We start from the raw sequence: 72,089 nt of genomic DNA, 5'->3' as shown, positions 1-72,089 counted from the left end.
TATCAAGTGAAAATGTACTTTCTTATGGAAGGTTTGGCAGTATACACAACAGTAACTGGCACTGAGGTAATTAACTGGCTCATTTTAACTACAGGATGCAATGATTTATTTGTTTTAGTGTGAAATGTTGCTCTGCTGCTTCGCATTGCCTCTGGTACAATGAGGTATTAATTTTCATAATTTTTAAACAGAGTGTACTCATTTTTTATAAAGTTCTATGAAGTTGTTACCTTTTGAAGGGCCACATAGCTGCACATAGAGAAAAAAAGATAGACCAGACACCTAAAAAGAACGATAAGCAGCATGGTTTCCGTGGTCAGTGTAGCAACTTCAGTTGAGTATAACGAATGCGCTCTGCTGTGGGTGTACTGCGGCTGATGTGTTGCGTCGTGACTGTGTCCCATGTATTTTGGCCATTATATTACGTCCCTGGTCCTAATCCAGCTGTGTAGTGTTTGTTGAATGTTGTTTCCTGTCTGTATCTCAACTGTCTTTATCCAAAAGAAGAAAAATGCCACAAAAAATGCAGATTCATCTCAGGTTGGAATGTTTTCCTTAGAAGCACCATTATCTACATGCATGACACATGGCAGGTGAAAATCTTGGTGTCATAAGTAATGCAGTTAAAATAAATGAGACACACACGACACAGGGAAGGAACCATGCTTTCCTTAAAGGGAAATTTCGGTTTATTTCAACCTGTCTCCTATCGTCCTAAATTTGTTTCAAGTGACTAGTGACATAAAAATAATAGTTAGCATGTTAGCCGTTAGCCTAGATACAGCCGGGGCGCATTAGTAGCATCAGACCTGTTAAAACGTAAGTGAACGGGCAACCTTCAAGTGCAAAGTTAGTCCACTAAACAAGCTTTTTTCCACAAAGACCGCCTCATATCGTTAGGATAAATGTCAGAGAACATATAGAAAACGACATGTAAACGTGTTGTCTTACCTTACCGGTGTGCTGCCATGTTTGTTTACCATCTAGCTCTGCTTTCCAAAGCGCAGCCGAAATATCGCGAGAACAAGCAGTGATCTCATAGCGTGCCTGAACAAGCAACAGCAACAGCTAGAAGGATACACTGACGAAGAGCTTCGTGAAATTGAAGAACGGAAGAGGAGAGACAGAGAGGCGCAACAGATAGAGGACGAAAGAGGAGGAATGGCTGCTGCAAGGCTGCGTAGCTCTGGAGATTGGTGGTGTACCTGTGAATGCTGTGCCCCAGTGCCCACAGAAGAGGAATGCCTCTGTTGCAAGGAATGGGACCGGTTGCAGCCTTATTTTCAAGGTCTGGATGTGACCGAGGACGAGACACCTCCACCTGGAGTAGTATCCAGCTGGGCTTTATCTAGAGCTGGCGAGATATATTTCGGCTGCGCTTTGGAAAGCAGAGCTAAATGGTAAACAAACACGGCAGCACACCAGTAAGGTAAGACAACACGTTTACATGTCGTTTTCTATATGTTCTGTGACATTTATCCTAACGATATGAGGTGGTCTTTGTGGGAAAAAAAGCTTGTTTACTGGACTAACTTTGCACTTGAAGGTTGCCCGTTCACTTACGTTTTAACAGGTCTGACACTACTATGCGCCCCGGCTGTATCTAGGCTAACGGCTAACATGCTAACTATTATTTTTATGTCACTAGTCACTTGAAACAAATTTAGGACGATAGGAGACAGGTTGAAATAAACCGAAATTTCCCTTTAATATAAGTGTGTCCTTGGTGGAGAGGGTGGATAGCTTCAAGCACCTTGGTGTCCACATCACAAAGGATCTGACCTCGGCACTGCACCCCGAATCATTTTTGAGAAAAGCAAAGCAGAGCCTGTTTTACCTGGACGCTGGAGGAAATTCCAAGTAACCCCTCAAATACTGAGGAATTTCTATTCCTGCACCATCGAGAGCTCCCTGATGGTAACATCACCACCTGGTAAAGAAACAGCACCAAACAGGACTACAAGGTCCTGCAAAGAGTGGTTCATTGGGCTGAACATACAATCAGCGCTTCTCTACCTTGCCTAAAGGATGGTTACACCAGGCGTTGCAAGAATAAGGCCAGGAAAGTCATTCCAGATTCCAACCACCCCCAGATAACGACCTTTTCTCCCTGTTGAGGTCAGGAAGAAGGTGCCAGTTACACTAAGTCAGTACTGAGAGGCGCTGGAAGAGTTTCTACCTTCAGGCCACAAGGATCCTAAATGAAGACACTACCTAAGACTGCACGGTTTAATATTCATTATTACAGTCTTTTCTTAATGCACACGTTGAAAGAACTGGCAGCATTACATCTCACTGAAATTGTATTTTATATAATTTTATTGATTTAAGTGAAAAGAAAAGAAAAAATCTTTTGTGAAAGATATAGTCAGTATATAGTCCTGTGAAAATATATTAGATAGTCCTCTGAAGAGGGATTTGCAGCTATGAAGGTGAGGTCTCATTAGCGAGGGAGAAAACCAGGTATTAATAGCACCTGGTTTCTGGGGTTGATTCACAATCACAAGGTCAGTGGAGCAGGAGTGCTGCTGGGGGGGAAGGTTTCTAGGACATTGTTCGAACCTAAAGATGAAATGAGAAAATACACTCCATCACACATAGATAGAGTGAGATGGCACATGGGAGAGACAGAAAGAGGGATCATTTTGGGCAGAAATGATCTTTCACTTGTGCAGATGCTGGTCCACATTGGATGTTTTAGTTTTAACACAGAAATTGAAGCAGTTTTCTTTATAGCTTCTCATTTGGTTGTTAAAGGTGATTGGTTTACTGAATGCTAAGGATTCCTTCGCCCCTCACATCATCACACTGCTGCACAAATGTTTATATTCACACTGTTTCAACATCTTCCTTAAGCAGAACGTGACAGGAAATATTAAGTTATTCTGATCACTGTTCGCTATCTGAAATGAAATCCTCATGCCAGCCTGAGCCACAAAGGAGAAGAAACCAGTGACTTCTCATCATCGTTATCTCCCTGTCCTGCAGGCTCCTAGACTTTATACCACTCACTTATTACATGCTGGAGCGGCTACAGCTGCAGCAACCGTCACCCCTGTATCTAAGCTTAAAGCTATGGGTCATTTGACATCAGCTGATTCTGAACGTTTGCTTCGCCCTAAGGCTCAAGATATGCGTACTGATGAAAATGCCATGAGCCATTTGCAGGATTTACATCTTGCAAAGACAATATATAGGTGCATCTGCAATTGCTGCTAGTAATCCTCTAGCTACAGTATGTCATGTTTAATCACTCGCCTAATATTGTAATAAATAAATATGCCTCTAACAGTTTATTTACTGAGGTGTTTGCTCAAGAACACTGCATGTATATAGCCTTTAGTTTGTGTTGGGAACTTCACTCTCTGTGTCATACTGCCAAATGTAACTGCCACCTGTATAAAATTAACACAAGAAGCCCTACTAGCAGCTGTGTTGCACAGTAAATAGAGTTGCATTCATGAAGTATTAATGTAGCAAACTCTGTTGGTAAAATATTAACAAAGTGTAGTCCCATTAGGTACGGCGATCGATTGTATTGCTGTAGTCATAAAAATGCCACTTGATCCTTATCACGTTGCATTATATAACATGACTAATAGACTGTGTACTTACTGAATTATGTCTCTGTAGATGACATCACCCTCGACAGGATCAGCTGGTAACTGCTCCGTTGGACTGGACTCCGCTGCTCTCAATAGAGAGCTCATGTTTGAGGCTGCTGACAGTTAACTGAAACTTAGATGCAGTATAACAACACCTCAGCCATGACTCCATATCACAAGTTCAGAGTTGATACTCAGCTGTCATACAACAAAAAGCAAACGTGTGAACCTTACCCTAGATACTGAATGTCTAATATTCACTATGTTAATCACCTGAGACAAAGCAGACTGGATGACATACAGGTATCAGACAGTTGGCAGTAAGATAAAGGAAACCTGAATCTAATTTTAAAGAGACAGTTCACGCCAAAAACAAACATATTTTTCTTCTTACCTGTAGTGCTCAATCTATGAATCTAGACTCTTTCTGTGTGAGTTACAGATTGTTGGAGATATTGGCCATAGAGATGTCTACCTTCTCATAGGGCTGGCGACATGGACAAATATTCATATCTCCTTATTTTAAGGCTGAACAGCAATACACGCTATATATCTCTGTATTTTCTACAAAATGGGCTACATGTTCCATTGCAAGTCAAAGCCACATTTGTCTATATTTTTAATTGTTTTTATGGCTTTCCTTGCCTTTAATGATAAGAGAGAGAGAGAGAGAGAGAGAGAGAGAGAGAGAGATGTAGTAGAGGGCTGCAGGCTCGAATCAAACCTGCAGCCACTGCAGCAAGGACTGAGCCTTTGTACATGGGGCCATGCTCTATCCACTAAGCCACTGGTACTCCAAGTCAAAGCCACATTTGAGATGTCACAAGCACGTTTATAAAAACAGACTATGATCAAAATAAATTGCATAGACACCTACCGACCTTTGATCGGCGTGCTCAACCAAAGTTACTTTATTTCCATCCCATATCAAGAATGCAAAAAGAGGAGGTGCTCTAGGAACTACACGGTGCCAGACCCTCTTTGACGGCCACGTCTGGCCCATGTATTTTAAATACAGGAAGATGAAGAAGAAAATGCAAAACATGTTTTGTTTTCCAGCTGCACATAATGTAAATGAAAAATGACATAAAATATATAGCAGGGCTGTACGTTAACATTTGCACACAGCACAGATACAAAACTACAACATGAATATAAAAGTATAATGTAGGTCTAAATCCATTGTAGTTTGGAGCATTTAAAAATCCTTGTGGGGGGAGTTAAAAAGTCGTTATTCATGGCCTTTCAAATGAATCTAGTACTGGAAGATTATTTCAATATTCTTCATTTATATAGGCTAATAATCTTATTTCTGTACACAGCATCAACAGAGAGGCCGAGGGAGGGAAGGAGCGAGAGACACTTTGTCCGCGTTATATACTCAACTCAACTCAGCCCAGCTCAACTCAACATTATTTATACAGCACCTTTCATGCAAACATGCAGCCCAAAGTGCTTCACATGGCAAAATTGGAATGACACAGGCACAGACAATAAAATATTAAAGATGAAATGTCTGTGTCTGTGATCTACCTCACACACATACTAGCAGCGCAGTGCTGGATCGCACGTGTGTTATTGCCATAATTTCAGTTATCTCACAGATTGATTTAGCGTAGCATGTGCAACATATCGACCGATGTCTCACTGTAGACTAATTAACAGACAGATTACCATATATCAATATAAACAGTGTTGTCTAAATCTATATCTTGATCGAAACTATATCGATACATAGTCATTATAGCCATTACCTCTCGTAAATATAATGGAACTAGATGGTGTTGTGGTGCTAAAAAAAAAATACATTTGAAAAACTCATCAGCAATGTCTCTGACCTGGTTACTCAAGATAATGCGCAGATGAATTGAACACAGAAACACAGAAATGAGTTTGATATTGTAGCTAACTGTGTAGGGATTTACTTCTGCAGCAACTTTGAAACCACTAGATTTTTCCTTTAATCATCACCACTAGAGTTTGATCAGCCAAATCACTCAAGAGAAACTGAGAGAACTTTGTGTCCTGAAAATACTAGAGTTTGAAAATGAGTTTAAACGAGAGCTTGTTGTTGTTACGCTTCACTTAAAATCAATCAAAGCTGACAGATGTTTCATAAAGCTTCTGCTGCTTTATGGATGACTTTAGATCTGTAAACTCGGTAAATAGTTATTGTTCAAGTTTGACGACAGGAAGAACAACATAAAGGTGTGTTTCATGTGAAGACATTAAAACCAACTCCTCAGGCACCTGTCTGTTTCTGACAACAAGCATGTATATATGAACTTCTAATCAGCTTCTAGTGTGACGGCAAGATTTTTGTTTTGTTCCTCATTGTGAGAAGTAAGTTTTGATTTAATCCATCAAAACTCAATTTCCTGTCTTTTCACTGCAGTCGATTTAACAGTGGAAAAACTTTATTGTGCAAATGTCAAAGACTTCAACTATAGAGGCAAAATGCTGCATGTAGCCAACAGAGAGAGGAAGGAATTGCTGATGGTATGCGCTTATAATGAATAGAAACACTTTTTACACCTTGTGTATGATAAAGTGAAAGTCTTTCATGTAATTCCAGTGGAAGCATCAGTCACTTCTACGCACAGTAGGCTGCTATTTTTGGCAGTGAAATTCCTCACACCATGCTCGCAGACACACACACTCGCTGATTAGATCAAATTCACGTTACTGTTAGTGTGACAGGCCACTAATGACTAATGTAAATTTAATGAATCAAACCTAGTGAAATCATCCATCTCCCCATCTGCAGGGACCGTGAGTCCACAGTGTCAAACAAATCAAATAATGCCAGAAGAATGCATGAGATGGTCGGTTTCCATAGATACACTAATACGCATGAAAAGATCCAATATGACCAGATTTGTTTTTTATTCCCACAGAAATATGTTCAGTGCATGCACCAGTGGATGCAAGCAGCAGTGTGTGAACCAATCATGAAAATGTGGATGATTTTTATCAATAACCTCATAGTGTGAAATTGATTTCTGTAGCTGTCCTGACATAAACAAAGAAAACAATAATACCTTCTTTGCCCTCTACAGTGTGGTGAAGTAAGATAATTTGATTGCCTATATATCTGACACTGCCTTCATGTTATGCCAACCATACACTAAAAGACTTTTAGGTTGAGTATTAGATTTTGCAAAGACTAGAGATCTTGCAGGACCACTAATTGCAAGATTACAAGTAGATTCCTTTAGAGATTATTTCCCATTCTGCTCCTGGTGAAAAAAATTACACCAAACTCCCTTTAAGAGCTTTGACATATGAACACTGCCTTAAGTGTCAGCAAAAACACATAGCTCTAGACACACAAGACAAAAGATGTCACCTGTCAGTATAGAAGGGTTGGGTATCTTTTGGATTTGTTTTCAATACCAGCACTACAGCGATAAAACGGTGGTTCCCAACTGGTGGGTCGTGATCCAAAAGTGGGTTGCGGGTCCGTTTTGAATTGACCCCAAGTGACTCAAAAATGTGTGATGTTTGTAAAAAACACATTTCATTTTTAAGGACAGTGAATTTCTGGCACAGAACCTTTATTCAATAGTGCCATTTCCTGTTGTAGATTGAGTGACTAATGGACAGTTACTTGACAGAGACAGCAAACTAGTTCGACGATATCACCAAACGCAAGTATAATGCCTGATGTATTAAAGTGTTTGGAACGTGAACTAATGACTAAGGAGAAATCTGGACTCTGGGGCTGGACCAGTTGGGAACCACTGCTCTGGAAAGTTGAACAAAGAACAGTTTAAAGTACTCAAATATATTATATTTAAATCTAACCCAACTACAATAACATGTAATTACACTGACAGTACTAATTACAATATCTGTTAAGGTGGAGCTAAGATTAAGGAGAACAAATGGTCCACCTTAACAGTCCACCTTAAGGCAGCCTTGTTAGGCTAATTTCACTTGCTAATTTCTGAACTAACCCACTTCACTTTAATGAGCAGATAGCAAGCAAGACACGATAAATTATCTCAGGTCTTGAGGAGTTGTAGAATTTAAACTGTTCCAATGCTGCATAGAAAATAATTGGTGTCAAAGAACACATTTCCATGCAGACTATTTTTGAGTAGACGACTCTATGTCAAGACAATAAGATGATCAATGACTCCTCTCATGGTCTGCATACAGAGTACGAGCTGCTGCCCTCTGGTAGAGATTTAAAGTGACTCGTTGCAGACTGAACAGATTAAAAAATTCATTCATACCTGTGTCTATAAATCTGTTAAATAATGGCAGATAAAGCCAGAACTCGCATTGGGTTATCATGATTTGCTCATTTGTATTTTTGTAGAGGTATTTATTCATCTTTTCTTGTTTTTCTGTTATTGCTACGTGTATAATGTTTATATTTGTTTTATTTGTTTATGTCATGTGTTGTATGATGTATTTTTATGGCTCCAGCATGGATGTAGAGCTCAAGACAAATTTCCCACTTTGTTGGACAATTGAGTTCATCTTGATCTTGATATTCACTGACAAATAGCCTAAACTGTACACACATATCACTGCTACGTTTAACTTCATACTCTGCTCCAATCACCTCAGCCACACTGTCATACATCACCATCACACACAACCCCCCCCACCCCCCCCCCCCCCCCCCCCATTTCCCTGCTTTCCTGTTAGCGTTAGCACTACTCGGCTGCCACGCTAACGCTCCAACTCCAACTGAGCCGGGCTCATGGTCTCACGGAGAAGCGTTGGAACGTCAGCATGACAGCCGATTAGTGCTAACGTCCCCATGCTCAGTGAGTCGGAGCCGAGAAGCGTGGGGACGTTGGCGTTAGCACTAGTTGGCTGCCATGCTAACGTTCCAGGAGCCTGCTTCTCGGCTCCGGCGAGCTCTAGCGTGCGGACGTTAGCGTTAGCACTAGTCGGCTGCCATACTAACGTTTCAGCTCTTCTCCGTGAGAGGCTCACGGGCTCACAGCTCACGGAGAAGAGAGGAATGTTAGCGTTAGCTCTTAGAGTCAGGGATTTCACATGAACGTACATGAACGCGCAGCCGGACCAGCTTGTAAACAATGGGCTGGAGATCAACACAGAGAGAGGGTGTGTGAGGTCATGCTATACTCCCGATGAAATTACACCTCTTATTCTTCACATAGCAATTTTTTAATTCCTTCTATCTAGAAATGATCAATTTCGTTTATTGCTCCTTTAAACTGTATTTGCTTACAAACTTATCATTTTGGGTTTTCTACCTCAACTGGCAACCAGCTTTCATTGGTTAGCTGCAATGATTTAGTGGGAGAAGACTGAGGGAATGAGAGGTGAACTGTTTCAAAAATGAAGATGACTCACTAAAATAGGGCCATTTTGTGGATCAGATACAGGCTGAATTTAAAACCAACTTGTTTACTCCACAACTCCACCAGTTTCTCCTCCCTTTCCAAAGTGCAAGAACACCAAGACTTGTTCATATCCTTGTGTCTCCCCACTGTCCCCTGCACATTAAGTGTCTACCCAGTGTGCTGCTTCCTGTTTGGTGCTTCATTGCATCATTGAACTTCATTATTTGCATGAACCAAGACTAAAAACACAATAGTATCATATGTGTTAGATTTTATTGCAACGTCAAGACAAGAAAAAGACCGAAGACTCAAAAGACAGCTTGTGCTACTACTATACACCAGACGATTAAGATCACGGGAGTGTGCTTCAACTCCAGAGAGACTCTCATTATTTTATTCCGAGATCAGAAATTTGTCTGCAACAGTGAAACTGCTTGAGAAGTCGATAAGTGTAAGGCTGGCCTTATATGTTGCTTTTACTGGCTCTCAGGGGAAAATGCCCACCACCGGATGTTAAAGATTTATTCTGCCGTCTGCAGGACTGATATTCTTCTACAGGCAGAACAGATGGCATGTGATGAATTTTACAATCTCATTCTCAGTGTATGTGAAAATTTTCACCATAGTTCAGTTTCAGTGCATTTATCAGCATATCATTATCCCCAGAATGATTGATTGATCTCGGTCCCAAACATGGTCTAGACTCAGACTGTAGAGTGCTGGGCTTTTTTTGTGTAAAGCACATGGTAAGGTGCCTCTGTTGACTTTAACACTCTACTCCAAGCAATAACTTCAAAATAGTGCACCTCTGCCTGGAGACTGTGGTGCTGTAATCTATCTCCAATTTCGAGGTGAGGCAAGTACACCTTCCAGTCACACTCCAGGGACGAAGTGAGCACCCAGAGGTGATGACACAGTTCACTGTCAGCCTCCCAGTCTGGCTCTCTTCATCAGCTGGGAGCAGCGCAGAGGAGGGGAGAGGAGAGAGGCTTGTTGTTATGCAAGATCAGAAGAAAATCTCCATATGTTAATATTATGATTTAAATTCTATTACCACACACTCTCACAAACACAAGAAAGAGACTAGCAGAGCCTCGGGAGGACGGTTATTCTCTGTGGGCCTTTGGTTGACTTGGCAGGATCCTTTTTAGTAGTCATCTGGGTGGAAATAAAAAAGGCAAACAAACAAACAAACAACAGCAGTGAGTCTTTTATTTCCATGAGACAATGACCTTCACTGGAAACATAAAGGTCATTGTGCTGCAACCTTTTATGGAAGAAGACTGTGACACCAAACCTGCCTATAATGATTTCTTCGCAGGAAAATCAGACATGAGACATTTGGCATTTTTTCAACTATATAAAAATCTAATGGACACATTTTATTTGGCTGTTTTGCACTATAAACCATCTGGCTGTGGATATCAAGGAATCGGGGGAGCTTGTCATGATAGTTTAATCCTCTCAGGCTTACACAGCTGATCTGCTGTGAGGATCAATTCCCTGGGGTGCAAAGGTCATCACTGACCTTGATATCATACAGTTCAGCAACCCACCCTTGTGTAGTGTCCTGATCCTGACTGTAAAAGAATCTTAACCTTTGACAGTATAAATTCCTGTCTTGTAAAGTGTAAAACCACTTCTTATAGATAAAGATTATAGTCACGTATTTATTGTTTAACTGCTGGTTCGGAGATTTATTCGGAGCAGAATTCTTATTAAGACTGATCCTGTATACAGACCTTAAATGACTCTTGGTTATTAGAAATGTCCCACCACATTTAAACTTGTAATGTAAAGTGGAGCCCCTTATTATTCAAGTGCTCTTTAAGATAATGCATTGGGGCATTAAAAACCCTGATATCTATTACAAAATCAAACCCACAGTTATGACTAAGATTTTAAGGTGTTGCATCCATCCTGCTAATGTAGAAACAAGACAAACGTCTGCAGCCATGCTAGCAGCTCTGTAAAGCCCCGTTTCCACCAGGCAGTTCAGTTCAGTTTGGTGCACATTTTTTTGGTTCCACTGTGAAAAGTTTTGGATGGTACCAATGGAACCATTCTGTACCGTCCCCATTTTTGGGTACATAGCAACCAGATCTGGTACTAAAAGGTGGAGCTGTGAACACTGCAGTCTGTTGATTGGTCAATAGCGGACGGTCACTCTGCTCAGGGCTGAGTTGTGGCTGGTTTTGAGGCTCATGTAACCATAGTTCATACTGTGGAGAGTTTTACATAGAAAAGTAAAATATTACTATAAAATGAAAGGATGTTTTGCTGCCTCTCGCAGCAGCTGGAGTTAAAAAAAAAAATTTCACTGGACAGACTGCTGGCGACTTTTAAGGTGGAACGTTAACTTGTAGTGTTACTCAGTGCATGAGGTGACAACGTGAATGCCCCATCACAATTTAAATTTCAAATTTTTTTTATTTTCTCTCTTGGATGACATACACTTTTAGTAATGAGTGGATCTTTAAGTGTTTACATATATTAATTTCGCCCAGGTGATGTGAACTGTGTATATTCTAATCCTCACTTGGAGAGAAAAAAAAATTAAAAGCGTTGTGGAGTGTTGTTCCTGTGGGCTCTGACAACACTAAACCCCTGAGCTTGCCTGAGAAGGACTAAATGCGCAAACCCACTGTTTTTAAACAACCTATTGAGAGAGACTCTCACTGCAGCATGTTTTATTTTGTTCTGAAAATGTTAGCATGCAACCCTGTTCTGTGGACGATAAACAAGGTGCATACTTCCCTCTGTGTCACCAGTGAAAAGGAAATACAACAGGTGCTGGACGGAGCAGTGAGTGACAACAACCCCGCCCACATTTAAGGGTACCATTTGTGGTGGAAACACTAAGTGGACTTAGGTTCTTGGTACCATGCCTGAAGGGTTACTTTTAGTTTGAAAAGCACCATACTGAAAGTGTTTGGTAGAAACAGGGCTTAGCCTGCTTTGCTAATGTGCAACATCCACATACTAACCTACTCATAGTGGCAATGCATGCTAACATCCTGATGTTTGGTGGGTGCAATGATTACGATGTTCACTGTCTTGGTTCAGCATATTAGCATGCCAACTTTTTCCAATTAGCCTTTAACACAAAGTGCAGCAGAAGATGATGGTACAGTCTTTAGTTTTGCAGGTAATTGTATTGTTTTCTCTAGGATGGAGTTGTAGCAGTGCAAATTTTTTTGTGTCCTTGCCCCTCCTTTCGCCACCAGAAGGTCTGGGGCCCATACAATATATAACATTAATATCTCTGTGAGGAAATCTGTCAGTTCACTTTGAGATTGACAGCTTTTGTACGTCACAGTGGTCCTTGCACATAGTAAGGCCCACCTCCAGGAAGAATACAATCGGTGCATGTGAAATACCTACTTTTTTGTGTCTAGATGGAGTTTTCAAATTTTTATTTCACAGTTATGTGTTTCTGTGGTTATTCCTGTTGCAGTGCAATATTCACTTGAAGCTGCAGGGCTGATCAGTTTTGCTTGCTTCATTGTTGACATTACCCGTTACTTGTTGTTATAATTGTTGTGCTGACATCATCAAGTAAGCACAAAGTTTCTTGTTTATATGCTTTACTCACAGGTGTGTGAATTTCCCTGGATATGAAGCATCTACCACACAAATAACCTTAGTTTCTAAAGAGATAAGACAGAGCCCTCTCCTCTCCTCTCCTCTTTGACCTGACGATGGATCTAAGATGAAAAGTTAAGGGATGACACAAGTTATTTCATTTCACCCTGTGGGGAAAATAAATGTCTGAACTAAATTTCATGGCAATCCATCCCATAACTGCCAAGACATTTCACTCAAAACCACAAATGTCAACCTCATGGAGGCGCAAGAGGAAAGGTCAGACATCACCGTTGTCATTAAGAGTCATCGTCTGGGATTCATGAATGTCTGTACAATATTTTCTGCCAAGTCATCCGGTAAATGTTGAGAACTTTGACCTGCTGGTAATGCTACAGCAGAGGAAAAGCTAGGGGATCAATTTGGGCGATCAATATCGGTGTTATATCGATACGGTGATATGCGACTGGGTATCGTCTTAGGTTCATGATATCGTCAGTGTTTTGTTTTGTTTTTTTTTTTCTCTCCATAATGCCTCGCCATAGGATCACCAGAGGCAGAGAGATTCATCCTCTGGGCACCATGACTCTCTGCACATAATTTCATTGAATCCATTGAACTGTTTCTGAGACATTTCAACTGGGACCAAAGTGGTGGACCAACAGACAAACACTGCCGTCCATAAAGCCACACCGCCAGAAATGAACCCTGCTGTTCAAAATAGTCCATAAAATAAAGATCGATTTTATGCCAGAAAACTGTAAAATTATGTCTTTCTATGTGACATATGATATGTTATGATACGCTATTCCTTTGAAATATAGGACTTTATCTTCTGGCTGTATCACATGAAGTATTTTTTGCCAGTGTTTGTGTGCTTTCCCATTTTTCCTCATGCAGCTAATGAGGGAGACCACATAATGTGCCTGAGCAGTATACTGTATAATGATGGAAACTGTCTGTGGCTCTGTGATAAACTTTGAAAGGAGGAAGGCTTGTTTGTGACAGCTGCCTCACAGCCAAAGTCTTGGCCGTCCAGTTATTTATAGAGAGCAGAAGGAAAGTCAAACAAAGTATGGAGCAGAAGCTGGGCAACTGAGACAAGAATCAAATGCCAGTGCTTTCTCAAATTAGTTTTTTAAACTCAAACTTCTATCAAGAACTAAAGAAAGACAGAAATAGCCTTGTCAAATTATTCTGTACTCCACCATGTAATATCAACCTATTATTCTGAACTAAAATATACAGTGTTTATGGAGGTGTATGCTGTTTTGGGTGGTTTTAAAGTGCCCACAGCTGAGAACAGCTCAGTGGGAATCAGTCAATCAGTTAGCCTGGCTCTACATGGGGAAGGTCATCAAGCTGAGAAGGGAATAGATTCAGCCGAGCTCATTCTGAAGAGGTTTCTATTTATAGCTTGTCATCAAAATATAAGTCCCACTGCTATCCCTGCAGAGTGTATAATAATGCAATGTATTAGACATTCTGCAGCAGCCACTTTTGATATGTAGATTGAGGTGTTTGTCTTGCTGTTGTATTTACATAGACGTACACAAGTTCCACACAGACTCTTTATTTATTCAATGTACATTGATACACACCTTGATAGTACCATGCGGGTAAGAAAACTGCCTCTGGGTGAAATATTCTGTTCAAGATTGAAAGCTCAAGGCTAAGTTTCCTAAAAACAACCATCACTCCAACATCAGCTTTTGCTCCATCTACTCACACATACTCAGGTGTTTTTTGGGAAACATAGTCCGAAGCTGTACAGAAAGGGATGTTGCAGGTTTAACTACTGAGGCTGGGATAAGTACAAAAACATATTCTAACACAAACACCAGCTAGACTTCATGATACATGGAACAGGACAGAAACCAGATTTTCTTTCTAACTCCTCCTGTTGCTTAATTCTTGATACAGCAGTCAAATAATAAATTATAGTAATTATAATAATAGGATAATGAAAATTCACAGACATGTCATATGATAAACAGGCTATTGCATTCGCTCCCCCCCAACCCCATCATAACCCCTGGAGTTCCAACAGGTATGAATTTGTTTACATGCAAATATCACACCATCGTCACTGTGCCGTCGCTTCCACCTGCCGTCTCTACACACAGTGGCAGAGCAGCGTGGCGCTCACTAGGACTTCTCATCGCGCTTCTTCTTCTGGAACTTCCTGAACTGGGACTGGATGGCGACAGCCGCCTTCTCAGTCTCCGGGTTTTCCATGTCGATGTCAAAGTCCTCTGGGAGGTCCGTCTTGGATGCATCTGGAAGAGAAAGGAAATTACTGGTTTTATTAACAGCAGAGAACAAAGAGCAGTCTGAATCACATGGCCATGTCCCTGCCCTTGGACAGCACTTTGCATCATAGCTTAGCAACTGTAACAAGGCAGGTCTCTCAATCTTTGGATTTCTCTAAATGCTACAGTCGTGTAGATTTTGGGTTCTAATAAGAGTCATAATAAATAAATAGTCAATAAAAACTTTGGAGGGTGTCATCTGTCAAAAACAGAACAGCAAAAGTGAAGGGAATGGATTAAACTGTGTGTTTGTGTTCTCTAATGTATGCTGCACTTGTTAGCATGTCCAGCTAACTGGCTTTCTACCATTACTCGTAAGGCTAAGGAGCACGTCATTTCTAATTACATTTGTTTTTGTGGTTTCCGGTAATGTTATAAAAAGCTGTCGATCTTAACTGACACATCCACTGTGTAATATTCCTCCAATGCATGGTAGCAAGTCCTGGATGGTAGTATATCAGGTTTATGTTTGCAAAAAAACCCTTGTCACGTTTAAAAATATAACCAAGTATGTAACCAAACAGGGTTATTTTGGAACCAAATCGCAGTCTGAACCCAAATTTTTGTGATCACATGTAAAGGGCTAACTAGCTCTACACTGCAATAAAAAATATACATATTTATTTTCATGTCTTCCACATGGATCATCAACTGGTGAGAAGGGTGACTTTTTGCCTGAAACATGCAGCTTTAGCCTCTGTCTTTTAGCACGACATCATGTATGTAGTCATCAATTGCATATTCAAGGCCCCTCTTACAGGGTTTTTGTTTTAAAATGGGTCAGCTGAGAACATTGAGTCCACCAAAAATGGCGTTTTCAACTAATTTGTGGAGCTAAGGTTAACTCAATTAGCTACCCAGCTAATACAATCTGCCAGTTACAGCTGTCATTTCAAGAGACAAAAGGGATAATTGCTGGTTGGAAATGAAAAGCTTTTTGGTTACCTCTCTCTGAAATCAATTGAAAGTAACCATGAATTTCAAGAATTTCATCATCTCTGTGAACTATACACACTGTGCAAGAACAGTGAGCTTGGAAAACAGGGATATGATTTCAACTACTACAATGTTCTTCTATATAAGATTTGTACCATTTCTACCAGTTTGAAATGACACTGATTAAAAAACTTACAAGGACTCATTAGCTGATACTCTCAGAAAGTCTATCTCGACATTAATACTGACACAGTAAAACGCCAGCTCTTCATTTGTGAGTGTAATATAATGTAGTGTTGCACAGTGAATTTCCACTGGTGTTCTTAAACCCCATCCCTCATTATAATAGTGGAGCAGAGTTCCTATGAGGGAGCCCGAGCAGTTGTTTCAGTGGTCAAAGGCCAAAGCATGAATTGATCTCCAGTTCTTAATCCCCTCTGGAGCTCAGCCAACACTGACCAAGAGGGCACAACTGTAATCCCAGTAAAAACTGGTTTCAGCAGGCATTAGGAGAGACAAGAGTATTTTATCTCCTGGTGAATGAAGACCTAAAGAAAGTAGACGTAAAGAAGACTATTGAACGGATTAGAAAGAGAATTTATTCCTGAATTAATCCACGGAAATGTATGTTTGACTCAACCTGGACACGCTGTGATTATGTTTTGACTGGACCTGGTTTTAAATAGGAAATGTACAATGTACGGCAAGTATTTTAAAATGCACAGCACCATGTAATCATTTACACATACGATAAAAACAGCAGTTGTCGGAGAAAAGGATCCGCTGAAGAGCAGATGTGGTGCACATGATATTTGTCTTCTATTGACTAAAATGTGTGATGTGCATGTGCATGAACGTGCTGCTGAAGGGAGACCAGCTGAGCTGGAGGCTATAATGAAGCGGGGATATTCAGGACCTGGAAAGGCCACGACAGGCTAACATTTACTGAAGCAGGTTTCACTGTGACTCCGACGCTTGTCTGCGACAGCTTATTTTGCCAAGAATAACAATCAGGAAATATGTCTTTCTCAGGCTCTGTGAAATCATGATCCTTGTTCTGCACTCAGAATATACAGGATGATTATGACTGACTTACTTTGTTTATATAAAGTGTCGCTAATGTAAGCTTCTTTTTATCAGTCCTTGTTTAGCCATTTACCAGTCGGCACTGACTGACATTAATGATTCTCACGCTGAGATGAAACGTAATCATCAGTTAGCTGTTTTAACCTTTTAATATTTCAGAGGAACTAATTGTTTCTTTCCAAAGCTCAGCATGGGGGCTGTTCCTCTTCTCTGCCTTACAACATTCCTGCAAGGCACTGACCTGCTTGAGTTTGATCAGCAGAGCCTATAGTGTAGATAACCACACGTCAGACAGTGAGGAAGAAGAGGAGAGATGGGTGATAGAGGAGAACTGAAGGCAGAAAAGCAGAGAGGCGACTCGTGTATTGACTGTGCAGCTAATCCTCGGGTTCCCTCGGGGCTGAGCTTGAGTACCTCTCTCTTGCTGCTCAAGGAGGAAACACTAACTGCTGTGTCAAGCTGAGCTTTGAATCCTGCATTAATTGATATTGAATTTTCCAACGCTCTAATGCCTGCTGCTTTCGCCCCGGCAGCATTAGCTATCGAGCTGTGCCCTCCTCCGTGTCAACACCAGACATGTTCATAATCTTTGTAAGACAAGCCGGTGACATTTTTTTTAAAGATGTCTGGATCATCGGAGTCGAGGCGCACGCAGGATGTGATCCAGTGCTACCTTTAAGTGTTGGAAGGAATATTAGAATTGTGACAACAGAGAATGTGTGTGGCTCAAAAAAGTAATTGAAGAAGTCAAGTGTTTTTCTGTTCTAGTCAGAGACACTTGTGACTTATGGCAAATGGTTATACATATATGCTTCAGTGAAAGTGCCTATTAGATCATCAAAGCATCTGTAGTCCTGATTGGTTACACATCATGAGTAATAGCCTATCGGCATAACTGATGGCTACTGTAGCTCTGACAGGCAAAGACAAACACAGACTGGAGCTGCTCCCATGAGCGAGCCAAGCTGAGTGTCAAACATCAGGCAGCAGATATTACTGAAGTTGTAATAAACATCACAATCCTCTATGCTAAAGTTGCTTGAACACCCAGTGCTTCTGCTGGTAACCATCTGCCACAGGAGCAAAAGAGAATCACAAGAGAGAAATGGTATTTACTGGATGTACGTTAACTCCTTGATTACTAATAATGGCCGACTCCTAAAAACTCGTTTGGTTTGAGAATAAAAAAAAAGGTTCAGCTCTTTTAGGGAAGTCAGAATCCAAGTAGCAACAAGGATACTGCTGGGAGCAGGAATTTCCCTGTAATAAAGGTTTTATACCAGAAATACAGAATATAAGTGGAGTTTGGGGTGGTGGAGGGAGCTGTGTCACCATTGGCATTAGCAGTTGATATGATCACTCTGTGCACTTGCATTACTAGTCAGCTGATAACCACACAGCTATGAAGGAGCCAGTAATTGTGAAACATGAACGGCAATCAGCTTATGCAAGCGCGATTTCAGTGCTCTGCCTGAACGTTCACCTCTGTGTGCTTTGTATTTTCGTCTAGAGGGGAAAATTAGGTTTCATCAGCACTAATGAAAAATGCTTTTTTTTTTTTTTTTTTTTTTAAAGAAAAATAACTTTACATGGCTTATTTTCAAAATATCTTTTAGTTTGGTGATGTAATTTTCTTTGTTCAGTCCGACAATACAGCACATAGTAATGTTTTTTTAATATGCAATCATGAGTCAGTGAAAATATGCATTATATTGGTATGAGGGATAGGAAATGTCTACCAGAATGGCATATGATGCTGTGAAACAAACATCCCAAACGACGATGACATCATGTTTATGGGGGGATAGTTATATGTTACAACTTTTTACTCTTTAACTCTTTATGCATTACAGTGGCACAGTTGTCAGGGCTGTCTGGACAAAAATGGTCAGAACAAAGGAAAAAGTTGAACATCTGTTTCCAAACAGTTGCGTAGGAGAGGGAGGAGCAGAACAAAACTTGTAGAAAAAACTCCCGCACACTGTCTAAATTGCAAAAATAATGACTTTAATGCTGCAGCGTTTCGTGATTAGACTTTCATCAGGCAAAACCAGATGACCAAAATGGTACCGGGATTGTGGACATGGGCTTTTAAATCACAATTGACCTATGGTCGCGTTTGAGTCCCGCCCTCAAATGCGATGAGCCAATCACAGTGCGTATAGCCATTCTCATCCACTCAGACATTCTCTGCCTGGATGTTCATTGAAATGCATTACAGAAAGTCAGTTTTGTTCGGTTTTATGAGCTTTTTCGGAGATTTGAAGTTTAAAAATGGTCAAATGGTGTGCATGGGGTACATGCAACTCTGACACAAGGTATCCTGAGAGGCTGGGCGACGGGGTGTATTTTTTACACTTTAAACCACATCTCAACTGAGAAAAGTGTCTCCTTTGGATAAAGTTGTGTGGTAACGTTAGACCACAACATCAACTCAACGTGAATAAGATTAACAATGATGTCTACATCTGTTCTAAGGTAAGTCAACATTGTGTTTGAGACAACATATTGTCACTTTGCTGGAAAGAAATATAAAGTTATCTTTAACATCTCTAGCTAACGTTAGCTAAAGTTAGCCTAACGTTAGCTCCTAGCTGCGTTGTTCATCATGTCACCTTGTTTGCTGGGAGATCATTAGCCTATTTTGTTTTAGTTTTGTACTTTGGTGATCGTACATCATTGTTAGCTGTTGTCCAAAGGGCTCTAGTTAAACTTATGTTAACTTCTTGAGCTTAGCTTCAGTAATTTATCTGTAATGGCAGAGATAACAAAGGTTGGCAAACGTTATGCTGAATGATTCAGTGTAAATACTGTAGCACCAAACTAACGGAGAGACACTCTTGGTAAAGATGGTAAAAAGGCTGTTATCCTTTTCTCATATTCTGAGCCATAAACCTTAACTTCGTGGCACTTTAACTTGTTGTCTTTGATGGCGACGGCAACGAGATGCGGTTCACAAGCGTACACTGTGACCTGTAAATTTTGGCTTGTAATTTAAGCTTTTCATCGACCTTCTCAACAATAAAATGATTAATATATCCCTCCAATGCGTAGTTTAGGCCCTTTTGGTTACTTCTCAATGACATCTGATCGTTATTTCCCCAAAAATCATCAATTGCTTCCTGCGAAATGCCGTGTACTGTGACACCTGCCACAGCGCTGGTCACTGAATGTTGATAGTTTGTCCGAGTGAGTGGAGGGGGGCGTGGCTTAGCCATAGGTCAATTCCAGTCTTAGTAGTCGATGACTGACAACCGTTGACGATGGACAACCCTAGTTGTCATCCATCTAGTTTTTGATACTCATATAAACAGCCTTTGAGAGCGATCACTTCAGAGCAACATTTTCTCTATGTTGTGTATCAATATGAGTGTCAGCCAATTCAATTAAGCTCTCAGTCATGCATGTGCTATACACGTTTTTGTAACAACGCAAACTAATCAAGTCCAGTTTAATATTTAAGAGGAATCATTTATCTAAAGAGAACCATCATCATCTTGATGAAGGCTTCGAGTCCTGAGGGCAGATTTTCATCAATTTTTATAAGACAGGAGGCAGTGGCTGAATGTGACAATGACGGATCATTCGTCTCCGTTTGAGGATTCATCTCCTCCTCAACACACATACACACACAACGGATTATCAAACCTATTACCTCTGGCAGCACTTTCAGTGTCTCTGTCTTCACCTAATGGGAGTGTTATATCTGCTGTCAGAGTGCCAGTTTGGATCATCTTGACTGCGCTTTCAGCAAGGGGGAGAAAAATGTTTTTATTTATGGTGTTGGTGTGTGGCAACGACTGGAATAGAGGCTTACATGCTTCTAGGTTTGAGGCTCAATGGATTTACTTTCTCCAGACATGACTTTCCTGCATGTTGCCAACTTTATCTATAGTTTAGATGGAATGGGATCATGAGTGACATGATAAGACCTCCTGGTTGGCTGTCTTTCAAAATGTCTTTTAAAAGCTGCACGGAAGCCCAGTGAAGGCTGGGACGTCTTATTGATTTCACTGCTTAAAACCAGTTGAGCCATGAGAGGGATTTGTGGAAGCGGAGGACGGGAGGCATTAAAGACGGACTTTTAGACCTTGAGACAAGAGGGACAGATTGTAGAAAGTAAAGTTAGACTTGGTATTAGAGTGTATGTATGCAGTGTGTGGACATCTGTTCGGGCTTAAGATGCTGCACTTGTCACTTAAATGTTCCTGGCTGCATATTTGAACTTTGCACTTTTTCCTAAGCTGCTAGTCAGAAAAAAGTGAATAAAGGTAATACGTATTATCCATTCTATGCACTGGATTTTCAGAAAGCTACTATTTTAGCAGTATGAAATCTAATTATAGGTGGAAAAAATATTTAGTTTAAGCTTAAAAATTGTAGATGACTATCTTAATTATCGAGGAATCACATCAGTTATTTATCAACTAAAAAGTAAAACATTTACTGTTGTCAGTTTGTCAGTTACAAAGCTAAAAGGGCTGCAATAATTAATCGATAAAGTAACTAGTTGGCATCTATTAAAGCGACACTTACCTTTCTGGAAATTTTACGCTTTTCTTTGTTTAGATAAAAACTCATAATTATACCATTCTCATATGGTTCTAAAAAAAACTCTGACCAAACATTGCATTCAGACCGAGTGCAATGATTGGCCGAGCATCCTGTCTGTCTTCCCCACGTGGAGGCCTCCGACTGACGTAACCGCTCGCATGACATCTCTCTCCCACCTAGTTTGCTTCTAATATAACATATAACGTTATATGACAACACAGTATCCAGTTGTTAATGGCTGACATGAGCCTACTGTAACGTAGCCTCTGAAACATTAACGTAATCTTCCTTGTGCGTTTCCACTTACTAGTTACGTTAACGCTACTATCTAACGTTAGCACTGTAACCTTATTCTAAAACTCATCAGTCATCACTGACTGCGGTTGAGTTTTCAAACTCAAAATTTTGATAATCGATTAAACAATTTGGGTAGTTTTGTAAGAAAAATAAGTCAGAATTTTCTGTTTCCAGTTTCTTGAATGTGAATGTTTTCCTCTTCTTTTTTAACTCATTGACAGTACATTGACTATCTTTGGGCTGTCGACAAAACCAGACATTTGAGGACGTCATCTTTTCACCATTTTTCTTCACATTTTATAGAGCTAAACTGAATCGACCAAATAATCAACAGACTAATCAACAATGAAGTGATAAAAAGTGTTAGTTGCAGCTCTACAGGTAAATTTAGAGTTAAATTAAGTTCTCTTTTTAGTTTTGCTTGTGTGTTTTTACTGTTTATCCTACAAGCACTTTCGAACCATCACTTTGGTTTCTTGTGGCAGGTATCTGTCATTGTTGACATTTTATTAACTAAACTATTTATACTGTACATAGTTACGATAATTTAAATAGTTGTAGCCTAAACTGCTTTCCATACAACATTTACATATGTACTGGAGATGCACGACAATATCGGGACATCATTGGTATCGACCGATATTGGCTTTAAAATTAATTGGACCATATGTTTTTTTTTATTTTGCACAATAAATGAATACTGCATACATTGAAAAACAATGTATTTCATGTCTCCATCTGCTGGTGGGCCATCACAATACGAGCATGCATGCATAATATTATAATTCCACTACAGAAGGGACTTCATGATCACTAAAAGTGGTGGGGGAGGGGGAGGGAAGTGGATATATCAATGGTGGTATCGGTAATCGGCTATGTATATATATATATATATATATATAGACACAGACACACGCACTGCATTTGCATTTTAAATTACTCTATCCCAGGGAGGTTTTGAGAAAGTTCTGATTGCCTGATTTTTTGGGGGGAACTGGTGGATATTGTAATCTGTTGTTTGGACTCACAGGTTTCCAAACTAATTATGTTTCTCATCACTGTTTTAAATTTTATTATAATTGCCTTCCATCTTGTCATTCATGTAACTTCTAAAAAAAGCTACTGAAGCCATATTGATCAGGAGTGAGGCACTGCTGTAACTGGAGTGGTCCAAACATGTAAGAAGAAAACATCCATCATTCAAAGCTGAAAGTCCGGTCTCAGAGGCATCCTACATATTTTCAAAAGACATTGAGAGGGAGGGAGGGAGGGAGGGAGAGAGAGAGAGAGAGAGAGAGAGAGAGAGGTGTAAAAGTGTGTGTATTTATGTGCCTAGGAATGTGTGTGTATGTGCACAATGTGTTCGTCTGTGGCTGAAAGTCAGTGTGTGAAAGTTGAAAGGAAAGTATCAGCGACCCCTCAGGCCTTCACACACCAGAGGGGCAGCAAAGCGTGAGAGGGACCACGGTGATCAATACACAAATGCTCATGAAGGACTGGTTCTCTATTGATTGCTACTGTGTGCTCGGTTTTTCCATTGTGTGTGTCGACTTTTATTTTGCTCTGCCGAGGGAGCGTCTGTGTAACCTACTTGGATGTGGTCGTGCATTCTAAAAAAAAACAAAAAACGTGGGTTGTTCAAAGACCTACAGAGGAAATGTGTGGTTTCAGCTCTTTCTAGCACTGAATGCTTCTGAAACAGCAATATGGTGTGATTTACTAACAATATCTGACAGAATAAGACAAATTCATTATGGCTATAATTGAGTACAGTAAAGCTAATTAAAAAAGTGTGTTGAAAATGGGTCATCTTCACTTTTGAGAGCTTGTCGCCAGCTAATTATAAAAGGATGACTTTGATCTCTAAGGTGAGCCAATTTGAAATTATGCCTGTGCCCGTTTGAAAGGAGGGGGGAGGTGCTGTTGGCGTAGCAGTTTCCACATTGTTCTTTGACAATACTGTTCAGGCTTAACATTAACATAAGGAAATGGAGCATTTTTAATCTATGAGCAAGCAGATGGTTATTTCACATATGATAACATCATACCAAAGGATTACTGAGTGCTATGCCTTAACGTTCCTGTCAGTGTGGTTTGTTTATACAGTCTGATGTAAAGCTGTAGTAAGCTGATGCTGCCCTGGCTGTTGACATGACCGGGACAGTCTGTGTTGTGCTCGGATTCAAAAGGTCAGTTAACATATGGAGTGTATGGCCCAAATACACAACATCTCAACATCTCAACATCTCAACGACTCCAACCATGTGGACCAATGTCATATAAGACGACTTTTAAGGGGCAGGGACTGAGACTTTGAGCATGTTGGAATCAGTGGTGGAACGTGACAAAGGGCATTAACTCTATTTTTGCATTTATTTATTCGGTTAGACCTGGGCACTATATATTTTTTCATATCTTCCTATTATTTCACCCAGGTATACGGTATATGACTGTATTTGTCACACATTCTCACTCCGACCTCATCACATATCAACGTTTTTATCGTGGACTTTCCACATCTAGATCTGACGTGCAAGGTACCCTGGGTGCGCTGGCTGTTGACATTGGGCCCATGTCATTGGTCCGACATCCCATTAGTCCGACGTCCCGTTGTTCCGTTATGTGATTATACTAGGCTATACTGTATTTGTGTACCATAGAGGATCAGCAAATGCAACAAAAGTAGGCTACTGGTCGAGATACAAGTGCTATAGAGAGAAGAGAGTGAAACACCATAACCTCCTGTTATTAACTCTGGGGTCAGGGTTGTGTGGGGAGCTCTCCGCGGTGCTGAACAGCTCCCGGCGGCTCCACGACCGGCTCTGGGTCAGCTGGGAAAGGCTTGAGGCGAAGCAGGTTCACAGCTTATGTGTTCGCCACTTTCTTTTTCATTTTAACCCACACCATGATCTTTTCCTGACCCTAACCAAGTGGTTTTTGTGCCTAAACCTAACCAGACCTTAACCACAGGGCATCATGATGATTTCGGAAAAACGTGACTTCGGAACAATGGGTTTAATATGGTCGGAACAATGGGATGTCGGACCAATGGGCAGTTCCCGTTGACGTTCTGGGCTGCATGTCAAGTTCTGTCTGTTACATGCATTGTAGTTTTTCAAAATATACTTCCATTTTCACAGGAAATGTACTGTTTGCATCAGTCTCTTTCAAAATAAATGCACTATGTCAAGACCGCAAATTGACGTTTCCTTCACCAAAAAACGCACATGGTTATGTTTGGGCAACAAAAGCACATGGTTGGGTTTAGAAAAAATAGAACAGGGTTTGGTTTTACAATCTTACGGGTAGCAAACACCGACCTACCAAGTGAAAGTAGGTGAAAGTCCCACCTACCCTACTTGGACTGTCACTGCCTTAAATTTTGTTTTGTCCTGCCACGTTTCCCCCTGATGCTACCAGCCAGGCATGAAAGGATGGCTTTTTTTTTGTTGGTGTCTGATGCCGCAAGTCACTGACGAAGCGCCGGATTTCAACAACTTCAGAGTGAGACTGTGTTGTTGGTGTGCAGAGAGATGGAATTACCAGCACTCTGATAACTCATGTTATATTTAACTTTATGTTCATTGCCCCAGCACTAACTCAATCAAAACAACAACAGAGTCATTCCATAATCACCAATCTGCTGCCACGAGTTTCTGTTTGTAACTCAAATACAGCCACCACCCACTCACTTATTCAGCTAGATTCACTGTTGCATCGAGTATTTCTTTTTTTTCCCTTGAGAGCTGTTATGTTACTGTCGATAAAGCTCCACACATCCTTCAGATTTTCCAAATTAAATTTCTCCAAGGAATGAAAGGGTTTATACCCTTTGAGTTGCTGGAAAACTTTTAATGTTAAACTTTATATTCCTTCCTGCATTGAGCTTAACTAGCTGTGTTTTTCGTAAATGTATTCTTATGCACATTTTGACGTATCATGTTAGAAAAGCTGTATGGAAATGGCAAAAAGCAATAAAACCTCCTCAGTGGGCTGGTTTTATTGCATTTTGTTGCAAACAAGTTGATGCACGAAATCTGATATGAAAACACCTTCAGCAGCTAAGTTCTGATGTAGCAAACATTTAACTGATCAGCTATCTCGTCTTCCTGGATATTCCCATAACGACATGATTTGTCTTTGTCTCCAGGTAGCATGAAACCAGGCCAATAATAGCTGACATGAAGGAGCAATGAAAATATGCACTTTTTTTCTCCCGTAGATAGGTAAGGCAACTTGCTTTGTCTCCAATTCACAACCTCTACTTCTTCGACCCTGTTTACTGGCAGAAAATAGCCATGTGTACTGTAGTCTATACCGCCAGCTTCTGATGTTTATTTGCCCCAAACCAGGTGATGGAAAGGGGCCTTAATCGCTTTTCTTTTTTGCGGTATTAAAAAGTTCACTTAAATTTCACTTGACAATTACATGGAAATGTGACCACTGATGGAAGCTCAACAGAAAAACGGCAAAATTAATGCGCAAGAATTGAGTAAATAATTCAGAATGGTACTGTTGGTGAAGAGAAACTCCGACATGCCTGTTGTTGCTGTTGTTATTGTTGATGGAATTGGTGTTGTCAGTGGAAACGTACATTATACAGATAAACACAGGAAGTTTTGAGATTGCCTTAGTAACAAGTTATAAGAAGCAGATAAAAAAACAGGGAGGCTTCTATTCAAAATATGATAAAATATGATTTGAAAACACAGGAAATCAGAAATAGAGGTCTGTCCCTTATATATGCCAGTTTCAAATAAAGGCCTGGTTGACTCTGCACTAACTAATAAAGAATTTACACTAAAGTAATATTTTATTAAGTCCACCTCAACCAGCTCTGACATTAAAGTACCTCAATACATCAATGCATCGGTAGTAGTGATCCAATAATTAAACATAATAAAACACAGTAACAGAGGCTGTTCTGCATTTTAAGCACCTTTATTTTGTTGCTGTTAATTCTTCTGTACTTTTCCTCTTTGAAACAACACACTTGTTTATTTTTACACTTCAGTATTGCCTCTAAATTAAAGGATCTTAATGATCCAAGTTTTCTTAATTACAAAATAAACATCATCAACATGAACGCTGAATGTCCCCTGACTTTGAATGTCCCCAGTGTGGTTTGTATTTTGTGTCTGGAAATAAACAGCAAGATGCAGCAGAGCGTAAAAAGTTCGATTCAATTGTTTCCACTTGATAAACATTCAATCTTGTGCCGTTATCTTTACAATAAGCACTGCCATTGTCCAGCCGCCCTGTTAGTGCTGTTGTCAGGTAAACAGCCTGTGCAGCATCACTCAGGTGCATCACGGTTGCATGTACTTGTACTTTACCAAAGAGTTTGAGTGAATATGAATACATCTCTGTGTGGCTGTCCTTGAGCCTGTGAGAGGTTGTCTCTACAGACTGTGTGCTGGGGGTATGCAGAGTGGGCGAGAGTCAATAGCAGCGTTACTCCCTCCTCGCCCACTCTAAAAGCTCTCTCTCTCTCCCAATCTCTCTCCACATTGAGAGGCACGCTTCAGACACGCTGGGAAAGCAGTTTTTCCAGGCATCAAATTAATTGTCAAGGTCAGACAACAAAGGAGTGCTTTGTGTGTGTGTGTGTGTGTGTGTGTGTGTGTGTGTGTGTGTGTACTGTAGGCTGTGTACTTCCCCTCACTCTTTTTATTAAGTGAACAGAAAGGTGGACCTGAATCCTACAGGCAGTGAAAAATTAGACTCCTGCAGCACAGTGCTTCAACTCAGCCAACTGCTCCAAGTAATCTGGATCCCATTAATTGGTGTTGGTGAATAATGCTGCTGAAAGGTGACACTTTTTAACAGGGTGATTCATTTTCTTTTTTTCAAACAGGGTCTAAGCCGGGTTTAAATCTTCCTTCAATCATGAATAACATGGCATTTATCTAACATGCATTTCAGGTGGTTACTGGCTATTTATAAAGATAGAGGATTATTCCTCACCCTTTGAGATGGACTGTTTTAAGAAATGGAAAAATCAACCAAGATTATTTGAGGTTATTCTTAAAGGAATATTTCATCCACAAAATGACAGTCTGTAAATCAGTTAGTTAGTTACCTTGAATTTGTGAAGTAAACTTTGTTTTGCTCTCATGCCTTGACCATGCCATGTTCAGTTCAGTCTAACTCAAGCCGTTTGCCCCGTCAGTGCTTTTTGTTTGGGCAGGAACACAGTAACACAGCAATCGCACTCAAGTGCACACCAAAACAACTCGACCGAGACCTTCTTGAAGAGGTGGTCTCAGTCCGGTTACAAACAAACTCTGGTGCAGTGGTGAGAATGTGTTCCGACCTCGATCTGAACCAACTGCAGTCACATGACACATTGTTTGGGTTAAACATGAGCATGTTACAGTCCTGGAGGATTATTAATGTGCACCTCCTCCTGTACTGCCTTAATATGCACATTCAGCACATCCAATGCATCAAAACATTGTTTTCTAGTTGGAGCCGTGCCTCGTTTTCAAACTGTATGGTTTGACTAAAATGAACAATGACAGCAATATAGTCCACGATGAGCAGCGCTAAAATCAACCTGCGTAGTTGTCCCTCCATTGTGACATTAGAAAGTGTCACATTTATCTTGCAAGTGTACTCTTCTTCAACGTTTGCTTTACCTCCCGGATTCTTCCCACATGGAAATTCTGACCAATCAAGAGCAGCTTTTTCGTGCAAGGCATTTGATCTGGTCTGCTTGTAAATGCTGCTGTGAGAACACGAACCGACTCTAGGCCAGTTATGCAACTTAATAACAAAATTAGTCCCGGATTCGGACCAAAGCAAGACAACCGTAGGTCTGAAAGCACCCTTAATCAAAACATCTGTACTCGTACCGTATAATCAAAGTCTCATTTAACTACTCGTACAGTCAGTACTTACCAAATGAGACTTGGATTATACTGTTCAAGTTGTGTGAGAGTTTGTAAATGGATGTTCTTTTAAAGTTTTGCTCTTGTTAAGCATGATCCCCAATCAGTTTGCCATGGAGGCATGTGAGAAAATAAAGTTTCCTTCAGGAATTCAAGGCAACACGGCACAACTAACTGATTTGCAAGTAATCATTTTGTAGCTGAAGTACTCCTTTAATGCTTATTCCCTTCTTTATCACATTTTTATAGTCATATTTCTGATGTCACAGCGGCCTGCCTGTCACTTGCATGTAAAACCAACACGGCCATGGGAGGGTCAACTGTGCCTTTTTTGACCTCTTCAGACTGAGAGTCTGTGAAGTTTCTGAAGGTGCAGTGCCAACATTGATCTCCTGTTGATCTATAGGCTAAAAGGGGGAATACAGTAAGTCAGGAAGGCAGATAGACCACAAGCCTCATTCTTCTTGCAGCCATCTCAAACTGAAGTAGTGCTGAGTCAGGGCAACGCACCAAATCACTGCCATGATTTAGACGGGGTGAAAGCAGGGAAGATATTAGTTTTCTCGTTGAAGCTTTTATTTGCTTCGCTATGATAGGTTTAATGACCGAAAGCTCAACAATAAACATGATTTGTAATGCACTTGGTGCGTGGAGCTGATCTTTATTTCCCCCAGGACAGAAATGATGCAGGCGGTCTATCTTTGCTCAGGGAGGCAATCATCAGAGAGTTGGATTTACAGGAGCTGATGGTCATCTCAGTTTTGTCTCCCGGTGTCTGTATTATTTTACCCAGCTGAGTCAGGACGTTAAAGCTGAGAGCGATCCTCAGCTTTGTCAAGAGATTTATAGGGAAACTGTAGAGTGGTGTGGTATAAAACCTCTGTGAAACGCCAAACTATTAGCAAAGCTGATCCGCTGATTCAGTTCAGTTTCCTGTTCTGGAAAGTGAGTCATTACTGATGAACAATCATGTATAAATTCAGAATATGTGCAGTCCTGACTCGGGGGCATCACATAACATGACCGAGATGAAGGAAATTGATAAGAAATGACAAATTAACTAATTCAAATGCTCGTTATAAAAGCTTCTCCATGTCATATAAACGATGACATGGCACCCTAATCTCATGTCAGATCATGATGAGATCTGACGGAAAGCCCTGAGGTGAGGTTGTGTGTGTGTAGACTCTGATGGCAGCTGTCCTTCAGACCCCGTTACTGTCAATGATGTGACGTGCCTTTTAAAGATCTTAGATACATGGGCCCACGTGTACTGTAAACTGTGGCCCACCTACTCTCCCTCCCCCTCATCCTGTCATCACTTCAATCATCCTCTGACTCGCTTTCTGTCTCCCCGAACATACTGTAAATCCAGTTGATGGTTTTATTTTGAAAAATGGTGCAAAAGCCCAAATTTTTAAAAGCTGAATTTTGGGGCTGTTAGAGTTTGTCTTAAACATAACGCTGCGGATGGATGTCTTGAAAATAAATGCTTTTTTTCCCCTTACCTTGTGCTCCAGATGTCTTGTTGTTGCCAGCAGCTGCTCCGGATCCTTGTCTCTGCGATGCAAAAACAACAAGAAAGAAAAAACTAATCAGATGGACGTTTCTTTTCACAGTACATTTCTGTCAAACTGCAGTTTTCCTTGAAATCCACCAGACTTCAGCAAAACAATAGAGAATTCCCCACAATCTTGTCATCATATCCAAATGAGTTGAATACAAGCCACTGCTCCGTGCCCTTTACTAATTAAGCCCCGTCCTCATGATTGTTCTGACATCTACTGGGGGCTAAGCTGCCACCTAATCTGCTAGCACGCTCTCTAAAGCTTCCACTCGGGAGTATTTTAGCCAGTGGGTTCCCCTTGTTCTGTCCACATGAGCCAAGCAGAGGAGACCCGGCAGGCGGAGGGCCCTGTGACAGTATAAAGGCCTGAGGACAATATACGGTATGACCACGAGTGAAACGATGCCAGAGGTGTTGCTGTTTTCTACAGTTTGGCACTGTGACACCACAGAGGTCAGAAACATGTTAATATGAAACAGAGAAAATGACCTCGTTGCCATTGTTCCCACATTTATGTTTTATTGTGCTTATTTCAAGCAAAGAAAGCTTAAAAGATCCAAAAGCAGAGAGTTCTGTAAGATGTCAAATGCATCATTATGTGTTTTTCCATTACACAAATTGAGATTAATTTGTGTCAGGTGGGTATATTGCAGTATACGAGAATTGACGACAACCGTGATAATTAAAACATTGAATACTGATACTGATCATTTGATATCATGATATCAAACTTTCTACAGATACTACAAAAATAACATTATCATGAATTCTCTCGGCCATGATAACTGTGCAATCAGAATCTGATATTGTGCCAGCCCTAATAATACATACGAGAGTGTACTTTATTGAGTGTAAAGTGCCTCTAAATTAAATCTAATTTTACAAAATAATGCAGTGGCATTGATATATACTGCTTAAAATATATATTACACATTGATCTAATAATTACATTCAGCATTTAGACCGTTCCAAACAACGTAAAACGTAAACAACAACGTAATGTCTGTCTCTTTATTTGGTTAAAGCCTTTTTCAGTCAGGTGAAACAGCACAGATATGATGGGTTATAGTGGGACTTGCCATGCCTGCCCCAATAACTTCAATAAAAGTGGTACCAAAGTCTGGCACTAGTGTAAAATTTGAATGCTGTCGCTGACGTAATGACCCTTCCTTCTTTTACAGTTTCCTTGGTAGCTGACAAGGAAACTGTAAAAGAAGAAACAGTCCTTGTTTTTGGTCTCCAAACTGATCATGGCTCTGTCCAGCACCTGCATCTCAGCCTCTGGACAGAGCCATGATCAGTTTGGAGACCAATCATAATGAAACTAACGTGGATATTTAGATATAAAATGTCAGTCAACATCACGTGCTTTGTGTTTTTTAATCTGGTGGAAGGATTTTTCAGTCAAAGTTGAAACAACATGGGTATCATTGGTTAAAGCAGTGGTTCCCAACTGGTCCAGCCACAGGGTCCAGATTTCTCCTTAGTCATTAGTTAAAGGTCCACACAGTTTAATATATTCAGTGTCATACTTGTGTTTGGCCATGTCTCAAGCTAGTTTGCTGTGTCTGTCAAGTAGCTGTCCGTTAGTCATTCACTCTATACTAGACTTCACTAGACGTCAGGATGGGCCCATGACCCTACCAGTTGGAAACCTCTGGGTTAAAGTGTGATTTGCAGTGCCCGCCCCATTGACTCCATTGTAACTGACACTAAAGTCTAGCTCCTCGAACGCTGTCACTGTTATCATGGCCATTCCTTCTTTCATAGTTTCCTTGGTAGCTGACAGGACTATAGACTGTTGAATGAAACTCTCCATATAACAGTCTATAGTCATTATAAAGAAGGAGAGAGAAAAACACATCTCAAACTACCCAACTGTGAGAATTCATACTGATTATACGGTGTTTGTTCTTGGCCATATGGTCATAATCACATTCACACTCTCATTTAAAGTCAGTCCACACCACAAGACTCACAAGTGTAAGAAACGGGCAGATTGATGGATGCAAATGAGAAAACCACCTACTGTAGAACCAAACATCTCTACACAGCCCGAAGCACAAAGTCTCACCGGGTAGTGTACACTCTCTCTCACTCGACAAATTACTTTCAGATGCGATGCTGCATAACAGTACACGGCCACACTTAGCCAATATAACATAATCATTATACTCTTACATACTAATGCAGCAACATTTATCTAAATGTCAGCTTTCATTATCCTGCAGCCATTCATTCCCACTGCAATATTACTCCTGTATTCCAAACACACTCTTTCCTCATGTTAAACTGCAAATAGGCAGTGATCTCCAGAGAATAACACACAGAGTGGCTGTCTTAATGTAGGTCTCCCCCATTTCCTCTGACGTGACGTGTGAGTTTGTCAATGTACACTTAAAAATAGAGTTAACGCAATAGAGCTGAAAGAGTTTCGCTTCATAACGAGATGTCCGCTGCCTGACTGCTGATATAAATGTCAAAATAATTGGTCATCTATATATGTTTTTTTTTTTTTATGTTAGGGGATTAATTCAAAAGTTGAAGTAGAAAAAGGCTACATAAATCCTTCCTCAGTACTACGCTGAGGTCTGCAGGGTTCGGGCAGGTGCCGACAGCATTAGAGGCGTGAAAAGGGAAAAGCAGATATCGTGTTAGAGAGGGGTGACACTCCATCACAAAGAGCAGATTAGGGGAAGCTATTCTTAGAAGCGTATTATAATCCTGCTTTTAACTTGCATCAGGACAAGAGTGAGAGGGGGTATCACAGGAAATGATAAAGGAGCCAGAGCAAGTGTGGCAAAGAGAGAGCAAGGAAAGACTGAGGAAAGGGAAGGAGGAGGAATGGGCTGTGGTGAGAGGTTTAGTGCCTGCAACAAAATTTTTGAATGGTTTTGAATGCAGGTTTTGAATGGAAACTTCATGCTGTGGTGAGAAAAATAATCTTTAAACTACACCTCATAGCGATTCTTGATGGAATAGTTTGATATTTTGTGAACTTAACTATTGCTCACTTGCAGAAAGTCAGATGATTAGATGGATGGAACAAGTAAAATAACTATTGAGAGGTAAATACGTATACGTCGCGGACCATCCACCTCAGTGCTAATGCAACTAAAAATCTGACATCAAATGATCCTCTTGTTTGCTGCCCCTCCATATCAGCCCATCGCTAATTAATTCAGCATTAGCTCTGCCTGTTATAATTGATGTCCCTGGTGCAGTGTTCGGGCCGCCTTGGTGGCCCATTTATCTTCACAGCCACCACCAAAGAGCAGGTGGGATTCAGTTGAGAGGAATGCAAAAACTCCAAAGTCCAACGCTCTGTCACTTTCACAAACCTCACAAAAACATTCAGTATGTACATAAATTTAAAATCGGACACTGTGGAGGAAACACTCCCTGATGGAAACTCCCAGAAACTGTTCAGACCAGATAGTGAGTTAAAAATGATGTCGTTAATAACGTGTTTTGTCATGTTTGATTTCTGTCTGTCTTGAGAGTCCAATAAATTAATGTGTGTCAATTTGAACCTGGGCATGTTTGTGCAGGGCAAAAAACCCTCATATGAAATCATGGCACCATTTACAGTGTCGCTCTTCTTATCATTAACTTGCACAGTCTATTGCCAGCTGGGAGACAAGTTGTCAGCTTGTGTGTTCATATGCACAGCCTGGGTGGGGGCTGTGATGATGGGATTTTTTTTTTCCTGTAGTGAAGAAGTAACAGAGGATGAAGAGAGAAGAGCTGGATCAATACCTCCCTCTGCAGTTAACACGTACTTCTACCAACATTGGCATTTGGAAGATAAATGACCAGAATCAACTCTCTGACTGCCTGCTCTTGTCTGCAGGAAAAAAAGAAAATAGGGAGGGAGAGTTAGGACTGCAGTAGTTAGGCTTCTGGTCTCTGCAGTCAAATAAGTCCTGGAGCCTGGTAATGACCAGAGACGAATTATAATACCTTCAAATGCCTTCAACACAAAGTCAAAGTGCAGACATGATGATGTGAATGACTCAAAGACACAAAATTCATGCTGTCTACGGGAGTTGCAATTTTTCAACTTTGGCGAGAAATTCATGTGACGCTATTGGGACAGCCTATCAGTGTTGGGCTCTAATAGAGATTCTCCTGATTTTACCGAGAACCAGAAATTTAGGATGTGTCTGTGGGCACCTGGAGCTCTACGACTCAACTTCAGTACTATACAGGGACAGAGCAAACAAGGAGAGGGCTCGTGGATTAGTTAGAGAAGCCACAGGGCTACATTGTAAGTTCTGATAATATGTATTTGGGACTTGTGTAAGCTGATTTGCTGACTTGCCGCTTAGCAAAATGCTGTGAGTAGTTTAATTTGTTTTTCTATTGCGTAAAATAAAGAACGGAAGGAGTGAAGCAGTAGCATGTTGCTGTGACAGTGTGAAAAATAATAGAGTGCTGCCGGCTTCAGAGCAAAGAGCCTCTGTGTTCACCGTGTTTACAACACTTCATGACAGCTATTGGTAGTACTTTACTTCAAACCAAGTTAGCCCTTAGCTACCATAGTTACTGCTTAGTTATAAGCAAAAATCTCAGCACAGCTGTTAAGGGTAGATATTTGCTAATTGCAAAATACTCCAGTGGCCGTATTCGCGAAAATAATTGGACGTGAAATACACACTTTAAGGGTGCTTTCACTCCTGCCCTGTTTGATTCGGTTCAATCAAACTCCAGTTAGTTTGCCCTCTAAGAGCAGTTCTGTGTGTTCTGTGAACACAGTAGTCACAGTCAGATGTGCACCAAAACAACCTGACCGAGACCTTCTTAAAGAGGTGGTCTCAGTCCGGTTACAAACAAGCTCTGGTGCAGTTCATTTGTGGTGAGAACGTGCAGCTTCATAACAAAATTAGTCCCCCCAGAGCAAGTGAACTCTAGGTCTGAAAGCACCCTAATACTTCCTATACTGTTCATATTTAAGTTGTCTTTTTAAAGCATTGTTTTGTTTTTGCAAAACCTGTGTAAGAAAATTGCTGTATTAGTAAGATTTATTATAACTGTATTTCAATCAAGCATTTCATATAGACTGATTCTTTTATTCCATCTTGAACACATTCGGAGGGAAGGCACGGGGGAGTCGGCACAGTAACAAAACAGAGCACGGAAATGGTTTCATTTAGGTAGCGTGTATCTGGCTGCCTCCTGGGAGATTTAGCTCCAGCTACTTTCACCGCAACCTTTTCACAGCTATTCCCTCGCTCGTTCAAAGGTTTCCCATTTGGTCATGTCAGAAGGGTTTCCATGCTTTAATAGCTGAGGAGTCGAGAAGGCATCGTGCAATGTGTCCTCTTTTCTGAGCTTCTCTTTCTGCATTATTAATCCAGTGCTTTCAATGAATTTCAAACAGCGTGTGCTGTGCTTTGATGCTGGGGGGAGGGATGGGTGGTGAGGGGTGCGAGCTCAGAGCACAACATATCCATCCCTTTTGGGAAGAAATGTCTAATTTGAGGCTGGTCTTTGATGAAATTCTGAATTTTTGTTTAAAAAAAAGGAAAGAAAACTTAAAGTGTGCGAGACAGGCTTACAACACTACAGTTTATGTTTACCTGTGAAGCTAATCAGAATGATTCCTGCTCTCTGTTTCCATTTGTCTGTCAGGAAAAAAACCCGAAGTGAAACGACTTATCGAATTGCTTTGTGGTGTTTCACATTACCGTCTCACAGCTGAGCTCTCTTCCGGCCCCCCTGCAGCTCCAAACAAATATCAGAGCCAGATAAGAGCACAGTTTTGTTCTTCCCTGTTACTAATCCCAGTTCAAAGAGAGGAGCTGAGTCTCTCCATCAGCCTCTCGTAATGGCCATGAAATGAACTGGTGCCTGCGTTGGAGCTGCTGCAGCCGCTCCTTCACAACACGCTAATGTGGCACCCAAAAACTACTACAGCACCAGCTGGATGAGAGAGAGGAAACCCAACGTTTTCCTGCATCGATGCTCTCTGCAAACAAAACTGCCCTCAAGCTCATCTAGTTGAGTTACTTGTGTTTGCTTTTAGAGATATAATGTTGATGTAATATTGCAGCACTGTTGCAATAAGATTAATATTGTATTACACACATGCCAGCTGCAAGGGCTGTATAGGCTTTTGCATCATTTAAACAGTCCCATAGGCCTATAAGGAGATTCAAAGGCACGAGAAACCAGCTTGGTTCATAACTTATGGACAAATGTTCTTCATGTTCTGATTCTTGTAATCCATTTGAGACACTGTATGTCTGTAACAAACGATACATTCAAACCTGAATCACCTTCCTCTCATTTTAGTTTGACTGTTTGACTGACATCAGGTCTTACTTCAGGTGTTTGGTGAAAATCTCTTAATCCTAAAAAAATATGTTAACTAATCATTTCTTCACAGTTTATACCTCAATGTGCATAGAGGTGGAGGGACAATTTGCTGATGATGTTGTTTATTTCCTCTTCTTTTTTAGCCTTCAGTGCCATTATGTTTCAAACAGATATTAGTCAGCAACAGGGCTGCATCTCATGATTTTCATTGTCGACGAATCTGCTGATTATTTTCACAATTAATTGACTACTTGCTTAGTCTATAAAATGTCAAGAACATGTGAAAAATGCTGATCACAATTACCCAGACCCCAAAGTAGCCATGTTTCCATCAGCTCGTTTAGATGCGCATCTAGAAGTATCGCATCGGAAAATTACGATGGAAACGCCAAAATTCGAATTAAAATCCCCTGATTCGCACAAACTAAAACACGCTCGCTTTAGCCGGGTTTTGGTTGATTTGAAAAAATGTTGATTTGCAAAACGGGATAGAAACAGTTAAGTCTGACATAGCACACCTCTCTCCATGGTGATATCCACACTCCAGGTCGGGAAAGTGGTAATGCATTTACAGGCTGGTTGCCAACTGCCAGAAAACGTAGAAGAAGAAGAATGCAAGACTTGTTTTGTTTCCGGTTCTGCGGAAAACTCGCACGAGTTCATAGTTTTCACCAAAGTCCGTACATTTAATGGAAACACACAGGATTCGTATTTCTTTTAATGCACATTTCCCAATGATTCGAATCACTTTTGGATGGAAACATAGCTACTGACATCTTCAGTTTGTTGTGTTTGTCCAACCAAGAGTCCAAAACCCAAAGATTCTTCATTTACTATCATAAATGACAGAGGAAAGCAGCAACATCTCCCATTTCAAAAACTGGGACTGGCAAATGTTTGACATTTTTGCTTGAAACAATCAATTCTCAAAATAGGTGGTGATTTATTTTCTTCAGATCAACTCCTCGATTAATCAACTTATAGTTTCAGCTCTTGTCAGTGATTCTACTTCATGACATCAATCCACTAACAAAGAGGGTTGTAACTAACAATTCTTTAACAATGAATCTGCTTATTTTCTCGGTCAATAAATAGTTCAGTCTTTAAAATGTCAGAAAAATAGTGAGATTGCCAATTGCAGTTTCCTAAAGCCCAAAATGATGTCATGAAATTGCTTGTTTTGTCCAACTAAAGCTCTGAAACCTAAAGATATTCAGTTCAGTTTTACATGCGACAGAGAAAAGCAGCATTCTCACAATTTCAAACAGTCACGTTTGATTTAAAAAAATCCTGAGATGATTAATGGATTATCAAAATAGTTGCTAGTTATTTTTCTGTTAATTGACTATTCATTCCAGCTCTGTATGTCAAGATGCAATGGCATGGAAATTTCATATCATGATTATACTAACCAAAATTATCACGGTTAGAAATGTCAAAAAGTAGTGATGCACACACTGAAATAATTTTCAACAAGATCTGAAAACTACAAATAAAATTAGCAGCATTTTGATTTGCACAAACATTAAAAAAACCATCCGAAAACCACATCAAATGTGCATTAACATTAAAGATAGTCTGTCTTTGAAACGCTCAAGTTTCTATGTCACTGTTAATGAGGACAAGGTAGCACAAATTTCACTGAATTTTCAGAGAACTGGCAAAAGAAAATACAAATGTATGTGCTTTTCCATCCACTAATGTTTTAGGAATATTGGGAGCTGAATGAACGAGACAAGCAGGAAGTGGTGCAGAGTCTCAAGTCAGGCAGTTGCCAGTGCAGATGAAAAAGGCACAATGAGATGGCGTAATTAAAAGAGCACCAGTCTAACTTCAAATGAAGGAAAGCAGTGGATGTATAAAAACGGAGAGCACACTCAACAATGGAAATAGGGTTTTGAGCAAGTAATATTACAGCTATGTGTTCTGGGAAGAGTTGTGGTAACAGCCCTGTGTGCATGAGTGTGTTATTGTCTTCCAAAGACTGCAAAGAGAGGTTGCAGTGGCATTTGCAATGAAGGTACATCCTGACTGTCATCATTCTTTTCACTGAATCAATCTCCATTGCACTTAGTCACATTAACCTTTTATCGATTCGCCAACTGTTCCACCTCCCCCAAGTGTAAAAACCTTAATTTCAGTGGTGTTATGTTCTTATACTGAACACCCCTAGATAATTCTTGAAATGTTTTCATGATCTTCATTTCAGAATAGTTCAGAATTATTGGTTTTACCATGTCCACACCAATAGAAAGCTTTGAATTTCTCCTCTGAGATAGAAACACTGTGGATGTGGGCGCTGCTCGGCCAGGACGATCACGATGTTACACTCAGAACACGCTCTGCGGGGCTTCACAGGTCACAACTTGGCCTGAATACAAGACATGACTTGAGGTCATTCTGTTTATGACGAGAGAGCTCAGCTCGGTGCAGAGGTGATGAGAAACTATAACACACTGCCAAGGGCAGTGGAGGGAGGAGGAACCATTACAGCTGAGCCGCTCTGGGGCCGAGCCAAATGTAAACTGCAATAACAGCAGCTCGATGAGTGAGATTACTGAGGGGGAAAAGGGGCTATCCTCGCTCTGCAGATAAACCCGCATATGAAAACACACACGCTAACACTGGCAAACAAATGCGCACACCTGTGGAGACATCAGGACATACACAATTGCACAGAGACACACTGGGAAAAGGAGAGACAAGCAGAAACCAAAAAAGCAGAGAAGAGAAACAGTAATTATGTGACATTGGCAAGGGAGATAGAGAGCAGAGAGATACATGTTGTACCTCTCATTAATCATTAATAGACTCTGAGGGACACAAGGTCAACAAACAGTGTTTTGATGTGTGTGTTTTTGCGTGCCTTTAGGTGGAATACACACACACACACACACACACACACACACACAAACAGCAGAGCTACTGTAGCACACTGCCGGCAAACTCCATGGCTGCATCAGAATTTGTGCCTTCAGGCTTTCAATTAGGATACTTCAAGGAGAAAAAATAAACACACACACACACACATACACATTCATGCAGACAAGAATACAGGCTCACATACACACAACCATAGGGACAGTGAAGCAGAATAACAGAAGATTCAGTGAGCATATACTGTAAGCGCATTGCAAATCAGAGAAATGTAAATATGTTTTATCTCTGATTAGGCACATTCATCAGGGCACGGAGAGGAGAGAGTATGTGGAGGTTTTCACAGAGAATCCTTTCAAAACATCCACCTCCTTTCATTCTGCCGAGAGCAAGCCTTTATGTTCTTCACTCCGAGCCAAACACAGTTATCTGCCCAGCAGAATAGGATGCTGGAGGCAAGCGTTTTCAGTTTTTGTGTGGTCAATATGAGTGAAAACGACTTTGATTAAGCTCCCCTTTCTATTTCAATGGATGTGGAGATTAATGTGCATTCAAGCCCAAAAATCAAGCCTGCACTCTTAAATTTAATCTTCATGCGGTTACGCCTTAATAAAGCAGATGGATCCACGCGGACATGGAGCCTTATGCTGCTCTTTCACTTCAAAAACAGATATATTTTTATACATTTTTTCAGATTTTGTATTGTAATTTTTTCTGCTTTATATTATCTCTCCTGTTGTTTGCATTGTGTTTATTGTTTTGCACAAAATCACCAAGATTCATTCATTCAACAGTATGTACTAATGTCATGCTACAATTAACAACCAATTTGAAGAGTTCATGTTTTAATAAAAGACACTTTAAAGGAAAGGTTCACCATTTTCAGAAACAGGATTATTAGCATTGATGAAAAGATTAATACCAGCCTTATGTCTACATGTATACAGGAAATATGAAGCTACAGCAAGTTAGCTTATCTTAGGAAACTGGAAAAAAACTAGCCTGGATCTGTACTCCTACCTTCACCTCTTAAAGGATAACTTTGGTATTTTTCAACCTGGGCCCTATTTCCCCATGTGTATGTGTGCGTATGATTCATAGGTACAACTCGTTCTAAAATTGGTTCAGTATTGAGGGAGCCGAGAGCCGCGAAATGAGCTAAAACGGTAACGGGGCAAATGTGTCCCGTATAAGTTTGCGCATTAAAAGTGCCTTTTGTCGCCACTGGCCGGTTCAGATCGACCGTGTTATCTCTGTAAATAGCATACTAAGCGTTTCCCTTATCCTTCACTTGCTCTGGGCTGTGACGTCATCTCGCGAGAGCTTTGCTTGTTGCCGGAAGAAAACACAGAAGCCATGCTGAGCGCCGCTCCGAGTGGCGCTGGTTGTCCCGGAGTACAGCTTAGAGTTTTACTGCATCGATTGAAAACAATGGTTCGTGTTTGTGCTTATCCGAATTGCAAGAACAGCATGTCGTGCAACACCCGGTACAGCTTTCATAGGCTGCTTTTGTCGGATGGTGAGATGCTGAAGTTGTGTCTAGTTGTGCTACAAATGGATGCTAACACTCCTGTCCAGACACCGTGCCTTGCAGACCACCGGGTCTGCAGTGCTCACTTTTCCCAAGATGACTACTGCCAGCTGAAGAAGAGAAGACATCCAATCCCGAAACACCTCTTCCTCAAGAAAACGGCTGTCCCACGAGTAGAGAGAGCTACAGACACAGTGGAGCAAAGCTCTCGCAAGATGACATCACACAGCCCAGAGGTAAGGGAAACGTTTACTATGCTATTTACAGAATTTACTGGCGATCTGAACCGGTCAGTGGCGAAAAAAAGCACTTTTAATGCGCAAACTTATACGGGACACATTTGCCCCCGTTACTGTTTTAGCTCATTTCGCGGCTCCCGGCTCCCTCAATACTGAACCAATTTTAGAACAAGTTGTACCTATGAATCATACGCACACATACACATGGGGAAATAGGGCCCAGGTTGAAAAATACCGAAGTTATCCTTTAAAGAGAAAATTCACTACCTCTTATGTGGGTGTCCAGTCAGTGCTGATGGCAAATGCATTTAATTGAAGCAATAAATTCCTCAGTGCATTCTGTACTGATAGAGAAAGCTTAGTTCTCCTGCTCGTTGAGCTGTGTTGGCAGCACCTACATGTACCAGAATGCATCTCTTGTGAACTTCAGCCTCTCTAACCTGTATTTCTTTGCCCAAAAACTCTGGCTCAAATAAATATGGCTGAATCCAAGTCAGCCAAAATGCTTTCAAATTTATTTGTGTCTAAAACATCCTCTGCACTCGTGTTTCAGATGTCATTTTCACTGTTGTGTACATCGTCAGTGTGCAGTACAAGCAAAGACAACATGGAAGATCTGTGTTTGGGCAGCATCTCGAGCTCAACTCCCGGCTACCAGAGGCTAAAACCAAGCTGAAATAGCCTTTAGTTCCTCCTGTGTCCAACCACATCACTGTCATGTCAAATGACAGCACTAGATGCAGGAGGAACACGATGTTGCAGCTGCAAACTCAGCTTTTTCCATCAGTATAGCACATGCCGAGGAACCACTGCTTCAATCGACTACATGTACCATCCGCACAGATTGGACATCCACATTAAAGTTGGTGAATTCTCCCTTCTTTGGTGATACAGAGTGACTTACTGCAGTCTCCACCACTTTCCTTGGAAACTCATGGTGACCACACAACATGTCACTTTTACACTTTGGGTTTAGTACCAATCAATCAGCAACGTGTGGGGCTGAAAAATGAAGTCCACACCAAAGTGCCAAAAACTGCAGTTCTTTGAATGGCCACTTGAGGCTGGTTCCAAAAGTCAGTGAGTTCCCACAGACCCCCATGTTAAAATGCCCAACTTACATGTTTACAGCCTGGTACAAAAAACGGATTTGGGCTCTGTAGCTAATTTCCTCCGTCATTATTATTTTATTAAGGCTTACAGTTATGCATAATTAGGGGCGGGACCACTCTGAGTGGCAATAGTGACCCCGGCTACTCAGTCAGGTCCACCCCTCGCTCCTCCACAGCGCCACCCTCTTGCTTAAATGTAGTCGTTTTAAAAACAAACAAACAAAAAAAACAACAAGATAGCAACAAAATGGCTTCAAAACTGGAGTCCACAAACCAATGAGTGACATCACGGAAGCTACATCCATTATTTTTACGGTCAGTGGTACCAATTAAACAGACAAGATCTAGTGTGTTGATTTCTGATTTTTAGAGGTGCTCATAGGCAGATTATGTTTCCCTCTGCTCTCAGTCTTTATGCTAAGCCAACAGAGCGTAAATCAAGGAAGAGCTTTACATTGATCCTGTGAGACATCCTCACAATCAAAGTCACCATGTTGATTTAATGTCCTGGTTGCACTGCTGCATAGCAACATATCAGCACTGTTGATTTAACACACTGATATGAAGAGATACATGTACGTGTTTCCATGTCTTTGTTTCTTTGTATACATATATATTTTTTACAAGCCTGTATGTCTGCGTATGCACCTACTCTGGAAGAGGATTCCCTCCGAGGGGGCAAATAAACTACCGATCAATCTATCTGTGTAGGTATCATTCATAATGGGATGTAACTCTGGCGACGTTCAGCGTATGGAGGACGCTGCTCAGCTGAAAGCCTGCACAGTAAAACACTGTTTCCCTTTTGATCCTCTAACCTCACTCTCCTCCTGCCTCTTCAGCTCTTCAGAAATCAGCCTGCTCATCCTCACAGTGCAGGCAGTGGGAGTGTGTGTGTGCTCTTTACTACGAGGGCTTTCGTGTGTGTGTGTGTGTGTGTGTGTGTGTGTGTATGTGTGTGCACATGGTTGTGTGCTACAGACCACTCATCTGTATGAGCTCCATTGGCAGTTACATAAACCATACTGTCATAAAGGCTACAGGGCATAGTGAAACACTGCCAAATCAGTGCTGGGTCAATAACTCCCTGCTGCAGATTTTTTTTGGATTTTCTTTTCTTTGTTGGGCAGCCAGTCCACGTCTGGGTAAAAATGAAGAGGAAGTGGGTGGGTTCGTATTGTTGCAGTGCAACAGAGAGGTCAGTAATTACCATGAAACATAATTAGTGACATTCCCTGGGACGTTTTTTCTCTGAAAAGGCAGTAATTAGAACATAAAGAAAGCCAATTGAAAGGCAAATAGAAGCATGAATTAAGGTTGTAATGTATCTTAACTCCCAGTCCAAAGATGCGCTTCAAAAATTCTGCAGCCTTTGAAGCTGAGAAAATGACATTTAATGACGATACCGTTCATGTCATTTGATTTTTCTCATTAAATCATTTTTATAACAGTTGATATCCTTAAATGCTCTCACATCCTTTCCACAGTCAATTCAGGAAATACACCTACTTTGCCTTTTACAGAAATAATGACATTTTCAACACAAGGGCTCGTGTTAATCCCCACGCTGAGCGTAGGTGTGGAAATGACACTGAGATGAAGGTGGGTTGGTATCTTTTACTATCTTCAAGTTGAGTGCGGAGATGGGTTTTTTTTTTCCTCCTCAGCGGAGCCTTGGGGACAAGTACAGCGAGTCAGCAGGGGAAGAGGAAGAGCAGCTGATTTGCTTGTCATAAACATCAGCTGTTTGACTGTGACTGGCGACGCTGGGACCTTGGCACGGTCTTGCCTGGCGAACCACAAGGCACAGAAACTCAGCTGCACACTTTCCATTTCCTCTGTGGCAGCCAGGACTCCTGAGGTGGCACTCTGCTGAGGTGAACAGCTGTCAGGCCCTGACGTTGAAGATGATACGAACACTTCTGTTTTCATATTAGCTGTATTCCTTCCAAAGCAGTCGCAGCTTCTCCACCATTCTCTTTCTGCAGCTGTTGTCAAGCCACCTCCACACGCTGCATGCGCCTGTCAGTGTTTGAGACACGCATTTAGTTGTTTTTGCTTCTTTTGTATTCCTCTGAGCTTTCTGGTAAAATTATGAGTCTAAGCAAAAAGCAGGCCAGCTGTCATGCAACCAAGGAGCCGTCCCCAGAAAAGCTGTGATCAAACCACTCACACTGACTCACAAACTTTTTTTTTTTTTTTGTTAAACCTAACATTTTATTTGGGGGGGATTTTTGCAATGCAGCAGTAAAACTCTCTGCTCACATAATGCAGTCGACACCAAGCCAATAAGTACTAATGCCGTCATGCCCCAGAAAAGCCTGAAATCACAAAACTATAAAGGACCTCTAGAATAAAAATCATTTATTTTCATCTTAATACAGCTGGTGCTGTGGTTAAAAAATACTTTGATTAACAGCAATTTCCAGTGAAGAAAAAGCAAAAAGGAGAAGAGAGAGAGGAGGGGAGAGGGAAGAAACACATTGCAGCTCCTCTTCGAATTATTTCTTCAAACTCCCGTCTGTCACACAACTTAATGAGCCTTGAAATTGGCGAGATTACATTTTTCGGCGTTCCTTTCATTAGTGGGGGTGTCGCCAATCTCTGGGGATTGGTTTCCTCACTTTGGGATTATAAAGCGTGCTGCCACAGAGCGTGTTGCAGTGATGAAAGGAGCAACAAACTAACCAGCAGGCCAGTAAATAGATGAGGGAGTTCCCTGTGATCATCCGGGGTTTTGGTTCAATCAGCCAGCTGATTTACAGAAGCTGTGCAGTGGGTTAAAGTGCTCCTCTCTGCAACACATTTAATCGTGTGGTGAGGGCGAGAATCTGTTTTTCAATTAAATCACAATAAAAACAGTCTGCCAGTGAGTCGAAACAGCAACACTTGTTTTCAGAGCAAGTTCAAGAATGTACAGAAATGAGATGGACTCAACAGACATCAGGATTTCAGTTGATTCGAAGGAACAGATCGACATTTTGGAAGATATACAGATGCTGCAATCCATTGCAAATTGGAAGTTGATAATTCTGAGTGGGTATACCCAACTTCTAATCTATATGCGTCCCACTGGATCTGCTCGGGAAACACGGACACTCACAGCAAATTGATGTTTGTATGGCAAGTTTCTGAGATTCACAAGCATCTACAGAGGACCTTTTACCAATTACCATGACACATTATCGAAGAGAAATGGCGTATAAAATAAGGCAGCTCTCTTGCTCATCTTTGCTGTTCAAATAATGTGCAACAGCTCAAAATTGTGCAAAATTGTGCAAATGGAGTATATTACTGTGTACAGCCTGAAGTTGGAGCACTTATGTGCATCCATTTTTGCTGCTATAGCCAGTTTCACAACACAGGCACTACATAAGAAGTTTACTGTGTGCGCCATCATTTTTGCTGTGACATCAGGTTTGATTATGTCGGAGAACTTGGGCTAGATGGATCTCGTTACCAACTTGGAGTTCTGACTTGAATGTCTGTTCCATTTTCCTATGTCACGGATAGGTTTTTTACGAGGTCCTGGTACAACAGATTGCATTTTTCTCTTTTTTGCTGAGAGTGAAATGAGAGGCAGCCATTATCTCCCTTTAGCTAGCAATTCGCTTTCTTTAGCTAGCCTCCTTTAGCTAGCCCAGACCAGCTAGCCTAGCAGTGTCCAAAGGTTACAAAATCTGCCTACCAGCACCTCTAAAGCTAATTAATTAAATGTGATATCTTGCTTGTTTAACATGTTTGAAAACACCATATTCAAAGTGTAAAAGTATATCATCTTGTTAAATTTCTTTCAGTTATTGTCCAGCGAAAAAACAACCACCTTTATTGCCTCAACGTATCCTGATACAACAGGCATATGATATCTAACAAATTACCACCCTATGAATGACGTTACTTACTGTAAAGCTACATACTTAACATAAAGTTGCACAGGTAGTTTTACAAAAAGAAACATGGTATGGATGTACCTTAAAATAACTCAAAGTTTACTTGGTTTCACACATTTCCGAACACCAGCCTCCTGTGGGGAAAGTCCTGTGTTTTTTGATCCATCTATCAACGCAACCTGCGTCCCTACACAAGCTTTTGGTCATAATGGGACTTTCTTTACTCCTGTCAGTGCATTGGTCACATGATCACAGCCTTCCAGATTATGTGGCTCATTCCTGGCTCATAGTTATGTACATTATATATGAATTGTGGTGTATTACTTTTGGTAGGTATACGTACAGGCTGCCTGAGATTTGGTACCAGTACTTCTTGTATTGAGTCCATTAGTATCTACTGCATCACATTGTGGCATCCTGGATTTGAATTCAGCCCTACCTGGCCTTTGTGCTCATCACCATTCTCTCTCGCTTCTGTTTGCTGCTTCAAAAAACTGTGTTGGTTCTTCTTCCTCCAGAGAAGTTATATTTTAAGGCTGAAGTTGTTGTCAGATGGCAGCTTCCTGTAGCTTCTTGGCTTCATTCTAATGCGTGGGACATTGAAGCATCTTACTATTCGTAGCAGATTAGAATGAGAAAATCAATATTGTGGATCCCGAAAGCTTCTTACTTTGTTAATCTGTAGTAGCTGATTCATAAGCATGGCTGGCATAATGCGATGATTGATGTTTTGGCTTCCGCTACTTCATCTGGCTCAGCAACACTGACCATTTTGGGCTCGGGAGCTGAGACCCGGAGAGACTGGCTTGTTTAGAGGAAGGCCAGCTTGTTGGCGGACGACTCTGTTGCTTCCATCCATTGCCAAGCGCCCATCAGCTGCGAGGGGGGTCCACGTGACACAGAGAGCGTTCGCTATACGTAACCAGGCGACCCAGATACCTCTCCAGTCTGCTTTTGTGGGCCAAGCAGCAGGAGACTAGCTTTGCAATGAACTGAAAAGAGCAAGGTGTTCAAATTAAGACCCTAATTATGAGGAATGATGAATCTGTCCTCTGCTTGAGCTGTCCCACCAGAGACTGTCGAGTGGAAACATCTCATGTAACAACCTCCCAGGGAAGAGATAGCCAGGTATTTGATGTCATAATAATGTAAGGAATCAGGATCGACTCATAGTTTAGATGCTTTCTCCATGCTCAGTGAGGTCCTAATCAAAACAAAATTTTTTAGTGTAGAGCTTAGTAACTTCAATCAAAGTAAAGTGGTGGGGGAGAATGCAGGGTGAGGAATCGGGGAAATAATTTAATAATGCTGTTCGTTCATCTCTGGGGTTATTTTAAGACTTGGCAGCTTGCAGAGTCCAAGAGTTCCCTGCCACACTCAATGGCCATTAAGAATTTAAAAAAGCAGAAGTAGGCCAGAGACAATTCAAGCAGAAAGAACATAAGGCCAAACTGCCTCTTCTTCTTCTTTTTGTTCTTCAAGCGTAGGCAAGAGAAAAAAATGAGTTGCTGGTCTTCCGGTGAGGGGAGAATCTGTTGAGAAACCACCTGCTCAGGATCACGCACAGGACATCAAGGGTTCACTCCAGCTAATTTCTGTGCGAAGGAAACAAGCTAAAAAAAAAAAAAAAAAAACCTGCAGGAAACCAGACCGACTGCTCCACATTTCTTCAAAGTAATGAGACCATCAGACACGATTTGCCTCTCATGTTTAAATGTGGTTCTAAGGCAGTGTCTTATAAAACAGTTCCTCAAAAGTTGCAGTGAATTTCTAGTGACATCTGCAGAGGGCATGTGTTGGCTTCTGGCGTGTGCCTGCTCAGACGAGAGGGGTTTGTGACAGAGTCGCTTTGAGGAAAGACGGTGATAGAAAAGACCTGCGGGACATGAGGGTCCTGCAGGATTTATGAGGAAAGAAAGAGTGTGGCTGATTCCATATACTTTCTCAGAGAGTGATAACATGTTAAATATTAGTTCAACATCTGTCCAAAAACACAGTTAAACTTCATTAAGAATGAGCAGTGAACTGATTTTGTGTTGTTTATTTCACTGTTTGTGCCTTAGTGTTTATCAGCAATGGACCCAGAAGAGATTTCTATATTTTGGCATCAATATCCAGGAGCATAAACAGTAGCATATGGATCTACTGTGCTCTCAGGAGGCAGGTCAGTCCCAAATTAATCGAGTGTCGAGATGCGATGACAGACGTTCACTGTCAGCTCATGATTTATGTCCGCTTGTCAAGTAAATCCATGTCTCACCTCACTGCCAACTGCTACAAATCTCCATCCACGTTGCCAGTTTGTCTCATCTTTGTCTCTTACTCCAACATCCACAGAGACACCATGTTAACTGTGAGCAGCAGGTTTTCTTTTCCACATGAGCTCCTTTAGAAATGAGCACAGCAGTTAGGCTCCATTTAGTCCATAATGGGAAGAGCACAGAATAGCATCAATAAAACTAATGCTTTTGGGCCTAACCAGTCTAATGCAACTGTCCTGACCTTCTTTTTAAGTCGTCATATAAAGACATACAACCCACCACCAAATGAGGGAAACATACTTGCACTAATATCAATTCTTCAGTTCAGCAAAGTCAAGAATTTTAAGTAGTATCAACTTAAAATGGAGACAAGTTTATTTCGGCTTCTATCCTATTGCAGCTTCTTCCAATTCCGTGCTCCACAGCTCATGACAATAAAAACACAGGATATTAAGCACCAAAATCTGTTGGGTAAAATGTTAAAAATGTTCTGTGGAGTCAAAGGTATTTTGCTAATTTAACACAGGAGTCCTGCTGAAGAAAAAAGTTAACTGGAGTAAATGTAAACAGGATGAGCAGCCACCCCAACCTCCTCCACGCAGAATATATACACTTACTGATCTGCCTTTTACCATTACCAAGGGTACCATGGTAGACACTCAAACAGGCTTCTATCACAATAACAACAAATGAGTCATGACCTCAGTTTAGGTATTAAATGTCCCGAAAAAAAAAAAGATTGACCTTGGAAATCAAACATAAAATTGTCTTCATGACTTGAGCCTTAACATTATCATAAAACCATACAATTGGGCTCTAAATCTAAGCTGCTGTATCAAGTCTCCATAAAGACAAATGGGAACCATTCAAACTTTAATTCTTCTTCTTGAACACACACAAATCTAAGTATGAACTCTTAACACTGTGATTCATGGTTGTACAATGTGCATAGAAGTATTTTCACCCACATTTAATGTCTTGTTCATGCGTCATCTACCATATCAGACAAAAAAACATTTAAGAAAGTGAAAATTTGAAAATCTGTCAACACCTTATGCTCGTCCTGTAAGATTGCATAGACTTGCATAGACGTAGTCTCATTGAGCTTCAAGTGGTATCTACAATAACAGTCAACCGATTGTTGACCTGGCCTTCACTCTGTTTGTCACTGTGAGTAATGTTGGAGCCATAATGTAGTTTTGTTTATTTTATCCTTATCTAAACAAGGTAAATATACACATACAGGGTGGAGCATTCATGTGTTAAGTGCATAAGCTCCAGGTAATGGGAATCAGATGTGTGGAATGAGAAGCAAACAGTTTTTGACCATGTTATGGAAGCATGTGGAAAGTATTGGTGTGTAAACCTGAGTATGCTGAATGTAATAATGATTATATACGGATAATGCTGTCACCCTTCTGTGTTATAGTGAGAATGTGTATATTGAATTGAGAATAAATGGATCAACAAATCCAGACAGATAAAGCACACTGGACATTGGTTTATTTTTAGCCCAGAACATGCATCTGGAACAAGTTCACCTGTTCACCCCTCAGTGGCTTGTGTAGACATTTTGTTCTGGAAAAAGTAGAGACTTAAGTCTGTAGTGTAGTTCATACATTTAACTGATAAACAAGAGAACTGCACATTAAGATTAGATCAAAGATTTGTGAGAAAAGAAAGTTTGTGCATCCTTTCTTTTTTTTTTTTTTTTAAGATAATGTTGAAAAGCTCTTTGGCAGCATTTGATTAAAAATGTACTGAAAGACATTTTAACAAAGTTACGTGATGGAGTTTGTGTTATTCTAAATTTTGTCTCTAAGGGTGCTTTTACACTTCATCAGTTTTATTCAATTGAGAACAAATTCAGGTCCATTTTCCCGGTTACTATGGCTCATTTGACCTGGTGTGAAAGCTGTCACTTAAACCTTGGTGTGGACCAAACAACCGAACCAAGAGCATGTTAATAGTTGTTCTCAGTCTGCTGTCAAGCGAACTCTGGTGCAGTTTGTTTGCTGTGTGAAAGTAAACAAACCCAACCACAAAATTTTATGATTGTAGTTATGTGATTTTAGCATAATTTCAAAAGCTTAACTATCAATAAATAACATCTGCTGCTCAGAGATGTGTCCATGGTCTTATAATTGATCTGTATGAGGCCAACCTATTTATGCTCATCATTTGGTAACCATGGCAACATGTATGCTCATCAGCATGGGTATTTTCCCTGATTAAAAAGCTGTTAAAACTGCTGTGCTTGTATCCGACTCAGTTGTCAGTTCATTAAGTCTATTAAAGAGTGTGTGACAGTGATCCCGCAGTAATAAGCCCCAAATCATAGCTGTACAAGAAGCCCTCTTTTCTCCCTGTCTCCCCCCGTTAGTCATTATTCACGACATGCAGTTGATTCGCAGTCTAGTAGTACCAATAGTGATTAGAATCTTTTATTTTTTGTGAGCTCCTTGTGACACCAAAGAACATAAATATACACATCAGAAGCATAAAAGTGCTGCGTAAACTTCTGTTAATCACAGGAATCTGATTTCCCTCTGTGATGGTGCAGGATGACAAACGCCAAAACTGCCCAAACAACTGGACTAGAACTAAATGCCTGGAGTGAATGAACAGAATTACTGATTTTCATTTTTAATACTATATCATTCCCAAATATCACCTATGGGTCTCCTTGATTACAAATAATTGGTATCGGTTTTACATTTTAGGAAAGCAGCTGAAGGATAACACCTTATATTGTATAACTTGGTATCTTAATCACTGCTGTGGCAACATCTAATATTATTAATACAATTTGTAAAATCCTATTTAACCAAAGCAAATTAACAACAACAACACAGTCTAATTTAGAGCCTGAGGGAGAGGATGGGGAGGGCAAAGTAACACATATTTACTCATTTGTAATTGAGGTTTCATTGCTCAAGATCACATTGATAGTGATGACTGAGGGACATTCATGTGCCTCTAGCAAGATTTTTCCATTTGTCCATATATCTCTATACTGGGGACCCTGCAGTCACAAACCTGTTTCTGTAACCTCCTTACTTATTAGATTGGCCTGCAGAGCCCCGCAGTCCCTGAAGTGATATTTTCAGCCTCAAATCTGTGGAGTGTGATGCTGTAATGATTTTGTGGGAGGTAAATTTGCAGCGTGCAGCAGTAATGTCGCTCTGCTAATTCAGCCATTCCCCACCCACTCCACTCGTAAGGTGAATGACTGAAACATACACACCAGCACGCACACATGGCACGCTGTTGCTGACATCGCTGAAATGTGTGATTTTCATGACTGTGGGTGTACGCACGGAGCAAAGATGAGAGGATGTGTTTTGTTTTACACAGAGATGACACCTGTTATCATACATTAACACATTTTATAGTTGTCAAACTGTCCTTTCACATCCCGATCTGCTGTGTTACAGTTTGGATGCTGATGTAGAGTAATATTCAACGACATACTTTAGTGTTAATTTTTCATTATAATTTTTCATCCACATGAAATGTAGAAACTTAAAGAAGATTTTTTCTCTTGCATACATGTAGTTTACTCTGACAGCAGCACATCCATCAGCGGCAGGATGAAACAAGCTTGGTAAACACCTTCCAAAGCACTTCACTAAAGCAACAGGCTTAATAAAGATGTCAATTTATTTTATTGATTCACTTTACATTACAATCCGTGAATCTGAGGAACAGGAGCCTGTCAGCCTTGTGTACACAGCTTGTGAATTTATGGCTGCATAATAATCAGACAACAGCCACACATGCATAACAAAAACTGCTTTCATCCAAGTCACTTAACCACCCAGAGTGTAATAGTTTCACCGTGCGTTCGGCAGCAATCCAAGTGATTTATGATGCTGCGGTTCAGTAAATTGCCATTTATATCTTCTTTGCTGTTGATAAAGATCGTGTTAGTTGATGAAGTGTTTGTTGATTAGACTCACGAGGGAAACCTGATATGAATCAACATGAAGATAATAAATACGCTAATACTATTAGGTTGTGGATTGTTTGAAGTGGAAATAATAGAGTTATTTAAACCATTTAAAGATTTAAGCTTTTATTTAGAAAATACTTGACTTGTAGAAAGACTCCCGCGGGAGTCTTTCTACAAGTCTGGTTGCTGTTCTCCTCCTCCGACGCACCTTTATGAACACCGGTGTGCAAAAGTTTTCCACTGAATTCCACTGAAGAAAATACTTACAAAGTGACTGCCGTTTGTAAATGGTTACACAACCAGCACTTTTTAGAAAAAGAGTACAGCATGACATTCTGAGAAAGTATTTTTTAAGCTCTTAGTACTTTTGCTTTTCTTTCTTTAAATGGATTTTAACTTTATTTTCTGCTGGACAAGACTTAAGGCCAAAACACACCGGCGTACGACGCGTGTCAAAACAGCCACCCCCATTATTTTCTATTTACAAACTCACACCGGCAGTGGCTCGACGCGCGTCGACGTGCCGTGCCGTGGCACTTTACGCTATTGTCCTATTTTTCCAGCGTCGCCGCCCTTGAAAAAACGCAATTTTGTACTTCCTAGCTCCCGCAGACTGGAGAGTGCAATAGAAATCCGGTTGACGCCCCGCAGTGCGACGCTTTTTGTGTGTGTTGGGGGTGGCACTTGACTCGCGTCAATGACGCCGCTGTCATATGACGCCACTGGTGTGTTTTGGCCTTTAGAGTCTACAGGTTAGCTAAAGCCCTATTCAGACCAAAGATTCGCAATGAGATGAGTTGAAACTAGCAACTACTTGCAATGTGCCATTCTGCAACATTCTATAAACCTGCCAGTTCACACCAATACAACTAGATGAGATGATGTATCATCTCTGTGCAACAACTCTCTGTACTTCCGTCCTAATTTCAGGCTTTTTAGGCTTATTTTGTTGCTGAATATAATTTGTAGCTTCTTAAAATACTGGAGATACTGGCTACAGATGGCTTGGCAAAGAATGAGTACCTGTGGCAGCAAGCAAACACGCTGTCTATGGTCATTTTGTTTTGACCAGTGGACTTCACTACATGCCGATTGGTTGTTGAAACAGGTGACGTGCTTTACTTTTTAAAATCAGTCGCTGGCAGTTTGACCAGCTGAGTTGCAGGTGACACCATCAGCCGGCTTGAGTTGAGCTCAGACCGACGAGTTCACACCACTGCAACTTTTATCTGTAATGTTCTGAAATGGTTTTGTCTCGTCCTGAATCTTTGGTCTGAACTGGGTTTAAATGCTAACATCAGCAGGTATAATTTTACCATGTTCACCCTCTTATTTTAAAGTATTACCAGGCTAACATTTGCTAATTAGCACTAAACACAAAGTACAGCTGAGGCTGACGGGAATGTCTTTATTTAGCAGGTATTTGGTCTCAAACCGAAGTACTGGTCATCAGTTATTAACACATACAATACATTTAACATGATGATGCAGCTATAGGAAAAGTTAAAGGAGTCACTGGAGTTATTGCAATCATCCTGAGGTGATATAAAGGTGTCTACCAGATTTTCTGGCAATAGTTGGATAGAGGCATGTTATCCAAAAACAAATGTCAATGCCATGGTGGCGCTAAAGGAGGAGATCTCCGAAGTCAGTAGCATTCATCCTCTGGGGACTATGAATACATGTACAGAGTTGTTTTTATGTTTCAGTTTGGACAAAAGTGATGAACCAACCAACAGCCATGTGGTACTCACCAAACAAACTACTTTTACAATACAAACATCTGTAGAGGCAAAATGTCATCAAAATGCTTTCACTGCTGGTGCAGACAGTCCATTACAACAATGACAGACTGACAGCAATAAATCATCACAACTGAGTGTGTATTTATTTCTGTAAATTTTAGTCCATTTACAAAGCCAAGCCAATTTAACCCCGTGTACCATTAGGGTGAAAAACAATCTCTCCAAGTGAGCTCCATCTGTCTGTTGGACAGCTAACAAGAATCTGGCCGACAACATTGGAGGCCACGACACAGTAGATCTACACAATCCACAAAAGTCCCCTAATCCAGCAGTACATGCTCTAAAGCTGCTTAATATTTGAATGTAGGGACAGACAACTTCCTGTTGTAGGTTCGCCAATCTGGAGAGACTAGGACAGACCTATCATTTGGCTTTTGCTAAGTATACAGTAAATGCTGATTTCTCCCCACAGCGACGCAGTGTGCATTTCAAGGATTGAGCACCTCATGCTACTCATGGTGAAACCTGCTGAACTCAGTTTTTAATGGGATTGGGAACAAATGCTGATGAAAAGTGTTGAGAGCGACCAAAGAGAGGGGGGGAGAAAAAAATCACTCTCTAAATTACATCCCCACAGCTACCCCAGATAATGACCCCGAATAAAAATGGATGCCATTAGTCTCACTTTAGGTTATTAAACATGAGGCATCAAACTGTAGTGGAAAATGCATCCAATTTTGTTTGGAGAGTAAGTCACACATGTGCAAGTCACAAGTTACTGTGGTAGGAATCAAGAAAGTCAAGTTGTATCCCTGCTATAAGTCAAGCAAGTCACAAGTCAAGTCATATGAAATTCTGATGATCTGGTCGAACATTAACTTTCTAATGTTTGACCAGCCAATTAGCTAATAAGTTAGATTTTAAAAAAAGACATTCCTGTATTTTATTTCAAATACTAATATTTTTGGACGAAAGCCCACTCCATGATACCTGCTTCATGTGATGGGCTCAGCTGGTCTGCTGCATCCAAGAAGGTTGCCAGGTTTGCACGCATTGCTCTAAAAATTGCCAAGCAGCAGTCTCTAGGGCTAAAAATGAAGCCAACGCAGAAGTGTCAAAAACTGCAGTTCTTTGAATGGCCACTTGAGGCTGGCTCCAGAAGCAGGTTTATCCCTACAGACCCCCATGTTATGCATGACCAAGGGTGTGGCCACTTTGTGTGACAGGTTGTCTGTGGATAGTGTCTGGTTCTCAGTCCCACCCCTTGCTCCTCCACAGTTTGACCCTCTTGTCCAAACTGAGGAGTAACAACAGGAGTCCAGAGATCAATGGTTGATGTCACGGTAGCTACGTCCATTATTCTATAGGGTTAGGGTTTCAGTCTCTGGAAATCACCCAGTCATGTTTCAAAAGTAAAATGTAGGCTAAATTCTCAGTGTCTAGAAAGACTTAAAAAAGTCAAGTAATTTTGAGCCATCTGTCTTAAGTCTCAAGTCATGAATACCCAAGTCAAAGTCAAGTTAAGTCTTTCATTAGTTTTCGTCAATCACGTCCTAAGTCCTCAAATTTGCTATTTGAGTCTGACTTCAGTCACTATCTCTGGTGGAGACATTACAATAGTGGATTTAATACTCCTCCTGGTGTAGTTCCTATCCAAAGTTTAGTGTTGACTCACATAAAACAATCCAATCTGAGGTCTGTGGGGGTGAAGATGTGTGAGGGGGTCAGTCCTGCATTAAAGGAGACAACTAGAGGATGGAGAGTCATTGCCTTGAATTATGTGATGGTGTTTGCTCAGTGTTGTGTGAGGAGAAAGTCATTTGCTGAAGAACACTGAAGCTAAAGGGAGATCTACTGGAGACAAGTTCAGCAACAAAATGAAACTGAAGCCTCTCCATTTACCATAGAGTGCAGCGCAGTACAATAGGCTCACTTTGCTCAGTAAGCAAAGGTCTTAAAAAGCTATTCAGAAGTGCCTGATTTGTGCTGACTATTAATGTGATGACCTCATCGTTACATCCCCGGTCGGGGTTATTTCAGTCTAAGTACTTAGAGAAATTTCAATCTCTGCTTAAAGTGGATTAGCAGCTTTTTTCTGTCAAATGTATGTTTCCTGTCCATGGGCTGTTGGATTTTAAAGCAGGGCAGGGCTTATTCAGCGTAGCTTGAATACTGTGTACGATTCCCCACTGCAGTCACCGACATAACCAAAGGCTTTTTTTTTATCATCATTAAAAAGTCTCCCAAAGAAGCTGGTACTTGTAGTAATGATCTGGCAGCCAATCAAGGCTAAGTTTATGCTAATTTTTTAATCAAGCTAATTAGCATTTCTGTCCATTCCCAGCTGGGCAAACTTGTTCAAAAATGTTGCAAGTCATACAATTAATGGTGGAAGCAAAAAAAACCCTATCAGCTCCCAAATGCACATACACATACATACAGCTTTCCCTATACTTGCTCATAAACACACCCACCACATCTGTGATGGTGCATTAAGTTACAGCAGTACGTAACAACGCTCCTTTGATGTTAATTGGCACAAAGCAGAATATGGATGGGAAGTGTCGAGGTAAGATCAATAAGATCTAAGAATATCTTTGACTTAATTTGACACCGTCCCCAAAGTCTAAACTTCTTTTTCTTGCACTCGCCAACACTGACGGAGCTGATGTGACAGTGACAGACAAACTAATTCTTACAGGACGCTGCAGAAACTCAAGATTGGCTGCTGTCGTATGAGTTTTGTGGGCTTGAAGATGGCTTTGTTGTGAGTCAGTGACTGCTGGAAAATAACAGAGTGCATTTTTTTGTCCAAAAATACCTGTGAGTCAACATGAGTTCAAGCATACTTGGAAAAATGTTCCATGAAATGTGCCGTAATTCTTTACAGTGGCTTTTTCAGTGCAAAGTTACCTAACCTACAGAAACACACTGACCATCTACAGGAAACTTACTGCTAGTCATGCAATCTTTACATCCATCTTTAGTGTCTTGAGCAAATGTTTTGCTGCAAAGGGCGGATGTTTCCGTAGAGTTTGGGTTTGATTTTAATTGTTTTTGAGTGCTTTTTAGAAAACCCTTCTGAGTGCAATGGGACCTTTTAACAGCTGTCATAGCAGGAGAAGCACAGGTGCAAGCAATATCATCAAGTATGAGTGCATTGCATTCAGGTGTGCCACGCCCACTTCCAGTGTTGTCTCACTGGTGCTGCGTTCAAATCATTTAGACTGTAATTACGAGCAACCAAGTTGGAAAAACACATTAGTTAGCCTCTGACTTGGAAATCAGAGTCAGAGGGACAGTGACAGCATCTCTCACTTAATGGAAAGAGGTACAGGGAGGGTCAACAACGATTGGCAACTTGGCCGCAAAGCCACCATTGCTGGCAGTTATGTGTAGATTAAGTCCAATATTATCTGATTCAGCTAAATTAAAAAGGATCTATAAACCGTTTATATCTGGCTGCACATGTTAACAAACCACTGGTAATGCATCACTCCGCAAAAGCTGCTAATCTTGAACATCTTGGACGAATGCATTCCCAGTGAGTGTTTCCTACAGGTTCCTCTGTTCTTCTCATTCTGTCAACATTGTGTGGATGCAATATAAAGGTTATTTAATAACACCCAGACCTGCCGCCGGGGGGGCATAAAATGGTCTGTGGTTGACATTTAAATTGGATCAAGTACAACAATTTACTTACTGATTTATATCACCAACAATACAGTTTATATGTATCTACATGATAAATAAATGTATTTCTATCACTAAAACACATTTCAACATGCCATCTGATGCTCCCACCCCCTGCAGGCATTGTGAAATGGTGCAGTCCATCTGACAGAAGGGTCAGATCATGATTTGATTGTATGACGTTAACCTTGTAGTAATTTCTTAAGTCAGTGTTTGAGTTTGCGTTTCTCTAATCATTCATTGGAGGGTATTTTTTGGCAAAATATAATAACAAAATACATGTGGAAATATGATAAATTGGATTATCATTGCAGAAAGCATAACATTTTGCATCGTGATATGTGTAGTGATTTGCTGATGGGTGTCGAAGAGGGGCCCACTTTGGAAAATGTAGCCCCCCTGCCCATATTTCCCAACGGCTGGCCTGGTAACACCTGTCCTTTTCCTATTAGGACAAGTCAAACTGTCTGTTGTAAAATGGCCTATTCTGAGAGGGGTTGTGGAGTTTTCTTTAACTGAGTGTCTATTTGCACCTGAGTGAGAATCGTCACACTGCAGCTGTTCAACTATTTATACCCAACCCTACAATGTGTTATTATAAATCCCATTGCGTGCTATGATAGGTTCGTACTTGTCAAATTAACACCCCAAGGTCAGAAGCAGTTAGGATTAGGGCAAAAGGGGTCACGGCTTGGGCTTGTACTAGCCAATCTCATTCATTCATTCATTCATTCATTCATTACCTGTGTCTGCTTATCCTTTTCAGGGTCACAGGGGGGCTACTAGTCAGTCTCAGATACTCAAATTTACTGTCCGAAAGTCAGGTGACATAGTATAAAGAGCCACACAGTCCACAGTGGGTGAGTAGGTTAAGCACAGGACTTTTACACAGGAGACTGGGATTAAGTCCCATGTGAGTCAATGTTGGCTTATAAATTTTAGATTTAGTTGACCAATGAAATTCAGTTTATAGGATGTATAAAGCTGCTGAATGCACTTACGCAGAATACCTGAACAGACCCGTTTGTGTTAACGTCATATTTTGACGCTGCTAGGACGCCCAGGAATATACACCAGGGTGTAAATAGCTACAATGGCTATTCCACCCTGGGTGCATATGGCATTATTGGCTACAGACACCTGGGTGCACATAGCATCTGCCTTTATTTAATTTCAATGATTTTGCGTCACATTTCTAAAATATCACAATGTTGCTCTGTAATCCTGGATAATCCGAAAAATGTCACAGATAGGGAACAAACACAAACAGCAAGTTATAACTAAGACTGGCTGTGATGATAGTTAGTAACCGTGTCAGTGGCTAAACTCTGAGTATTACAGAAAAGTATTAAAGTGTCTAAGTCAGCCATTTTCCACCATCTGGAGCACCTGACAGTTTTTCAGCCTCTCTTGTCAGCTTGTTCATTCCTCCTTGACATGAACACACTGACAGAAGTCAGAAGCTTTGGGGACTTAGATTGTTCCCTTGAAAGCTTTGGTTCATTTGCCAAGAGGCAAAGAGAGAGGGAGTAAGAGGTAAAAGTCTGAGATGTGGGGGTGAAACTGTGTAACAGCATTACCCTCGAGTATTGTACTTGTTCTGAGCAGGTTTGTGTAGATAAGGGGGTAAAAAAAGGGAGGTGCAGAGAACAAGGGCAGAGAGTGTGGTTGGTTGGATGAGGGAAGGTGCTGCAGTGCTGACCACTGCGAGACTCATCCATCCAGAACATGCTGAGCTGCTCTGCTTCGGACTCTGGCTTCATGTCAAGTTTGGCGACCGAATACATTCATGACTTTGATTGAGAACAACTCCACCCTGCGCAGTAACTTGACAAAACATAAGCTATTACTAAGCAGAAAAATTCACATCCCTTCCGCTGCCTCCTCCTCCTCACATTTGCACCAGGGCCATGTTCTCCCTAAAATTACACATCTTTTAATCAACAGGAGATGGCAGCTTCCCTTTACTTTGCACATTATAACCAAACAAAAGGCTCAGGTGATTTCGCTCCCAGCAAAGGATTCAATTATTTAAAAGCTGTTATAGCTCCTGTTGTGTGCGCTCCCTGAATTCATCTTTTATTGAGGCGGCCGGTGAATGACTTGTTATAAACAGCTCGCAGGGAAGTACGGTAATGTCTGCCACCGATCCATTTGAGGGAATGACAGACTGTATACCCGCCAGACTGCAGGATTGAACTCAAATAACTCTGCCTTCTTTACCTGAAGGCATTTGGACTTTTTTTTTTTTTTTATACCTCTGAGTTTGAAGTGCCAGGTCTGAGGAGGTTTACTGCTGCTGTTACTCACTCCGTGGAGCCAAATGACTCTCAACATCTCAGGCTCCTAAATTACCCTTTGTGCATACATGTCCGCCTGTGTTTTTCCATGCACAGGGATACACAAACACCAGTTTGCATGTAAGCATATACACTGTTAAAAAGCAAATATTTACCCACATATAAGTGCGCAAACAAGAATACTCCCAGAAATGCACTTAGCTTCTGTCAATACTAACATGGAGCAGGATACGCTATACTGTGCTTGTCTGATAAAATGTCAAAGCAGAATTTCAGAGCAGAATCGCAAGTCAAAGTCATTCCATCTTTCCAAGTGTCACAACAATGGGGCGCATCAGTGAGAGTGAGAACCGCAATTATAAAGATATTCTCAAAAATAGATCAAACTTGACTTCTGTGAGCTGATTTGTAATTCACAATTTGCATTGACTGACTGAACTTGAATGCGACTAGCCCCCGTCCCTGCTGCTTACAACTGAGAGGTGTTTGCTGAACATCTTTGATGTCCCACAACCTGCTGACGTGTCTTATGACCGTGTCACTCAACTGACAAGCAAATGAAAAACAATGAGTCTGTGGAGAAAAGATCACAGCATCAGCCAGACATCATCAGCGTTTTCGGGTACTCATGTCAGTGATACACCATTATCATGATATTTTGTAAAATAAACACTCTGCTGACATTTTGCATGATATTTCCCAAATTAGTACCCAAGTACCCTCCAAAAAAACCTAAAATACTAGTAGTGACATTAGCAGAATACTCTAGGACATTGAACTTTAGAGCTGCTGCAGAGTAAAAACTATCCATTATAGGGCGCTATTAATATCCTCCTCCATCCACTTTTAAATGCATGGAGCAGGAACATCTGTGACTGTATGGAGTCAGAGGGGAGCGAGCTGTGGGAAAACCTTACAGCAGTTTTCCATTGCAAGCTGTAACCCCCCTACAGATCTCTGATACCCGAGACTGCTGGGTTATTTATACTGAGAGATAAACCTACAGTGATATACAGTGTAGCTGGTGCGTGTGTAACCACCTGCGCTCCCACTATGTACTATCATCCACAAACAGCTTCTCTGTGTCCCTACAATACATGAGACTTTACATTACTATGCTTTCCAAGTAGAATCTGTTCATATTGCGCTCAATTTTAGCCACATTTGTTGTCAAAACACACAGTATTAAATAAGGACTGTGCGTAAAGTAGGTCTGAACTATTGTTGTAAAAAATAAACACCGTTATCTATCGTAAATCCCCAGTGTTGCTCCAGGGGTAGTAGTACACAGCACATTGATGCGCCCTGGTGTTCCTTACACTTTGACGGAGCAGCTGTGCAGCATCTGACACTCTGTAATGAATTGTATCCGCGCTGCATCAGTAAATGTCGGATCAGAAATCTCATCAGTTAACAGAAATCCGTCGACAGCGACAGCTCGCCTGGCTGTAAAATCTCTCATTAATGGTGCTTCCCTCTGCGCATTAGCGCGCGCGTATCGTGCGTAATTGGGTTAATCCCGACGCGTCTTTGTTTTAAAACATAAAATAGTCCTACCTCGCTCATGATGGCCGGTAACGTCAAGGTTTCTCGGCAGCTTCCAGTACGTGAGAAGTTTCAGCAGTGGTCTTTAACAGAGTGGCTCGCCGCGGACAGAGAAGCTTTATAAAGTGTTAAGCCCAACTCCTCCGTGTCATCACGTCACCAATAAACCAATAGGAATGCCGTGGGCAAATGTGTCTCCCAAGTCACCACCCAACTCCTTCAAATATTCATACGCTGTGTAAGCCCTTTTCATCAGAATCAGCCAAACGGAGCTTCTGCCTCCTGTTGATGAACAACAAATGTGAGCGTTGGGAGGCATTTTCATGCACCAGTCATCATGTCATCAGTGGAAATTGTTATTTCACTGGGCTACACGCACCATAGTGACTCCCACCTGAGTGTGTGCACTAGTGCGTGGGTGTGAGCTTCATAACAAAAGCTCTAAAGTAAAATTATGTTCTGGCTTTTTATCCTCCCTTTTCAAAAACGGGTGTTTACCGTTTGCCTCTGGTGATTCACTGTAACAAAATGTGTTCCTTTTAATCCACTATAATGTTTATATAATGTCTCTACATTACATTTTATAGTTATTATATTTTATGAAATGTTTGCCAGGCACTCCCCTCACATTTATTGTAGGATTAATTATATCTAGTAAAGGTTTACAGCGGTATAATAAGCTAATTAGATTTTCTCTGGTGAATTCCCAAACAACAGCATGTTGAATTTATTGCATCAGAGAGACCGAGCTTTTCGTTTTAACTTTATTAAATTTCTTAGTTGAAATAAAAAGTAATGGGGATTTTTCCAGACAGAACAGTGCCTATTTCCAGCGGGCTTGTATAATCCTTTTGCATCAATCTAACAGCACCCAGCTCCTTCCATTCCCTCCATTTCATCCCCTTCAACATCAATTTCACAAACTGAGGGGGGTAATTATCATTTGTCCTAAATCCATACATCCATTTGTAAAAGTCAATACAGGCTGTGTTTGTTAGATTGAGCGTTCAAATGGCAAGCAGCAACGCCAATCCAAAATCCAGAGAAACCTCTATCTGGTTCCTGCACATCTAAATGGAAATGGTTTGAGACAAAGAGAAGCAGGACCAATATTCACAAAGCTCTGATGTGGATGCAACGTGAAGGCTGTTCAGCTTCCTTACGGACCGTCACTGGAGCACCAGTAAGGTCCCGATGGAGGCTTGATGGATGGGAGAATAGGGAACCGATTACAAATGAAGCCTAACATCTCTGCCGCTCTGACCTGACCTGTGTGTCTCTGGGTAACTGTCAATGCGCCTGACAAGCTGGAGTGGATTTGCACTGAAGAATGGCTTTGGGGTCCTTGTTCTGCAAAAACAGTCCTATTCCTCTGCTTAAAGGGACAGTCCACCCCCAAATTAAAAACACATTTTTTTTTTCTCTTACCTGTAGTGCTATTTGTCAAGCTAGATCAGGGGTGTCAAACATACGGCCCATGGGCTAGAACCAGCCTGCCAAAGGGTCCGATCTGGCCCACTTGATGACTTGACTAAGAGGTGCTAGGTTTCAGGATTAAGTTAAACAATGTGTATTCTGCTTCAGAGGCTTTTTGACCAGAATACGGTTTTCTGAAATAACAGTGAATTACTTACTGTGACCATGTTTAAAGATAATGAACATTGTGCAAAATATTGTCAATCAGCAGCTTCAGTTCAAAAGAATCTGTATCAGGAAAGGTGTGGACAAATGCACATGTAATGACAGTGAGAAGAAGACTGAAATTGAATTTATTTTTCTTGCGACCTCTCAGGCTGTGCATCTGTTTTGTAAAAGAATGAACATCTACAGAACGTACTTGTACTTCTTTTCACACAAAATAAATCTGAGATCAGATTGGGCTGTATGCGGCCCATGAACTAAAATGATTTTGACATCCCTGATCTAGATGTTTTGGTGTGAGTTGCCAAGTGTTGGAGATGTCGGCCGAGAGGAGATTGCACTGGTACTTAAAGTGTCCTTTACACTGTGAAGGACAACATCATCTTGGCTTTAACTCCACAATACGGGCATCACATATGGTGATGTGTGTCCTTAACTTCATAAGCTTCCACAAATATCTCAGAAACATCTGCAAAACTGCATGACTTCTTTCCCTCCAACAATCTCAAAAGGGACAGTTCACCCCAAAATCGAAAATACATTGGAGATATTGGCTGTAGAGATGTCTGCCCTCTGATGGAACTGGGTGGCACTCAGCTTGCTGCTCAAAGCACCAAAAAGTTACTTGAAAGCTCAACAGCAATGTCTCTTTCCAGAAATCATGACCCGGTTACTCAAGACAATCCACAGACCTTCTTGTGAGCAGTTTTGTGTAGGAACTATTTTGTTTCTACCAAACTACACTCACCAACTGTATCACTGCACAGAAGGAAGCGTGTGTCTACTGCTAGCTCACCTAGCACCACTGAGCCAGCTAACGTTACAGCTCAGCTGAGGAGGAAGCCATTAATTTTCATCCAGCACTGTCATGAGCCCGAGCCTTTCATCCATGAGTAGATACATGTTTCCCTCTGTGCGATGATACGGTCGGCGGGTGTAGTTCAGCAGAAAGAAAATAGGTCCTACAAGAAACTGCTCACAATAAAGTCTGTGGATTAGCTTGACTAATCGGGTCATAATTTCTGGAGGAGACATTGCTGTTGAGTTTTCCGAATGTATTTTTTGGCACTTTGAGCACCACAGGCCAAGTGCCACCTAGTTACATCAGAAGGCAGATATCACTACTGCTGATATCTCCAATGTATTTTCAATTTTGGGGCGAACTGTCCCTTTAAGATCGTCAGAGGGAAGGAAGACATGCAGTTTTGCAGATGCTACTGGGGTTTTTGTGGAAGCTTATGAAGTTAAGGAAGCACAGCACCATATGCGATGCCTGCATTGTGGAGTTAAAGCCAAGATAATTTTGTCCTTCACAGTGTAAAGGACACTTAATGTACATTAACTGCAGGGAAGTTAGAAACACAGGTCAGATCTTGACACAAGAAGAAGTGGCCTAAAGTCTTTGGGTGCCTCAGTAGTGTAGATCTAAGCTGAGAGGTGAGCAGGGAGATCTGGGTGCTGGCAAGATGGAGGGAAGTTTGCCACAGTTCATTTACACATACTACCCACACTGTTATGATACAAGGCTGGTTGAAAATCAGAAAAGTTACATTTGTGCAGATTTTGAGCATAATGATGTTTATATACATCTTTTCAGAGGCATACTGTGCTGTATGTGCTCAGACATGTGGACAGTGAAGGGTAAACTCAATGAATTAGGAAACTTCTTTAGTGGAACGATAAAGGTGTAGCTTCAGGTTGTAAATGAAGTCCGTCTTGACACCAGTATGCTTGGCAACATAACCAAATGTTTAAGTGTCGAACAGCAGCAACTAAAAGGCAAATGATCGGAGCTGAGGAAATGAAAAAGAACACAACATTGTCCACAGGGCAGACAGCAGTGAAACATTTATGAGCAGGCACATTGTCGGCCAGCTAGTGGTGGAGAGGGGGACATTTTGGGAAACAGCTGGTAGTCCCACAGGAGACAGTGAACACCTCCTGAAGGCAAGATGTGATGTGTAAGTCACAGGAACAAAGGCTTGCATATTGTGTACGATGGATAGAGGGGAACCATAAAGGGAAATGTACGCTGGCAGTGTGTGTATGTACAGTATGTGTGTGTGTGTCCCACCTGGTTAGAATAGCTCCCTGAGTAAAAACAGCCCTTAATGAGAAGACCCTAATGTAAACCAGCAGGGCTCTGGATCCAGGATTGATAACGTCGACTCTGCAGTCACTCACGTCTGCTTGGTACAGTTCATCATTCATGTGACACCTGGATTGATTGCTCAGGGCAGAGTGGATTGGTACATTGCAGTCTCTAAAGTGGTAAATGTGGAACTAGTTTATGTACATAACAATGACGGATGGAGGTCTAGCAAAAGCTCTACTTTTGTTTAACTCGGTTTCCAGTACGTTCTCACTCCCAACTTGTCGAATACAGATAGCATCAGATTTCGTAGCACAGTGGCACCTTTTGATACGTACCAGGCAGCTGCTATTTCTGACGTGTCTGGCAAATACTTTAGTATAAAGAGTGAGTAAGTTTGTATAGGGCGAGCGAAAGGGGTTATGGATGGGTCAAACAAACAGACTTTCCCTAAGCCCACTGTTAGTTTCCCATGAGAAACCAATAGTCAGTGGAGTTATTTTAATATAAGTATTGTGCTAGTATGTGTAGCATGCTGCAGTAGTTACTAGGGGTCTAATGATCCATCGATCTGGATCAAAATATCGATTCAGTGTTCAGCGATCCAGTATCATCGATGTGAAAACATAGATCTGTATCATCTTCTTTAGGATATGCTTTTTCATTTTGAAAGTCTGTGTCACATTTTGAAAGTCTGTGTCACCATCAGACAGCAGCAGGCAGATGCCAAGCAGCTAAGAGAGACGATGAGGATACTGTTATTTACTCGGGAAAACAATGTTATTATAGGGAAAAAAACGAGGTAACGCTACCTGCCTGGACGGGCAGGACAGGCAGTCGTATTGAGGCAGACTTTGTAATATCAGCAAATATCCAAAGAATCAATATAATATCACATCGCGATGGAACTGGTGATTTACACCCCTACTAGTTACACATGTCACATGACGTATGTCAATGGATGTGACATGACATTAGTAAAAACTGTAGAGTATATATTAAGCAAAACCATGGTGTTTTGTTTTCTAAACCTAACCACATGCTTTTGTTTTGTGTTTTACCTATGTGGTAAGTTTATTTCGAAAAAAGACTATATGAACATAACTAGCAGAATCTGCACATTTCCTGTGAAAATGGAAATGTATTTTGAAAAGACACAATGTGTGTAATGAACGTCAATTAAGACACAGTGCGTGAGCGTCTAAAACTGATACAGGAGGCCACCTTATGCATCATATTTTGACGTTTAGGTCCACTGACAAAAAGGGTTGCAGTGATAAACCAGTTTCAAGGTATACCATGATGTAAATGTTGACGGTTATCATACTGTGTACATTTGCTTATCCACAACATTGGGAAAAAAATGCAACTGGACGTTGAATCTCCCCCTTATTTATTGCTACGATTTTTATGTCAGAACATCAGCGAACACCACTGACCACTCAGTGAGTTTTATGACTTTGAAAACGAATGTTTAGGGTGGTTTTAGGACAGATTCACACATGGCCATAGGCAGCAGTGTTAAAACAGGCAGAAATCAAAATTTTGGTCTTAACCACTCTTCTTCATCATAAACAACCCAGAAATGGGGCTCAAAGTGCAAAATACCGGACTTCTCCTTTAACAAAATGGTTTCAGGTTTCAGTTATAGTAGTCTCGCTCACCAGGTCTGGCTGGGCCGACACTCACTTTAAGATTGGAGGAAAAAACTCCCCGGCTGCTTGTATTTCTTTCAACAAATCACAATCGTTCTGGGCGGTGCCACAGCAACGGTGCGCTTGCAAAAATATTGCCAGGGGGAAACAGGTTTTGGTGTAACACGCCCACAAAAATACCACCTGCAGGACACAAACCATGGCAGAAAAATGGCTACATCCCCGCAAGATCAAACACCGCAAAAGTTAGTAAAGGACGCGTTGAAAACGGTTGAAAACTGCTACACAACCGGAGGTGGTAGGGCGGGACTTCAGCGGGTGGCTCGTTCCGCCCAATGAGAGGCTGATCTATGCAGCGAACTTCCGCCCACTCAGACTACAGTTATAGTAATAAAAAGTTTTATTCAACCAACAATAACCCTCCCTTCCATTGTCATCCTTTAAGGTTCATCCTGACTGATAATAATATAAATTCTGTAATACCATGATACCATGAAACCAAAATATTTTCTGAGATGGTTATCATGTGGCAGTATTTGTCGAGTTAGAATGGGGTGCAGTTTCAGTGGATCTTTTCTTTTGTGTGCAGATTATCTGTATGTGATATTGAGCTTATCACCAGCAGTGCTTTTACAGGCTTAAAAAGAGACTGAACGTACTGTATGATGCATGTACAGACTGTAGTTGTTATTCGTCTAAAGCAATAATCAAACTGCACTCCACACAGTGTAAATGCATGGTGACTGAAAGCTGAAGTTCTTATTATCTTGACTGATTAAATCATGTTGTTCGCTGCTCCTTTGAACTCTCTGTTAGGTCTTTTGTGTCTGTATATCACATTATATTCCTCTGTTAAAGTTTACGACGCTGCTCTGCTATATTTCCATCAGGGTTTCGACTCATGAATTATTCGGAGGTAACACCTTTTTCTGCTTTGTTGTGTTGAAGATCCTCCTCCCTCAGAGACTTGCACACGTTCTATTTTTATACCATGCATGGCGTGTTGCACACATATATGTAAATGTATGTTAACAAGGCCTTTTGGAGACGTTTGCACAGATTTCTCCAAGATTGAAATTATTTTGCTGTTTTGTTTGCAAGCTCCAAATAAACACACAGAGAGCCCACGCTGTCTGTCATTTTAAATGTCACCGTAAAAATATCCATGGTTTGCCAGGCGCCATATGTGATGTAATATTGTCTGATATTGCTTCCGGTCTTTTGTGATCGACAAACACCTGGAGTGAAAATGGCGTGGTTTTATTTTAAAAGTATATATATTAGGATGAACCCATTGAGAGTACAAAGTAAAAGTATTTTTACGCTCTTTAATTTTGAATCAACCTCATTTCTTACATCTGGAAAAAATGCCTCAACAATAATAGATAACATTTGAGCTGCTGTTACAGTGTCAGGTTTTGTTTGTGATCAGTTTTCCACTTTGGTGTAAAAACACGAAAGGAGACAGTGAGACTGATCCTGCAAGTGTCATCTTAGGGTCAAAATATTAAAGTTAACAAACCTGGTGTGTGTTCAACAACGTTAGTCTTTCGTATCACCTCCATAAAGCATCTTCATCAAAGGAGAACCAGAGAACATTTTGACCTCAGACTGGTGTTCCTTTCATCTCTCTCTGTGTCTGAAGAAGCAGACCTCAGCCCAGCAGGTTGATGCACAGGAACAAAGAGAGTGACCTCAGTGCCCTTCTTACTGCAGGGCGAGGTGGATAAAAATAAACGCCTTCACAGAGCCAGTTGAAACTGTATAGGAAAGATATAGACATCCAGAATAATACAAAATCTAGATTCGTAAAGTCAGTAAGGCTTAAGTAAGGCAGTAATAAAGTGTGTTGTAGCTGAATATTTTGAAAGCGTGTCAGAATAAATGTTGGCATTGTACATTTCTGCAAACCACAGATCTGTTACATTTGTACATTTCTGACTTATGAGGTAGTTCAGATTAAATGTATATGAGCTGAGTTTCTCATCAGAAATAACAGTTCAGGAAATGTTCAGCTGTATTTGTGGCAACCAAACCATGCATATTCAGCTGTAACATGATGTTTTCCAAACCCTGCAAAGTGGTTTTTGTGCCTCAACATAATCACATGTTAACCACAGCGGTGTTACGGCATAAAATTGAAAATTGAAACATAAAGAAACAATACAACATGTCTACATATGAAACATACAAATGTAACAAATACAGGGTTTGCTTAAATGTACAATGCCAACATTTATAGTGGCTGCTTCAACACGCCAAAGCTCCCAGGTCACTTGGTTTGTGAGGTGTCTCGGTTTTGGCTCCTGTTTCTGTTCCTTTTTTGGAGATCCACAGTCCTCACATGAGGCAGAGAAAATGTTTAATTAGGTTTATTGAGATTACAAAACACAGAGACAAAACAGCAGGTCAAGTTCTTCCAAAATATCCTGTGTGGTCTACTACCGACTCAGTGTCCTATTTCTATATATTCTCACATATTGCTACACTTCAACGCTGCAAAACATGGTCTAAAACTTACTACCATCCAAACCAACACAACTTTATGCTGTCTATATGCATGACAGTGTCTGTCATGCGCTCTATCTTCCTTACGGCACCATACCTGTCGTGAATAACTTGTGCTTGAATTCTAACAAATAAAGTAAATATAAACATAACTGTAGCATAGTCCACTTCTATACCCTATTTAAAATATACAGAAACAGTTGTGCAAACTTAAATAATAGCAGAACCTATGTGATATGTCATATGAACACATATATTATTACCAAACATAAATATGTGCTTACGTGGCTCTTACAACATTCGTTCTAGCAACTAGGTTGACATTTGTTAAATAGTGTTTGTCAGTACCACATGGAGACAGTTTTTTTACACAGACAGTCACAGAAATTTATATAATTACAATTTTATAACATGAAAAATCAGTTTGACATACAATATCATATTATTTTATGTATCTTGATGTAGTAAACTCCACACATGGAATATTCAGTGCAGTTAAAACCAGTAGTACACAAGGTACACAACTCTATTACTTGAGTCAAAGTATAGATACTCCTGGTCAAATATTACTCCAATACAAGTGAAAGTTACTGAGTCACATTATTACTTGAGGAAGAACCTACTTTTAAAAAAATGTAAGTATTTAAAAATATATATATAAAGTATATAAATATAAAGTATATTGTCACAGTACAGTTACAGAACTTAATGACTCTAAATCAACCTACTGACTTGCTTGAACAGCCTGTAAAATAAAAAGCATGTTGAATGTGCTGCAAAGACAATAGAAACACCGATTAACATTTGTTTTAATTTACCACACATACACACACCAGGTCCTACATAAATCCACAGCTAAAGTAAAAACATTGAGTAAAAATATTTCTAACATTGTCCGACAACTTCGTGGGTAAATCCATAAACATTTGGCCAAACATGCCACAAAACCTGCAACTACTACAAGCACAGACAATTCTGTTGAGAATATTAATCTGGAATTAAACAAATGTTTACATACCAAACTTTCTCAGGTTGGATGACAAGTTCTTGTAGCCCGTGATGAAGTTTGCGCGCAGAAAAAAGAGCAGACATTTCATACAGATCATTATTCATCTCAAAAACTTAAAACCTGACATGAGGCCATGGGTGATCTGGTGGGAATCTCCATCTCCATCTGCTGCCGTAGCCATAGTAACACCACATTACCAAATACAACCACCTGCTGATGACCTCTCCAATCTACCTGTCTCTACTGAGGAGCTGCCCAATCTGAGAAGTGTATGCACGAGGTAGAGGTATGGGAGCACCACCTCGACAAACAAACAAACCACACACTATTGAACTGCATGATCACAGTTTATGGACATTTGCATTTTGGAAAAGACAAGTAGTGTAGTTGAGTCAAAGTTATAACTTTCCAAAAAATACTCAAGTAAAGTACAAGTAAAAATTCTCAAAAACTTAACCAAAGTACAGCACTTAAATAAATGAACTTTGTCACTGTCCACCCCTGGCGATAACATATGATCAGATACGATCTCAAGCCAGAGCCAGACTGAGATGGTTAATTCATGGAGCTCTAATTTAAAATACTGACACTGCTTCTGTTGGCCTGATAAGAAATCATATGTTTTCATGAGATTAGCCCGATTTTATACAATAGTTTGTCCGGAAAAGTTTTATAAGCTGTTTTAGTATCATTCAGATGCAGTAGGTTCACAGTCTCCTGAATCACTGAGTACATTAGACGCACACAGATTTGTCTTGGTGACACTGGTGCGGACTCAGCGACAGCTTGCAGAGTTTCACAGTACGCACAGTTCGAACAACAGGAGCTAAGTGTACAGTATAATTCACAGTCATTGTGCACTGCGAGGGACATCCCCAGATATATGATGCACAGTTGAATACACAGTCCAAAACAATCCACACATCCACATCCGCCCTGCAGCATTACATAGCAGTGTGTGTTCTCGCGCAGTGTACCATGCAATATGATTGTATCTGCAGAGGGAAGTGATTTATCTTTATCATTGTGTTATTTCAGACTCCACAGAGGGAAGCTGTGCTGCAATTGCAGACTGCTGCCTGCAGTTAACCTGACCCCTGATATGTATCACTAGCACCATAAAGAAGAACATGCCCATGGCTTTCAATTACACACAGATAATACTGTTGGCTTTGACTGGCAACAATAAATAATATCCTTCCACATTAGCTCTATTTGTAGCGGATGTTCTTTTCACACATCCTCTTTTTTTCCAGTATTGTAAATGTTGCTGTTAGGACTGGAATTAGCCAGATATGATCTTGGCAGAAGGAGATAATAGTCCATTTTCAGCCTGGTGTAACTGTGCAGTTAATTAAATGATAAGTGAATGAAGAAAATTAATAAATCTGCAGAAGACGTTCAGGACCAACACACTTTCAGCTCAATGCTATATATTGACATAAAGTGTACAAAAACATTAAGAGGAGGAAAAGCAGAAGGGAACATACGGTGCAAACCAGATGACACCAAATACTTTAAGATGTAAAGGAAACCACCTCCGTCCAGGA

General features: G+C 40.8%; 1 protein-coding gene across 1 annotated transcript; it reads right to left on the bottom strand.

The window, feature by feature from the left end:
• Positions 1-14,083: 14,083 nt before the first annotated feature.
• On the bottom strand, positions 14,084-61,838 carry pcp4b (Purkinje cell protein 4b). Its single transcript, XM_049577352.1, has 3 exons — positions 61,647-61,838; positions 30,107-30,158; positions 14,084-14,799 (listed from the first exon to the last, which is right to left on the bottom strand). Exons 1-3 carry the CDS (start codon positions 61,653-61,655, stop codon positions 14,669-14,671), a joined length of 192 nt encoding a protein of 63 aa, XP_049433309.1. The 5' UTR covers positions 61,656-61,838; the 3' UTR covers positions 14,084-14,668.
• Between the last annotated feature and the right edge of the window lie 10,251 nt (positions 61,839-72,089).

The sequence above is a fragment of the Epinephelus fuscoguttatus genome, linkage group LG5 (assembly GCF_011397635.1).
Source record: "Epinephelus fuscoguttatus linkage group LG5, E.fuscoguttatus.final_Chr_v1".
Lineage (NCBI taxonomy): Eukaryota > Metazoa > Chordata > Actinopteri > Perciformes > Serranidae > Epinephelus > Epinephelus fuscoguttatus.
Note: the sequence above shows the minus strand (reverse complement) of the source record. Positions and strands in the feature narration are given on the sequence as shown.

Bases quoted from the DNA above. Each gene is read 5' to 3' on its own strand.
- pcp4b (XM_049577352.1), bottom strand. The intron at 14,800-30,106 runs GTAAGGGGAAAA...TTTCTCTTCCAG, and splicing joins CAAGACATCTGGAGCACAAG to ATGCATCCAAGACGGACCTC.